We start from the raw sequence: 72089 nt of genomic DNA on the forward strand, positions 1-72089 counted from the left end.
TGTTTAGTGCTCAGTGCTAAGAGTCTAAAAAAAAGATCCACTCCCTAGAAACTCTGTTCACCCTAGACAATACTGATATCCATGCAGTTACTGACATATGGTTTAAAGTCATTGAGGGCACACTAACAGTGCAAGGTTATAATGACTTCCACACATTTAGACCAGCTACTATACTGACAGGGACTAAAGGTGGAGGTGTCTCGATTTGCATCAAAAATAAATATACCTCAAGGCTGGTCAAACAGGACAATGCACTTGAGCATCTCCATGTTCATATCACCATAGGCAAGACCCCATACCACATCCTTGCAGCCAGTAGGTCCTCCTCTATAACCCAAGAAACCAATAACATGCATTTAAACTTACTGGAAACACTCACCATCCAACCCAATACTATAATCATGGACAACTTTAATTACCACACTATTAATTTGGAATAATATATGATGCCAAATATGCAGTCACTGCGATTCCTGGATTTTGTAAACACAAGCTCCCTGGAGCAGATTGTCAGTACATCAACCAGGGGTGCAACCATACTGGATCTGATCCTCACTAAGATGGGACAGTGCTGCACATCCCCCAGTGTAATGTCTTCTCTGGTAAGGTCAGAGCACAAAATGGTCTCCTTAGAAGTAAATATAAAAAGTGGAGCACCAGCTTACCCTGGAATATTCTGGAAATACTCTAAGGCTAACTTCCTACTATTAAGTGATAACCTGGCAAAATTTCAAGTCCACATAAACCCTGAGAACACTGCTGCCTATGCAGAACTATTCACAGAAACCTTATACAAGCATGTGAACAGTTGCATAGAGGCAGCTGCACCCACCAGGAAGAAGTACAGAACTAAATCAAAAAACAAGACACCCTGGTGGAATCACAACATCCATAGGCTGTATGACAGGAGGAGGAAAATCATGGAAAAATTAGGAAATGCAGAACAAAGCAGGATAAAATAATTCTTATCAAACTAAATAAACAACTTAGAGCACAAATAAAGCCTACCAAAGACAAATTTGAGGTAAATTTGGCCACCCAGGTCAAGGACAACCAGAAGACATTCTTTAGCCATGTCCGCAACCTCAAAGGCAATACATAAATGTTTGCAGAGCTCATTGATAATGGAGCCACCTATATTGAGCCAGAAGATATAGCAAACATACTGACCAACAAATTCTGCTCCAACTTTACCCATCTCTCTCTCTCTCCCCCTCAACCTTCTGTAACTCCCCCTGCTATCACTAGGGAACAGATCGCTAATGCTCTTTCTAAGGCCAGGAACACTGCATCAATGGGCCCAGACAATATCCCAGGATGTCTTATAAATAGCATGAAACCTTACTTATCAGGCCCTCTGGAATTGCTATTTAACTGTAGTACCCAAACAGGTTTCATTCCTCATGAATGGAGAAAAGCAATAGTCATCCCTCAGCACAAAGGTGGGCAATCTACAGACCCTGGAAACTACAGACTCATAAGGCTCACTAGTCGGATATGCAAAGCAATGGAAAGATTTATCATGGAAATGATCAATAATGACATAGGAAACCTCCAGACACTGGACTCACTGCAATTATGCTTTGTCAAGGGCAGGCCATGCCTACTCAATCTGGTGGAGTTCTCTGAGAAGGTCACCAAACAAATGGATGAGGGCAAAATAGTTCACACTGCCTACCTTGACATGGCCAAGGCATTTGACACAATACCCTACTCAGACATTTTTGACAAACTCAAAATGTTAGGCACAAACTCTTGTGTTAACTGGTGGATAGCCAGCTGGCTCACAGGCAGGACCCAGGAAGTAAGAATTGGGGGGTCCACCTCTAAATAGAGGCCAGTCACAAGCTGAGTCCCTCAGGGATTGATTCTTTGACTGCTCCTTTTTGACATTTACTTCTCTGAAGTCAAGACTAATGCCAGTGGTCTCTGGCTGACTAAATTTACACATGATTGCAAATTAGGAGTTGTTATTGAAACTCTCACTGAATCTAATGTTCTCCAGGAAAGGCTGACACAGACAAATAACTGGTGTCAGAGACATGGACTAAAAATAAATGCCAAGAAAAACATTAAGTATCCTTCAGAATGTCATCTACCCATGGTAACTATCATATTGACAACACACCCCTAAGAGTTGACCCAGTAGTCTGGGACTTGGGAACACACATAGAGTGTAAACTAGCATTTTGCCATCTCATGTCTAGAGTAGTGAGGAAATCATTTTCTGTTGTGCAACTTGTAAACAAAGGCATTGCATCTTGGTTCAAGGAAGTCATTGTTCCACTGTAGTTGGCATTCATCAGACATATCATTGTGTACAATGCCCCCTTTGGTATGTACCTAACCAGGCATATTCAGCAACTGAAACATCCACAGAGGTTCCTCACCAAAAGAATATAAGGCATAAGTAACATGTCCTATGCAAACCACCTCAAGGCCCTATCCTTATATTTTGTCTTCTCCAGGCTGGTGAGGGGAGAGCTATACCTGGCATACAAGGATTGTCAGACCCCACTTTGATGGACCTCCTGCATATCTGCAAAACAAACAGCACCAAATGTACTCATTCTAAAGACTTAAATCTTGCCTGTGATATAATTAGGACCTGCTGGAGAGACAGGTATGTATCACAGAGACTACCCATTCTATAGAACAGGCTCCCCATCTATGTGAAACAGAGTTCCTTCCTAACCCAACTTAAGTGAAAACTTGGAATATTGGATGAGGAACAGGAAATGTATCCCTGGTTTGTCACCTATGTCTATAATGGACGCAAGAGGCCTGTAAATGGTTCATCTCGCAGACCCCTACTTGCAAATGTTTCATATGCCAATCCCCTGCTTACACTTATCAAGGATACAAGTTGTCAGAGATTTAGAATACATGGTTAGGCTTAAAAAGGCCCCTGTGGTCATTAGCATAGTGAAAACCTATGACTCTATGAACTTATTAGGAACTGTGACTGGTTTTCACCAACCCACCCCACCCTGATTTACTAGGTAGACAGTGAGGGCTTTGGTTGGGAGGAAGATGGAACCCCTATTCTTTTGATAGGAAAGGGGCCTCTTTTCCCTCCCTTCATTTTCTACAGTTGATCTTTGAAGTGAGTGGTATTTGCACTGCTTGAGTAAGGAATCTGACAGTTTGTTAGTGAGTGGTAGGAGAAGGTGAAGTGAGCAATTGACTGCCTGTAATTTTGTGTTTGAAAAGCTATTGTTTATTTTGTTTATTGGAAAGTGAGACATGAGCAGTCTGTTATGCAGGCCCCAGAGAGTTTAATTGTTACTATGTTATCAGTTGTATTTACTAAATATGTTGTTTATGTTTACAGTAAAGTGGGCTGCATAGTCTATGTTACATGCTTATTGTGCTAGATATGGGGAAGGGGTTCTGATAACAAAACATAACAGGAAAATAAATCATAGTGTTCATTTTGGTCTAGTGTATGTTTTCTTTCTTATGTGAGAGACTTCAGAATAAGATTAGTGAGGTTTTTCTGCTGACCTTTGCATAGAGCTGACATGATTCTGACAATGATAAACCTTGCACATACTTATGGCTGACCCTCAGTCTTGTAAGCATCATTTTAATAGTGAATAATCATGTCCAACATGATAATGGATCAAATAACTTGATGCAATTTTGCATGTGTCACATCAGTACACTGGCATAATGATGTCCTTTGCTGGAATTAAACAACTGCTTATGTAAGTCCACAAGCTAAAAAAATGTGTATTAAGCACCCGGGCCACAGATGAAATTTTAACACAGCTGTTACACACACTTATGTTAATAGGTTCATAGATTAGTACTAGGCTAACTGCCCTTGTGGACCATTTTAAGCCTAGCAAATTGCCCCATGTGAGAATCAAACCCTGCACCTTGTGTCTGTAAGATAAACACTTTAACCATTATACCAACCTTCCACCCATCATGGCAGAATATTGTTGTGTAGTGAACAAGTTGTTTGAGGTAGACGTTATATGTGACATATCTCCCACTGTAATTCTACACATGACAACTCTGGTAGATATCATTCATGCATAACAGAGTACTGACACAGTCACTGTGAGATTTGAACACCTAACTATGAGGCCACATAAGTTACAAGATATTGTGTAGGCTGAAAGCACCACAGGAGAAGTCTTACTACAGTTATGAGACAGTGTGTAAAGATAGTGTGTAATTCAAGGCATTGCATCATCTTATTGCTGCAAGGCATTCATGCCATGTCTTACTAAGGCAATAAGTTAACAGAACATTGTATCATTTCCTCAAGGCGCAATAGAAAGCTTACTCCTAGGTTTAGAAATGGCACATTTCAATAAATTACATCAGCAGTGTTCAACAAAGGAGTAGTCTGTACTAAAATTCACATAAAGAATTTAAAGCAAACTCTCCAGCTATACATATACACATCAGATCCATGGATGACAACACTGTTACCTACATGTACATTCGCACTCATACTGACACAACTGAGTTTAAGGAGTACTGCTTGGTTTTGAACAAACTACCTGTCTAAGATCACAAACTAGAGGACATTGCATTAATCAGAAGTGCCATTTGAGATATTGATTTACAGCAGTGACAGTGTACATTTGAATGGATGACATCACCATGGGTTTAATAGGGTGATATGTCTGCTAAAATTAAATGAAAGTGTTGTGAAAGCCTAGTAGACTGTACAGCTACACATCATATCTGTAGGTGAAGCCATTTGTACACATCACAACAGAGTAGCACATTCTCACAGTAATCACTCACTGCCTGGTGGATTTAAAACACATATCTATCTAGTTGCACAATATGGAGAACACATTATCAACAGCCAGTGCCATAGAAGAAGTTAGATTACAAGTATGAGACAGTCCAGTTTTGAAAGCATTAGCTTATCAGTGTGTTGTCAAAAATATGTTTTGCCTAGGGATATGATAAATTGATAGGGAAGCCCACTCCCAGTGTAAATATGTCTCATAAGTGGAAGTGTACACAACGGATCTTTTGATTGAGACAATTCTATATGACATTTTAGACAGACATACAAATATACACAGTCATACTCTTTAGGCAGTGCTGGATTTGAACCACCTACCAGTCTAGTTACACAATCTAAAGGACATAGTATCAACAGGACGCATTGCAGAAGAAGTCAGATTTCAATAATGACAAAGTGCACATTTGAAAGGATGACATCACTGCCTTGTACAAAATGTGTTTTGGATAAAATTGTAACAGACTGAAGGGGGAGTAGTCTCACAGTATAAATATGGCTTGTGAGTAATCTCACAGTATAAATATGTCTTGTAAGTGGAAGCCTGTTTGCTAACCGTTATTGCCGCAGGAGAACTTCCTTTTAATTTGAGATATACTAATTCACAAATGAACAGAGATATACTTAAGAGATGCCTGCATGTGTGTGACTTTAAGTAGCCATGTTACTGCTTTTCTATGTAAAATGACATACTTCTAGTTGTACATGGGGTTGTATTACCTGAATAATGCATGTTGGGGTATGTTACAGACACACATACATCAGAAGACATATTCTACCTTAAGCACATAATTACGGTATGTGATAAGTAGTAATAATTATAATAAAACTACTGTGCAAATCCTACCTTTGCAAGTGCATTTAAATTAAGTACCATCATTGCCATGTTTAATATACTTTATGCACGGTATATTGGACTTATGTAGCAAGCATTAATGATGTATTTGCTGGAAAATTATCTTTAAGATACTCAGTTCTATTTAATATTACATTCCTAATCAAAATTTTGAAACAGGCGTCATTCCGATCCTCCTTAGTAAAAGTACCTGTAAATTAGATTCAAACCCTGTATTACCTGTCTTTTTTCTCTAAACTCACTGCACTTACACCTTGTGCCACAAAGATAAGTAGTTAAGAGGTACATTTTACCCTTAGAGCCAAAACTTACACACCCTTAGAGCCAAAACTAAAACTGCCCCCTGGCTCTCTAAAGTAACCAAAACCAAAATTATTGCAAGAAATAAAGCGTGGGACAAATGGCGCACCTTAAAAGACCCACTCAACCATATTAAATTCCGGCAGCTAAGGAATGATGCTAAGAAAGCCATATTGTTAGACAAAAAAAAGTCTATCAACACCTTCAACAAAAACATCAGAACAAACCTCAAAAGTTTTGGGCAGGAGTAAACAAACTGCTCCACCCCGGACAATCCACACCTCCCACCCCATCAGCTTGTAACCCAAAATCTCTAGAGGAAACTGCAAATGTCTTTAACAGTTTTTTCACTAAGACCATCCAATCACTAGTTAGCCAACTGACTCCCAGTGGCCCCAATCTGGATTCCTCCTCGACCATTACCCCACTCTCCTTTAACTTCCAGCCTGTATCTACATCAACCATCAGATCTCTAATTAACAAACTAAAACCCACTACCCTAGCAGCTGATCTCCTCCCACCAGAATATCTACAGAAAGTGGCAGATGCCATTGCATACCCTATTTCTATTATTATAAACCGAACCTTGCCCGAAGCCACCATCCCCTCTATCTGGAAGGTTTCCCATGTTATTCCTCTCCATAAAGGAGGGAACTCTTCAGACCTCTCAAACTACAGACAAATAGCCATACTATCACCACTGGCCAAAATAATGGAAAAATGCATCCATAACCAATTAATGCACTATCTCACCTAGAATAAGCTACTGGTCAACTCTCAGCATGGCTTTTGGCCAAACCACAGCATCACCTCAGCACTCCTATCCTTCTACAACTCCATTAACCTCAACCAAAACAATAACAAACTTACCTCAGCTCTCTTCCAAGATCTCTCTAAGGCATTTGATATGGTCAACCACCAACTACTTATCCATACCTTGAAGAAACTGCCACTAAATAACTGTGTGATTAAATGGTTCCAGTCGTATTTGTCTAACAGACAACAAGCAGTATTATGGCAGAATACACTATCCACTCATCTACCCATCACACTAGGAGTCCCACAAGGCTCCATACTAGGACCACTTCTCTTTTCAGTCTTTATCAATGACCTACCCACAATTACTCCCAAGGCCAACTGCATCCAATATGCAGACGACTCCACTTTAATCTGTGCAGCCTCCTCCTCAACTGAGCTGATGACTCTAACCCAGAATACGTTCAATGATGTTGAAAAATGGTTCGCAAACCATCAGCTTATTTTAATCCCCAACAAAATTAAGCTGCTAATTCTTTCCCCACCCGTAAGTCCTCTTCACCATTCTTTACCATAAGATCCAATAATGGCACACTTATAACCCCAGATGTTCACACCAAACTCCTAGGGGTCACAGTCAACAATACCCTAAAATATGATACCCATGTCAATCAAACCATCAAATCCATCAACAAAAAACTGGGCTCCTTCTATAGGATCAAACCTTTCCTCACTCCATTTGCAAGAACTTCTATCACTCGCTCCCACTTACTGTCTACCCTTCTCTACGCCTCTCCCCTTTTCACTAACTTGAATAAAACCACTCTTAGCAAACTTGCAAGCGGTTACAACCATATTGCTAGATTTGCTACAGGTACAACCTTTAGGACCCACCACTGTATCAACTTAACTCAACTAGGTTGGCTTGAATGGACTAGTCTTCTCCAATACAACCAACTTATAGCCCACGAAGTTCTAAACCACCCCGATAAGACACCAGCACTAAACAAAATCATTAATCCCTACAGCAACCTGAGGTCACTGCGCTCTGCTGACAAACTGTTGGTTCAAACAACCAAAAGCATAAATGTGGCTGGTGACTCTCTATTTGCCAACTCTGTAGGCAAAACCTGGAACTCTCTACCTGCTGAGCTTACTCTCCAGCCCTCTCTACCCAGTTCAAAAAAAGCCTCAAACTACACTTCCATATGTACTGGCAATGTCCCTGTTCAAAACCTAACTAACACCTAGCCCCTGGTATTGGATATCTTGCCTAATTAAATCTATCATTTGACTCTAAAATGTATATGACTTTGCTTTGTGGCATATCTAGAGCTCGTTCCGGGATATGGTTCTTATCTGTGTAAACCCTGCGTGAAACTCTCAGTTGCCTACCATGTTCTATAAATGTTTGTAACCTTACTGAAGACTGTAAACTATGTTGATTTGTAAATGTTACTAATGTAATGTAATCTACTAACTCGGAGTTTTTCTCCCCGGGCCTCCGCTGAAAATGGACATATATCCAGTTGGACCATCCCGGTAAACAAATGTAAAAGAAAAATAAATAAATAAATAAATAAATAAAATTTTTCTTCACTCGGTACTATCCAGAGTGCTGATGACCATGCGCCAGCACCAGGCTTGTTTGTGCTACAGAGAGCAGCCCAAATTACATTTTTTATTTGGCTCCTTAGACATTAAACATCATTGCACACTACCAAGCAGTGAGGAAATTCAAAAGGCAATAAAAAATAAACAAAGATACACATCTGTCATAATAAAAACAATACACTATCCATAACACTTTGAATATTGGCTTGCCACATCAGAACTTGCATTTGTGTTACATATAATAAGGGATTCAGGAAATCTCAAGTATTCAGTAAGGAGACCCACAGAACATTACATCGTCTTATTTGTGACGCACCACATACAAGTGATAATGTCATACTTTGAAAGGGAAATATATTACTGTCATGATTAATAATTAGGCTACATGGATAACTAATCTATAATTTATTCTACATATTTCCACATTCATCATGTTAGTAAATTTCTGTTCTCACACTTTATCACGCATAGCAAATGTTGATATTCAGAAGAAGAATAGTTTAGCTACCCACAATAATACATTGTTAACAGCAATTCACAAAGACTACAGGTAAAATATTCAGCATTTAGCACACAAACGTAGGGTACTGAATTCATATCCTAAAATGTTTGTCAATACTTCATCTAACACCATAAGCAAAACTATATTCTTACTAATGAATTTAACTCCAGCACCTGTGTTTTTGCTCCCTACTCAGTGTATTTATAGCTTGTGACACAGACATGTTTAGCTAGCAGGTGCAATTTCTTCACTGAGTACTTTCTAAAGTGCTAATACCTGCCCACTAGAGCCAGGCTCATTTGCACTTCAGAAGACAGCATAAATAAAATTTTTCATTTCTGCCTTCAGCTGTGAAACATGATTGCAAACTGCCAAGATATGCACACATTCAGATATCAATAATAAATAATAATAACAATAATAATAATAATAATAATAATAATAATAATACAAAAAATGAAAACAATTGATAGGAAAATTAGAACAAAGAAAGGGTATTTATATATATATATATATATATATATATATATATATATATATATATATATATATATATATATATGTATATATATATATATATATATATATATATATATGTATAGCAATGCCCAGAGCATGCAGTACATTAAACTGACACATTCCTCCTTTTCACATCTTCTTGCCACATGAGAACTTGAATTTCTGTCACACATTATCAGGCCTTTAGGTATTGCCAAGTAATGTGAACAGGGACATACAACTGCTGATATTAGATCTTTTTGACACAGCAGACACAATTAATACTGACATAATTTCAAAGGAAATTTCTATATGTCTGTGTAACTACTTGGGAGATATGGTGTAATTATAAAAACACCAAGTTATCAATAATACTGTGAACACTGGCTTACCATATCAAAACTTGCATTTGGGTTACACATCATTAGGGATTCAGGTAATGTTAGTTAATCAGAAAGAGGACACAGAGAACATTCCATCAGTTCATTTGTGACAAATAGAAGTCAAATGACATACTTTGAAAGGGAAATGCATTACTGGCATGATTAGTAATTAAACTATATGTATCTACAGTCCAACATATTTAATATAGCTTTCCATGTCATATTGCTGTTTCTGTGTTATCACAATGTAGATGATTTTATATTTTACTACGTACATATTACATGTTATTACTGACACTGAGAATAGTTGAGTTTCCAACAATACATTCATATAACAAAATGTGTGTCAATATCTATTCTGCCCCCTCAGAAAAAAATATCTGTAAACAGAAGTTGAACCTTTCATTATCTGTTCCCTTTCTCTAAACTCATTGCACTTACAGCTTATGCCACAGAGATAGGCAGCTAACAGGTGCATTTTCTTCACTCAGTACTATTCAGAGTGCTATTGGCCGCGCACTGATGCCAAGCTCATTTGTGCAGCAGGATGAAGTCCAAATTAAATTTTTCATTTTTTGCCTTGGGAGATGAACCATCATTCACTGCTAGTGGCTGCTTGACAGACACCATTGCACAATGCCATGCAGCACACAAAGGATGAAGCAAAAAAAGTGGTTTTGGATATCTCCGCAGGATGTTTTTTCAACTATTGCTGTCTTATAAAATGAAAATATGCACATTACACATGGCATGTAAACAACACCACATCTAGATTTGAACTTTGATACCATGGTATTAACATGACACATTTGAAACTAATTTCATTATTTGCTACAGACAACAGATATATATAATGAATATGAGAAAGAACTGACATATATTCAAGAGATGACATTGTATCACTTTATATTAAAGGTCCTACATAAGCTTTTTTGTCACAAGTTCTCTCTTGTAAATCACAGGTATGTTAAGATGAATGGTATATATGCAACGCATAAGCTCATAATTCTTGTCACAATAACAAAACATCTTTTCAATACTACATTTTTGAACTATTGTTTGGTTAGCAGTATGTTAGTTTGATATAAATGCAATGTCATTTGGATTACTTTTGATCAGTTATTTAACTGTTATGTATTTCAGATGAATTATATACAACCTTTTACTCTGAAAACTCTGAAAACGGATGGTGCCAATAAACTGTTAACCATAAGAAACAACACCTTGGATTCAGTGGTAGTGGCAAACACAGCTTTAATGAGTACAGTCCAACGAACCCAAAACACGAGACATCCACACAAACTCATACACTGGATTAACGTTTACACTGTAATTCCCGTTTTCGTCATTAACTTCTTCAGATAAAAATCTCACTCATTCATCCCCTTTTATATAGTCAAGAGCTACTTTGTAACCAATGAGATCATGGTTCCAATTAAAATAATTTAAACAGTACTCTGTCATACATTCAAACATTAAAATGCTGTTGATTAAAATCAAGTTAAAACATTGATGCAAATAAAGTATGTGTAAAACATATGACTTGTAATAAAGCATCCCTGTATAGTTTGTTAAAAACAAAACACTTATAAAAGGGCCCTTAAAAATATATATAATAAGTTGATAACTCTCTTTAATGGCAACATCTAAAATTGAAATCAAGTCTAAGGTGGAATACAAAATACAAAATTAAATCTTAATGGTAGAATATGTTTACATATATCTGAAGGGGTACATTAGGTATAAAATGTGGACCTGAATTAAAAATAGATCAGAGTTTAGCTGATCTTAATTTGAGTACTGGTAACAACGAAATCATGTCATTGAGCCCTGGAGTTTTAGTAGCTTCCAGTACCAGTTGCCAGTATAACTCTCTATATTCTAATAAAGTCTCCCACATACCACCCCTAGGATCAATTCCAACCACTTCTAATACAAAAAACTGAAATTCAGCACTACTACACTGTAATGTGTGTTTAAATAATGCGTTAGTCTCACATTTGGTCCTAATGTCATATAAATGCTCATACATCCTTTGTTTCAATTTCCTTTCACTTTTGCCTACATAAAAGGAACCGCATTCTTTACATACAACTAAATAAATAATACCCTTTGTATTACAATTAGCGTATGTTTTTAAAAATAGCTTCCTTTTTCTGACTTGTAAATAAAAACATTCTCCTGTCACCAGATAAGAACAAAATTTTCAACGCCGCATTTGTATAAACCCATTTTCTTTTTTGTCCCTTTTTCAAGACTATGTTTAATTGAACCTTTTTCTAAAAGGTTCTTAATGGTATTTCCTTTGCAGTAAATATATTTAAGATCATTATCGAAAATGTATTTTAAATCCGATAATTTAGAAAATTGTTTCCATTCTTTGTCAATGACTTTCCTAACCAGCCCAGACTGGCCATCATAAGTAGTAATGATTCCCGAACTATAATATTCATCTATAGTTTCCTTAGGTACATTGTCATTAGGACTCTGTAATCTCCCTAAAATCGGAGCAAGCTTCGTAAGCTCATTGGGCAGTTGATGCAGCTGGTGGGACTATTGATGCCCGTTAGCCAATCGATGGCTACACTGCTATCGTCACTACCTTTACCCGGGAACCAGGAAGCAGTCAGGCACACTATTCTGAGTCAAGGAATGGCCACAGTTAACAACGAACGCATTGTGAGAAACGAACGAGAAGACCTCGATTTAAATACTAGTATCAATGAAAGTTTAGAGGGCTTTCCACACATTACGTTAAATCAGGACAAGACAAGGCTTCCTTCTAGGGAGCCGAGAACTGTTGTAGATATTAACGGCTCGCAGGCTGAACCGGATACCAATGCTGGCTTTTCAGGTACTCAGAGACAACTTAAAGACATTTTGAATGTCAAATTTGATTTTAAAAGAAAGCTTTCTGTTTCAAACAACAATGAAACTTATAGCAATATGCTCAAAGATTTAGATTTTTATTTATATAAATATAAAATGCTTGATATGGACAATGCATATCTTAAACACTGCTTACAATTGAATATTGTACCAAAAGGATTGAGAATTTGTAAATATCCGAACAATGTGATAGAGGACAGTGATTTTCATCATGATTTATTGTCAGCCTTTGACAGGTGTGGTTTTTACATAATCAAAGCAATAATTATAAATAATGATGTTGAAATGGAAAAATTACACACCAATATATAACGCATTAACAAAGGTATTACTAGTGACTTGTTATACACAGTTGAGGAGGAAAAAATCAAATATCACAAATTGCTTAAGAATTTAGAGCTTAAATGTGTGGAAGTTCAAAATAGAAAGATAGGGAAAATTGAGAGGGATATAAAAGAGTACAAAACCAAAACACACTACCCGAAACCCAAATATAGGGGACGGAGAGATAGTGGAAACCAGGACAAGGACAGTACTGAAAATAGAATAAATGAAGATATTTTTTATGAAAACAATTTTGATAGTGTAGAATTCCCTCCATTAAGAAGGTCAGAAAGGTTAATGTCTAAACAACCTGTAGACTACAATTCAAAAAACTACAAAGGCAGGCAAAGGGGACCCCCAGTAAGGAATCAACTAGTTTGGAAACAGTAGGCAGTATTTTAAACAATGGTTTTAAATGGACATACAAAGATTTTAACATATTTAACTATTATAGTATCCCTGTAACTACAACTATTTTTGATTTGTTTTCCAAAGGGTTTGGATTTATTCCTACACAAAGGACCAATATTTTTAAGTTATTTGGTTGATTTCAAGTTGTTTATTAGGAAAAAGAACCTAGAATTGTTCTTTAATGGTAAGAAATTAAGTATCAAAGAAAATTGTTTGAAACGAAAGAGCACTTTTAACCCACCCTTGCACCCACAACTAAAGAATTTTGAAGCAACGGTGGAAAGTAAATTAAGAACTTGTTTGAGACAACATTATGTGCAATCGAATCTAACCTCATCCGAACAGACAATGCTAGCTGATATTAGTAAAAACAGAAATTTAAGGGTTATGAAACCTGATAAGGGTGGTGGAGTGGTACCAATGGACCATATAATGTATGAAGGGAAAATTATGGAAATCTTAAATAATTCTGACAAATATACGAGAACATCTATAAATGAAATCAACATAGCATACAATAAGATTCAAGTGTTACTTAATGATTTATTAATGGAAGGGCTGATAGACATGGACACTTATAGGTTTTTATATGCTGACAAACCTAAAGTACCTTCAATTTTTGGTATTCCTAAGGTGCACAAGGATATTGATGATCCACCTTTAAGACCAATAGTTTCAGCTGAAGGTTCTGTGACGGCACCTCTTGCCAAATATGTAGATTCGAAAACAAAGGAATTAGTGCTCAACAACAAAAATATACTAAGAGATTCTTGGGACCTTTTGAGAAATTTGCACCATTCTTTATTTATGGAAGGGGTAGCTTTTGGAACCCTTGATGTTGTGGACTTATTTACCTGTATACCACATGATGCTGGCCTCAAATGGTTTGAAGAAATGCTTGTAGAATATAAAGGGCTAACAAATAATGAATTTAGAACAGTTTTGGTCCTAATGGAGGTGGTACTTAAGAACAATTTTATTTTTTTTGAGGGCGAGTACTTCAAACAGTCTAGCAGTGTAGCGATGGGAGCACATTGTGCCCCCACCTATGCTAATATTATCATGGCCTACTGGGAAAATAAATATATTTTGAATTCTCCATACAAAAATTATTGGACCTTCTATGGAAGATTCTTAGATGATTTATGTTTTCTATGAGAAGGGTCAAGACAAACTTTTGATTTGTTTGTAAAATATGCTAATGGAACCACTAGTTTCTTAAACTTCACATACTATTTTGATAGTAAAGAATTAAATTACTTGGATGTGAATACAAGAAAAAACAAACATGGCTTCACATCCAGGATTTATAGAAAAGAGACATTTTCCAATTCTTATTTGCACTATTCCAGTTCCCATCCATCCCACCAGAAGAAAGGGGTGGTGAAAGGACAATTAGTGCAATTAAGTAGAATGACTTCAGAGGATGGGACTTTTTATAGCGAGTGTGAGTTATTGAAAAGACTGTTTTTAAATAGAGGTTACCCAGGAGACCTGTTTGATCAGGTGTGTAAAGAGGTAACAGAAGGAAGAGTCAACAAATTTGCTCCGATTTTAGGGAGATTACAGAGTCCTAATGACAATGTACCTAAGGAAACTATAGATGAATATTATAGTTCGCGAAGCATTACTACTTATGATGGCCAGTCTGGGCTGGTTAGGAAAGTCATTGACAAAGAATGGAAACAATTTTCTAAATTATCGGATTTAAAATACATTCTCGATAATGATCTTAAATATATTTACCGCAAAGGAAATACCATTAAGAACCTTTTAGAAAAAGGTTCAATTAAACATAGTCTTGAAAAAGGGACAAAAAAGAAAATGGGTTTATACAAATGCGGCGTTGAAAATTTTGTTCTTATCTGGTGACAGGAGAATGTTTTTATTTACAAGTCAGAAAAAGGAAGCTATTTTTAAAAACATACGCTAATTGTAATACAAAGGGTATTATTTATTTAGTTGTATGTAAAGAATGTGGTTCCTTTTATGTAGGTAAAAGTGAAAGGAAATTGAAACAACGGATGTACGAACATTTATATGACATTAGGACCAAATGTGAGACTAACGCATTATTTAAACACACATTACAGTGTAGTAGTGCTGAATTTCAGTTTTTTGTATTAGAAGTTGAATGCTGAACTTCTCCTTACTCTATTACAGATCAATAATCACAAGCACATATATATAGCTTCCCTCTATATCCCACCAGGGGATAATATCTCTACACTTGAACTTATACTCTGTTGGCTTTCCAGTAACATTAGTAACGAAACCATAATCCTTGGTGATGTAAACATTAACTGGGCCCTTATCCAGGCTCCTGCAAACACTACCAATATCAACCTCTACAATTTCTCTCAACTAGTCAACTTGCCCACTCACCCTGCCAAAACCCCCTCAATTGGGAGCATATTGGACTGGATTCTAGTCTCTCATCCCCACTATTTCACCAACAGCGGCATCCTTCCCGACCCTCTAGGTGATCACCTACCAACCTTTACACACCGACTTCCCACTATCCTTCAACGGACCCACAACATCATTACTATCCGTGACCGAAAAAAGTTCAGCCCAACAACCTTTTCAAACTCTCTAAAAGCAGTAAATTGGACCTGTCTAAAAACTCTACCTCTAGACAATGCTGTCTCATATTTTAACTCAACATTCTTAAAAGTACTTGATTCTCAAGCTCCCCTACGGACTAAAAGAATAAAAACTAAAACAGCCCCTTGGCTATCTAAAACTACTCTTTCTACCATGAGACAAAGAGACAAAGCATGGGCACGCTACAAAAAACATAAGGCAACCCCACTCCTTAACGAATACAAAATGCTCCGCAATAAAGTTAAGAAACACATCTCCTCTGATAGACAAAATTACTACTCTACTCTCCAAAACCAAAACAAAAACAACCCTCAAAAATTCTGGAAAGGAATCTCCACTCTCCTCCACCCCAGTAAACCAGATACTCCAAACCCAGATCCCAATGCTCCAGAACTAGATTTAGCTACCCAATTCAATTCCTTCTTTATTGACTCTATTTCCAAACTAACCTCCTCTTTCTCTATTTCTTCCCCTTCATCTAACACCCCTACACCCACCCCCAGTATCTCTTCATCCACACCCTACTCTACACCCACTAATCCCACTATACCCCTTTCTACACAAATTCCATCCTCATCTATACCACCGCAACATTCAACATCCCATAACTGCACTCTCTTCACTTTAAATCCCTTTCCTACTGCTACCATTAAGAAACTCCTTCAGAAATTGAAACCATGTACCAATGCTCCTGATAATATCCCTTCTTACTTTCTTAGCATCGCTGCAGAAAGTCTTGCCTACCCCATCAGCATCTTAATTAACCGCTCCCTTCTAGAAGGCTCAGTTCCCCAAATCTGGAAACAAGCATATATCATACCACTACACAAAGGTGGTAACAATAACAGCATTACTAATTTCCGTCCCATAGCCATCCTGTCCCCCATTGCAAAAATCCTTGAAAAATGTGTACAACTCCAACTCCTCCCTCATCTCCTAGACAACAATCTTATCACCCCCACACAACACGGTTTCAGACCTAATCACAGCACCATGACTGCCCTTCTCTCCTTCCTTGAAATCATCAATAAAGCCCGTGACTCAGGACAAATCGTTTCCACCATACTCCTTGATCTTTCTAAAGCCTTCGATACTATCTCTCACACCCTGCTCTTAACTAAACTCTCCAAACTCTACCTATCCTCCTCCTCCTTGAACTGGTTCTCTAGCTATCTTTCCAACAGAAATCAAGCTGTAAAGTGGAAAAAGCAACTTCCTCCTTTCTAACCACCCTACCGGAGTTCCACAAGGCTCTATACTGGGTCCTCTACTCTTCAATATCTTTATTAATGACTTCCACAAAGCTATCCCTTTCTCCAGCATCATCCAATATGCTGATGATTCTACTATCATCTGCTCTGCCTCTTCTATCCCCACTCTACAAAAACTTACTCAAGACGCCTTTTCTTCCACAGAGCAATGGATGCTTAGCAATCATCTAGCTCTTAATGCCACCAAAACCAAATTAATGTTATTTACCCCCTCCAAACTCACTCCCCCCAACATGAACTCATTCTTAATTACCAGTCAAAATAACTTACCTCTCGAAATAGTATCAGACACCAAACTACTCGGGGTTCAGATCGACAACCAACTAAAATTTAAATCCCACCTACAAAAAAACATCAAAAAAACACATCAAAAAATTGGCATGCTGTACAGACAAAAGGACTACCTTACATCCACCACTAGAACCACTCTAGCTACTTCCTTTCTCATCCCCTCCCTTCTATATGGTGCTCCACTACTTACTAATCTTCAGTCCTCATTAAAAAAACAGCTCACTTCATGCTATAATAAAATTGCTAAATTCGCCACCGCTCAAAGGTCTTCCACTCACCATTGTCTCTCCCTCCATAAACTACAATGGTTAGAACTTCCCAACTATCTTACTTACACTCAACTAACTTTAGCCCATAAGCTGATCCTAAACCCCTCCAAGTGTCCCTCCCTTGCTTCTGCCCTTAAAATGCACCTACCAAATAGAGTGCTAAGATCTAATAATCAAAATTTACTAGAAGTGCACAAACCCACTCATCCCCAGGCAAGAACCTCCTTTCCTTCAGCCTCTGGAACTCTCTACCACCTAACATCCGCATTACCTCTAACCACTCTACTTTCAAGAAGTCACTTTTCTTACATCTAGCATCTCAATGGGAATGCTCTTGCTCCCACCCCTCATAACCAACTCTACTAAATGCCCTTAATACCATAATCTACCTTATTCACCTTCTATGTGTATTCACTAATCTGCATTTATGTTTTTGTATTCTGTTCCTTCAATTGCTTGTACCAATGCTATTACTGTTTAAATTATGATGTCATTAAGTTTTGCTAGTTCAATGTATCTAGAAATTACTATCAAATGTTAATGTATATCTATTTTCTGTTTTGGAGCTTTTCTCCCCAGGACTCCATTGAAAACGGGTACTTCAAGGCCCAATGGACTATCCTGGTAAACCAACTGCAATAAATAAATAAAATAAATAAAGTGGTTGGAATTGATCCTAGGGGTGATATGTGGGAGACTTTATTAGAATATAGAAAGTTATACTGGCAACTGGTACTGGAAGCTACTAAAACTCCAGGGCTCAATGACATGATTTCGTTGTTACCAGTACTCAAATTAAGATCAGCTAAACTCTGATCTATTTTTAATTCAGGTCCACATTTTATACCTAATGTACCCCTTCAGATATATGTAAACATATTCTACCATTAAGATTTAATTTTGTATTTTGTATCCCACCTTAGACTTGATTTAAATTTTAGATGTTGCCATTAGAGAGAGTTATCAACTTATTATATATATATTTTAAGGACCCTTTTATAAGTGTTTTGTTTTTAACAAACTATACAGGGATGCTTTATTACAAGTCATATATTTTACACATACTTTATTTGCATCAATGTTTTAACTTGATTTTAATCAACAGCATTTTAATGTTTCAATGTATGACAGAGTACTGTTTAAATTATTTTAATTGGAACCATGATCTCATTGGTTACATGGTAGCTCTTGGCTATATAAAATGAATGAGTGAGATTTTTATCTGAAGAAGTTAATGACGAAAACGGGAATTACAATGTAAACGTTAATCCAGTGTATTGAGTTTGTGTGGATGTCTCGTGTTTTGGGTTCGTTGCACTGTATTCATTAAAGCTGTGTTTGCCACTACCACTGAATCCAAGGTGTTGTTTCTTAACCTTTTACTCTGAGGTAAAGTTGGATCATAAGGATTTAATAATACAAAAGTTGTAAAGGAGTTCTCTCCTCAGTCAGTCAATGTAAGCCCCTAATGTTTTGTTAAGCCTATTCTCCCTGACACACCATCATTAAATGTGCATTAAAATTACAGGACTGTGAAACCCTTATACTTTTACAGTTACAATAATCTTTCACATTTGCAAGCCTTTAGCAAGCAACACTTCTTAATATTGATTTTTGCACTAAGACATGCGCACAGAATTGTGTGGTCCTTACACTATGTTTACCTTATCAGCACATAGTGTAAATTGTGGTATTCATGAATGCTAATGATTTGATACCAGATTTGCATATTCATATTGCTTACAAGGCTGGATCTGCCCTATTTAAGCGAATTGTGTAGGGAAACTGTACACTTTTTGATACTGCTATTTGCCTTGAAATCATTTTGTCTAATTTTAGACCTGATTTTCTGTAAAGGAAATTTACTGTTTCTTGCAAAGAAATTTGTTTTTTGAATTACAGATGCATTAGATTTGAGAATATGGTTGTTGGTTGTCCGCATTGCTTGTCCATTGCTGTTCTCAGAGTCAGATATATATATATTATATATATATATATATATATATATATATATATATATATATATATATATATGAAGATATATATATATATATATATATATATATATATATATAAATATATATATATATATTTATATATATATATATATATAGGTCTACCTGAAAACACCGAAAGATCGAAACGCAGACGACGAAAACACCGACACTGGAAGACCGACAATGGAAATAACCGACAGTTCGAAATCCCAATGCTGAAAACACCAACATGTGAAACGAGCGCGACTGTGTAAGTATGCGATAGTGACGTAATTTAGGGTTAGGGTGCGGGTAAGGTAAGTGTGCGATACTGACAGACTTTAGGGTTAGGGTGCAGGTAAGGTAATTGTGCGATAGTGACAGACTTTAAGGTTAGGGTGCGGGTAAGGTAAGTGTGCAATAGTGACGGATGTTAGGGTTAGGGTTTGGGTTATGGTTAGTGCATAGATAATTGTGTATGTAAGGTTTAGTGTAAGTTTGTAAGGTTTTTGGTGTGCTTGTGTTGTGTGTATGTTGTGAGTCAGTGTTATGGTGTTTGATAATTTGGACTGTCAGTATTGTGTGGTTTCAGTGTTTTCGTGTTGGTGTTTTGGCTGTCGGGTTTGTGGTGTGTCGGTGTACAGTTATTTCTTTAAATTCAAAATATTTTAAAAGTAAATGTTATTTGCATTATAGGGACAGTTGGATGAGAATCTGAACATTTGTTCCAAAAATTTGTTATATTACTATTTGCAATGTCAGGGGGTTTACATGTGTATTCCACAAATAAGGAGTTGGGGCTGGCATAATGGTTAAGATGTTTACCTTACACACACAAGATGCAGAGTTTGATTTTTATCCTTGGAGGCATAGCTAGGCTTAAAAAGGACCACTGGGGTCATAAGCCTAGTAATCCTAGTAATCCCATAATAAACTATATATACAGTGGATATAAAAAGTGTACACGCCCCCTGTGAAAAATGCCAGGTTTTTGTGATATACAAAAATGAGACCATGATAAATCTTTTCAAAACTTTTCCCACCTTTAATGTAACCTATAACCTGTATAATTCAATTGAAAAACAAACAAATCTGTTAGGGGAAAAATATAAAAAATAAAAACGTAAAATACACTGATTGCATAATTGTGCATACCCTTAAATAATACTTTGTTATGTGTGCACACTCTTAAACTAATACTTTGTTGAAGCACCTTTAGATTTAATTACAGCATTCAGTCTTCTTGGATAGGAGTCTATCAGCATGGCGCATCTTGACTTGGCAATTTTATATCCACTGTGTGTGTGTGTGTGTGTGTATATGGATCTACTTCTAAAGACCGAACCGACGATTCCCCGACACGCGGAAAACGAAGACCAAACGACCGACAGGTAAGTTTACCGACAGGGTGATTTGCCGACAGCGGAAAGACCGACAAGGGTAATGTGCGATCGCGACTCGGTAAGTGTGCGACAGTGACGGCGTTAGGAGCGGTGAGGTAAGTGTGCGATATTGTGGGATTTCGGGTTAGGCTGTGGGAAAGGTGAGTGTGTGTAAGTGTCGGAGTTAGGGTTCATGTAAGGTAAGTGTGTGATAGTGAGGGACTGTAGTTTAGGGATGGGTTACGTGAGTTAGGGTTAGGGTGCAGGTAGGTGAAGTGTGCGATAGTGTCGGACCTTGGGGTTAGGGGTGGGTTAAGTGAGTTAGGGTTAGGGTGCAGGTAGGGTGAGTGTGCAATAGTGTCGGACCTTAGGGTTAGGGTTTGGGTTAGGGCTAGTGGGTATGTTATGTAGTGTGGTGTGTCGGCAAAGTAGCGTTTCGGGTTTTTAAAGTAGACCCGTATATATATATATATATATATATATATATATATATATATATATATATATATATATATTTATTTATAGAGAGAGAGATGTGTGTGTGTGTGTGTGTGTGTGTGCGTGTGTGTGTGTGTAATCAATACAAATACAGATCCAAATAACTTTATTCATGCTGCTAGCTGATACATGGTTATACATTGTTATCATCCTCACAGATTTTTATCCATGATTTTAATTTACTTTTCTCGGGGGGAGGGGTTACTCACACAAAGCCTTAAATTTTAATTTCTTCTGTGCATGATGCCTGAATAAATTCATATATATTTATTTTGTTAACACTAATACTTTTTGCATAATTCCTTTTTTTTCTTATATTTCATCTCCTACGAGGCTATGGCACCCAAGTTATCTGGTCCCTGTGAACCTCTTTACACAGATGTGGCGAATGAAATAAAATCATCATACAGATACTGTGGAGACATGGCTTATTCCTATTAGAGAAGGGAAGAGCTTTCAAGTCCTCCATGTCCTTATTTGGGAGCAGGCAGTTAATGACATCAATATATTTAGAGGACATGGGTGAAACTAACAAAAAATAAGACATTGTGCCATTGACATGATAAAAATGCAAATTAAAGCAGCTGCAATTGTCTAAGATTGGATGGCTACTGGTGGGCGACCTGCTAACGAACTACCAGTGATAGAGAAAGAAGAGTTCATGTCCACTGTAAAAGATCCAGACAGCTCTTCAGTAGGTTCCAGTAGAATAATCGATGTACGTGCTGAGGTAGAGGGCAACCAAAGTATGACTACTGATGGACTTCCAGGTATTCAGTAAAATAAATTATTTCTCTTGTATATATTTTATATGTTATACCTCCCCCCCCCTCTCTCTCTCTCTCTCTCTATATATATATATATATATATATATATATATCTATATATATATATATATATGTATACACACACACACACACACAGATACACACACACACACACACACACACACACACACACACACACACACACACACGCACACACACACACACACACACATATATATATATATATATATATATATATATATATATATATATATATATATATATATATATAGTGAGTCAGAGGGTGGAGAAGAAGAGAGACTAACAGGGAGACAGAGAGAGACTGTGGTGGAGGAGGATACTGGAGATAGGCATTTTGATTAGATATTTCTTACTGAGCAGCTGTAAAATGGACTGTTTTGTGGCTATTGTGTCATTTGCATTGTAATACTTATCATCATCCATCAGTCATCTTTTCTTCTGTATAGGCACATCTGGTACTGCTTTTGTGTGACCACTTGCATATGGTTGTTATTTTCCCCCTTATTACTTTACAAAAGTTAGATTTTTGTATACATTAAAGTCCTTTTTTACTTGCATTTACATCTAGTATTGCTTAAATTACATTGTAAATTACTTAAGTTTGATAATTTGTTATTCTGTTTCTCCTTTTTGTTTTAATTACTTGTTATCTTAGGTGATACTGACACCAGCACTGTGGAACTCCTACCACCTGATGTCAGAGTATTTGGTAGCCTCTGATGATGATGCCAGTGATGAAGAGGCACAGTCTAGGGGTGCAGAGGGTCAGTCAGACACTGACGTTGTGGCAAACACACCCCCCTGCCCATATTTCAGACACAGTATGCCTATGCATACCATGACATGTTGCCTTCAAACGGACAGACTGAGCACATCACAGCTGATGAGGATAATGTGGTTACTCCAGCTGCAGAGCTGGCTGACTATCTCTGTAGCATCATGGGTGTGAAATACCAAACAGGGGTGTCAGTAGAGGTGCTGAGAGGAGGTCTGCTGTCTACCTTCCTCCTGATTTTGGTGTGTCAGTATGTGCCACACTATATATGTGTAGAGTGGTCATGAAGGCACAGTCACTTCCACCATGGCCTCAAAAAAGACTGAGTACTGCATGTTGTGCATTCTGAAGTGTGAGACTGCTTGAACAGTGTGCGAGACTCCTTGGGCAGGATGAATAACACTCTGTTTTGGGTAGTGTCTGTAATGGAACATGTGCTGGAGGAGTGTCAGCATCCATTTATCTGTAGAGCTGTTGCATCATCAGATGTTTGATAGTGTAGCCATGCAAGATCCCACTCCTGTAGTGGCACTACTTCTTCTGCTCTAGATGTGGTAGACCACATGGTTGTGTTCCTGGGCATCATTGTAATGACAGCTCATTCAGCTGGCATCATTCACATTCAGGTAACAACCTTAGCAGTTCAACTCCAGGCAGAGGTAGTTCTTGTGCTTGAGGGTAACGACTATAAACTGACTATCCACCATGCACATTTCACACCTGTCCAAGATCCAAGGATGTAGTGTTTACACAAGTGCTTTGATTGTGTTCCTGCAGATCCAGACACATTAAAGATCATCTTGGGCATAACCACCTCACACACACACACACACACACACACACACACACACACACACACACACACACACACACACACACACACACTTTATATAAACAAGCGATATTAAATGATAGGATAGAACATTGTATGCTTGTTGAAAACTGGGTTTCTTACTCACACAGTCACTTCTCTGGTGTCAGACATCCCCTCCTGTAACTCCCCCCTCTCCAGCCTGTGAAAGTGATGATGATGATGGTGCCCTGCCTTTGCACATTTCTTTGTGACCTTGGATTGTCAATGTCTGATGCACAGTGGATAGTTAATGCTTGGTTAGTCAGATACTTGGTTTCATCATGTGTACTGCCAAAAATGTTTTATAGGTTCATAGGTTCATAGGTTCATAGGTTCATACTAGGCTATCTGCCCAAGGGCATTTATAAGCCTAGCCCATAGTTATGTGGCTTTCGCCACCCCTTTAGTTTGAATAAAAACTATGCCTATCATTTTTCTGTGCCTCTGTCAAGCAGTGACACTGAAGTAATCCCTGGGGTATATCTGCGATCTCCCATCCATTGGTCAAGATTCCTCTTGAACAAGGCCAGCGAGGTGCTCTGCCTCACATGTACCGGGATTTTGTTCCACAGCATAGGGAGTCTCTGGGTGATGAATCTGTCCCTCCAGCACGTTCTATTTATAACCGTGTCAAGGTTTAAGTCTCCCGCCCTTGTGGTTCTGAGGGATCTAGATTTTTTGAGGTGAAGCATATTCATCAAATCTGGGTTTGACATGGCCTTATATGTCAGGCACTGGTCACCTCTGAGCAAGCGGTATGAGACTGAATAGAGCTGGAGTTCTTTCAGTCGGGCAGCATAAGACATATTTTTGAGACCTTTTATCCTTTTGGTGAAGAACTTTTGGGGCCTTTCATGCTGCAGCAGGTGTCTGGTCAGATACATTCCGAACGGGGCATTGTACTCAATCATAGGTCTAATGAGTGATGAGTACAGCGGGACGATGACCTCCCTTGATCTAGATGTGAATCCCTTCATGATCAGGTGGGCGATATAGAAGGTTTTCCTAACTACTTTAGCAACATGAGTGTCAAACGAAAGGCTACTGTCAACTTGGGTCCCCAGATCCCTGATGACTTTTTCTGTGCTCAGTGGATTGCCACCTATATGGTAGCTAGGGGTAACCTTGTTTTTCCCAAAGGGTATGACTATGCATTTTTGGCGTTTAACTTCAGGCCATGGCTCTGGCACCAGTTATCCGTTTCTGTGAGGCCCTTCTGGAGGATATCTGTGTCAGATGTGTTTTCAACTATGGCGCCCAGTTTGCAGTCATCTGCAAACTTTGTCAGCCATAACCCTCCTGTGTTTGCTTGTACTTCAGAAAAGTAGATGCTGAACAAGAGTGGACCCAGGACTGAGCCCTGTGGGACACCACTTGTGACAGGCTTTGAGTCTGACATGGCTCCAGTAACTCTGACCCTGTGGGTTCTGTCACTTAGCCAGTTTGCAACCCATCTTGTGATATGGGTTTACATTCAAGCTGATGAGTTTTTCGATGATACCTGAGTGGGGTATTGTGTCGAAGGCCTTTGCCAGGTCGAGGTAGGCTGTATGGACTGCCTTTCCCTCATCAATGGCCTTGGTGACTGTCTCGAAAAAGTCAACCAAGTTTAAGAGGCAGGATCTGCCTTTGACAAAGCCAAACTGGGTTGGATCCAAAGTCTGCAAGTTCCCTATGTCTTTATTTATGAGTTCCATTATGATTCTCTCCATGGCTTTGCAGATAAGGCTTGTCAAGCTAATGGGGTGGTAATTTCCAGGGTCTGTGGAGGCACCGCCCTTATGAAGTGGGACCACAGTCACCGTGCGCCACTCCTTGGGTACGTATCCTGAGGTGAGGCTAAGATTAAACAGCTGTCCTAACTGTGGGTTTAATTCCTCATTGAGTTCATGAAGCACACAGCCGGGGACACCATCCGGTCCCATGGATGCTGTGTTTTTTGCCTTAGTGAGGGCAGTTCTCACCTGGGCATTGGAAATGTTTGGGGGGCTACAATCCTCTGGAATAGATATCTCTCCTTTTGGGGGGAGGGGGGGGAGAAGTTTGCACTGAACCTGTCAGCCAGTATGTTAGCAATGTGTGTAGGTTCAGTAATTTTCACATCATTTTGAACTAATTCTGAGCATATCTGGGAGTTTCCTCCTAGGTTTCTAACATAGCTAAAGAAGGCCTTATGATTGTCTTTAGATTCCTTGGCGATTTTTCTCTCAAAATTTGCCTTGGATGATTTTATGAGAGCTCTTAGTTTTTTACTTATAATGATCAAAGGTGTCTTACCTTTCAAGGATTTTGCTCTATCTTGTAGTAGCGTCCTCCTTTTGTTGTAGAGCTTGTTTATGGCTGGGGTCCACCAGACTGGATGCTTGCCTTTGGTACAGAGAGTCTTAGTTTTGTTTGGGATTGCCTGATCCATGCAGTCCTGTAGGTGCTGGTAGAAGGCATTTGTAAGTGATTCAGCGGTTTGAGTAATGTTTACCACTGGCTCAGGGGCCTTAAAGGAGACCACACTAGTTTTTAGAAGTGTGAAATCGGCTTTTGAGAAGTTTTTCACTGTGGTCTTTTTTGTTTCAGGTGGGGGCGGCATGAGGACCTCCAGCGAGATTAGTTTATGATCTGATCTCACCAGTGAGGGGTATACTTCCGGTGTTGAACATTCTGATCCCATGTTCTTGATGATGAGATCAAGTATGTTTTCTCCTCTTGTAGGGATGGTGACTAGTTGTTCCATGGCATTTGAGTTTATGAACTCCAGGAATCTTTGGGTTAGAGTGTTCGGGCTTGAGTAGTGTTCCCAGTCTATATTAGGGTAGTTGAAGTCACCTAGTATGATGGTGTTTGGAGATACATTTATCCCCTCCAATGTTTTCAGGAAGGCCATGTGAGGTTCCTGAGTTTGAGAGGGTGGCCTGTAACATGCTACAAATTGCAGAGCAGTCTTACCTATGGTTAATTGCACCTGGATGGTCTCCGATGCATCGTGCGTTGCCACCAACCTTGAGGTGTGGGTGTCCTTTATGAATATGGACACCCTCCTTTCTTGGTGTTGTCTGGATTTTGGGGCGAACGCATGATATGAGGTGAAACCTGTTAGTGCTGGGGTGCTCTCAGGAGCCTTGAACCAGGTTTCTGTCACAGCACAGACATCGATGTTCTCCATATTGAGAAGGGCCTCGAGTGCGTGCATCTTGAGATTGAGACTTCTGGCATTGAGCAGCATTACCCTTAGTTTTTCCTTTTTGGTGTTCTAGGGTGGTAGGTTTAGAATTTGAGCCTTGCCTAAAAAGGCACTATGGGGTGGCAAGAGCCTTTGCCAATATCCGGAAGCCCAGGGTGACAGGTGCAAGCCGTCCCTTGCGAAGCAGCGTGGCTTGTCCAGCATGTCATCCCAGGCAGACAGACATTGGATCCCCTTTGAATGACACCAGAATTTAAGCCAATTATTAAAGCTGATCATCTTATCACTGCATTGTGGCATCATTCTAGGTGAAGGCAGGATACTGCTCAAGGTCAGGGTCATACCTGCCTGGGCTACATAATCAGAGAGCTCCTCGATGTCCCTTTTCATGTAGTCCAAGGAGGTACGTCTCAGGTCGTTGACACCAGCGTGGACAATGACTGAGTCGTACTTGTACCTGCTGTTGAGAGACCTGAGTGCTTGCGTTATGTGGCGGATTCTAGCGCCCGACAGGCAGCTTACTGTGACCTTCTCCTTACTCAGTCTGGTGAGCGGGACGTCAGTGTGTCTGACTATGGAATCACCAATGACAAGTGTGTCTGGCATTTTGTTTGGCCTTAAGGGCTGTGACTGTTTGACACTCTGACTGTGTGGTCTATGTGTTGCATGTGTTGGGTCGTGAGGTGGTAGTTGTTTGGGTGTCTGCTTTGTTGGCCTCTGCTGTTTTGGTAAATTTTTGATCAGAGCCTCAGAGTATGTCTTTGTGTGAGTATGTGTATGATTTGAAGTTGTGATGGTACCATGTGTAACTGGGTATGTATTGTGTGTGGTTACCTTCTCCTCCTGTCTGGTCTTGCCAGTCCTATGTTGAGAGAGCTCAGCCTCCAGTTTGGCCGTATAGTTGCATCTCTCGCATGTATTTGTGTTTTGTGGGAGAAGGAGAGGATTGTCTGTGTACATGAGGCAATTGTAACATTGCCTCAATATTCCCAGGTTCACCAGTTGAGCTGGAGAGGACACTAGCAACTGATCCCTCGACATACTAGAAGTAGTAGATAAAGAGACTTTCAAAGGACTCCGGGGGAAGTGGGTTTTAGGCTGGTGGGGTACTATCTATAATAAGAGTGCTTTATCAAGGTGCAAGTACTGTAGGAGTAAGTGCTAGGCTTTACAGATAGAGAATAGTCTATTTGGGAATCAAGTAGAGATGAACTTTTCAGTTATAGGATATGCTGGTTAGATCAGCAGTACAGCTTGAGGAAGGTAGTTCTAAGGGAAAATTTGAAGAGTGGAATTTAGATGTCCCGAATAGTTTAACCGCCGCTGCTCTTGTGTGCAACAGTGGCAACTCTGCGCTAACGCGCGTTTAGCGTGTTTTATAGCAGGGGGCTGAAGGGAGCTAGGAATTGGCCCAAACGACCAATGGACTACTAGTTTCTGGCTGAAACTTCACCAAATCGGACAAAAAGGCCGCTCAGTGCTTCCCACTCCCACTGGTAAGCAAAGAAACTTCCCTCCTTCCTAATAAGGCAATGGATCAGTAACAGGAACTAAAAACAAAGCCCAGGGATCAGCAACTCTGAAACTGGACTACTCTAGTTCAGTAAGGCAGGAAAACAAGAGATTTTTTGTTTTATTACAGAGATAAGGAAAAAAACAGACAGTAAATGCTATAAATGCTGTAAATCGGCTAGCGCACTTTAGTGTGTAGCCTACAGAAACAATTTGCAACAATTAGTAACTTAAAGTGCAATAAACAGTGTAAAATGCAGAAATCACTTAAAGTAGCAGTAAAACAGGCGAAATGCAGTCGCTAGCTTAATAACAGTGGGAAAGCCACAAAAATACTTATATCTGGTAGCAAGTCACTCTTTTAGCTCTCTGCTGCTTGGATCACTCTGCAGGCCACCACGAGGATCTGTGCTGAGTTGGTACAAGCTGGAAAACGCGTGTTTAGCGTGTTTTATAGCAGGGGGCTGAAAGGAGCTAGGAATTGGCCCAAGACGACCAATGGACTACTAGTTTCTGGCTGAAACTTCACCAATTCGGACAAAAAGGCTGCTCAGTGCTTCCCACTCCCACTGGTAAGCAAAGAAACTTCCCTCCTTCCTAATAAGGCAATGGATCAGTAACAGGAACTAAAAACAAAGCCCAGGGATCAGCAACTCTGAAACAGGACTACTCTAGTTCAGTAAGGTGAGAAAACAAGAGATTTTTTTTTTTTTTTACAGAGACAAGGAAAAAACAGACAGTAAATGCTATAAATGCTTTTAAGCGGCTAGCACACTTGAGTGTGTTAGCCTACAGGTAAAATTAAGCAACAAATAACTTTTTAAGAGTGCAAAACAGTTAATCAACGCAAAAACAGTTTAAATAGAATGCAGAGCTGTATAAACAGGCTAAGATGCAGTCGCTAAGCAGTAAATATTCAAAAAGCCAGAAAAAAATACTTAAATCAGTTATAGCAAATACAGTTATAACAAATGCTCTGAAATATACTGTATATTTCCAATATGTTTGAGAAGGACAGTCAGAACACAAGAAGGTTCAGGTGAAAAAGAAAAAAAAAAAGTTTTGTTTTACTTTTTGAAAAGGGAAAAAGGAGGAACAGAAGGCCTTATCAAATGTTCTCTCTGTATTAAGAAGAATGAGCTAATGACACTAGACTGGGAGGTGTGTCACAGTAGGGGCGGGCAACTGCAAAGCCACCAAGTATAGGGTGGGACAAAATAGCCTAAGAAAGCACTACAGAGTCAAATGAAAGTTTTTAAACAGATAAGGATTTGTGAAGATTCTGAATAGACAAAGTGCTTTATATATATTAAATTATAAAACAGTAATCTGTAAAAATAATCAAAAGATACTTATATTTTGTAGCTCAGTTGCGGTCAAACAACTTCTCCAGCCTGCACTGTGTGCAAAGACACCAAAGTTAGGGCAAGACCAGATCAACAACTTTTTTTTTACAAGAACACAAAAGAACCAGCCCCCACTAGCCAAGAGATAATTACACAGAGTAAATGTTTCAGTTTATACAATAGCCTAAGACAGCAAAGCACTGCAGAGTCAAATGAAAGTTTTTAAACAGATAAGGATTTGTGAAGATTCTGAATAGACAAAGTGCTTTATATATATTAAATTATAAAAACAGTAATCTGTAAAAATAATCAAAAGATACTTATATTTTGTAGCTCATTTGCGGTCAAACAACTTCTCCAGCCTGCACTGTGTGCAAAGACTAATATTTATTTTTCCTTTGGAAATTGGTGTAAGATTCTTGAGTCTGATGCCTTTGACACCCCATGGTCCTTGAAGTCCCTGTCCCTAGTATTCATTATGCTATACATACCTTTGCTTCCACTGAGATGGGTTATCCACAGTTTTCCTGGGGTGTCAGGTGATGGTGACAAAGGTTGCATATTTCCTCTATTGTTTCCTTGTCTACCCTGTAGTGTTCTACAGTTTCTGTATCATGCAGTCCATGATATGTCAAAACAGGGACTAAACCCCCTTCTACTCGGCTGAGGTCTGCAATTAGTGGCAGATGCAATTAGTGCACATACAAATTAATGATGGCAGAAACAACCCCTATCATTGTTTTGCTAAGTGTCTCTGTGGCTGTATTCCAAAGAGTACTGGATTTCAGGGCCAAAGTGAGCACTGAGTGTACATGATCACTTTATACATTCCTGAATTGATAAACCATGTTGCATTGGTTAATTATCATGTAATTCAACTACTTATGCTTTCATTAGCATATTGGGCAGTTTACCCTTGGTTTAAGGGTGTGCATGAATTGCAGAGGTGATTCATGAATAATAATAGAGTATGTCGTTTGAGTGTCACTCACATGATACAAAGTGCAGGCATTCATGATTCCATCCATGTAACTGCTCAAGTTCAAATTAATTTTTATTTTTGTTTTTCCTTTTCTAAGGTTAAACAATGCATTAATACAGTAAAATCATTTAAAATCCCTCGTGTGGCTTTGAAAAATAGCTATTACCTCAGTGCCCCTTGCATATCAGAAATGTTACAACTCCTTCTTATCAGTTACTTATCATCTGTAATTCATGATGACTGTTGTGTGGTTTATATGAGAGTTGAAAAGTCTCTTACAAGAATGAAAGACCCTTTGTAACTAGGATATGCGAATGCCATTATTTAGTTGATGAACACATCTTAGTTCTTTCCCTAGTTACAGTCCATAAAATAATGCAAAAATAAGAATAGAAGAAATAAAACAGTAGTACAATTAATGCATATAAAAAGATCTCAAAAAGCTTTTTACTCCTGAATTTGGTATGATCAATTGTTTTGTCCATGCTGAATTGCAAATATCATACACTAATACTATATTGTACATACATAGGTCAACATAGTGGTGCAGTTGTGAATAGTGCTGCTTTACAGTGAGAGCTTTGACTTCTACATGGAGTTTACATGTCCCCTCTCTCTTTTTGTAGGTTCTTGCTGGGTGTTCTAGTTTCCTCTAGTATTCTATTAGCATATTGTACATGAATCTGTGTTCAACCAAATTACCCACAGGCAAATCTACCAATAAATTAGTGGTGTGTGTGTGTGTGTGTGTGTGTGTGTGTGTGTGTGTGTGTGTGTGTGTGTGTGTGTGCATGAAAATGTGTCTCTGTATGGTGCTTTCTGTTATAAGCACTTCAGAATCAGAATGTCAGTCTCATGCCTATTGAGTGTGAGGGTTCTAGCACTACCTATGACCCTCAATAAGATAAGCTGTTATTGGAAAATTAATTAAATCATTAATACACTAACTATACATTAATAGGATCTAGAAAAGCTATACATTCATTTTCTTCCTTTTTGAGAAGATGGAGTAGTAACACAAGAACGTATGAGCATACAACAAACTGGAAAGTGGAACTCAAACCAAAAGCTGCGGATGGAATGAAGGAGCGAACACAATTCTTTAGTACTTTCGTTCAAATTTATTCTTCATGAACTTCTTCAGAAAAAAGTTAACCTCTCAAAACACACCTCTTATAAAGTTACTTCACACATCACATGACTTTCATGAAATTTCAAAAATAAAAAAATGCCTTGTTTTCCAAACAGCTTTGAATGTCAAAACATCATAAAAAATGTCTTAATATAAAAACATCATCATATTGTTATGATTTGAATGCTAAAAAACACTTAATATTAATACATTCGTTCAGACCAGGGGCTCTGTCTGCTACCAAACTGATCTGCCACAATGACTCCTTACATTCTAAAATCAAACTGATGTTCCCTATATAATCCACTTATTGAACATAATCTATGACTGAAAAGGTGAACTTTTTAAAGTTCACACAGTGAATAGCATGCCTAGCTAAAGCATTGGTAAAGTCCTTTTTCTTAACAGCAAGTGTGCTCATATATTCTACACACAAGACAGTTTTTTATTTTTATGGTATAATTTTATACCTTTAATTTAAAGTATCATGAAAGTCATGTGATGTGTGAAGTAACTTTATAAGAGGTGTGTTTTGAGAGGTTAACTTTTTTCTGAAGAAGTTCATGAAGAATAAATTTGAACGAAAGTACTAAAGAATTGTGTTCGCTCCTTCATTCCATCCACAGCTTTTGGTTTGAGTTCCACTTTCCAAGATGGAGTAGTAGTTACTAAACATGGAAATAGAATTTCTCTGGAATAAACTACCTATGTATATCAAACAAAGCTCCTCACTAGCACTCTTCAAGAAAAATCTTGATGATTGGATGGGAAATAGGAAATTCACCCCGGGGATCACCTCTGTCGACAGTGGCACTGGAAAATCATTTTCTTGGGTGGCAAAAACCAGGGTACCTTTTTGGCTGGGCTTGTCTAGGCTCCAGGGCCGATAGGCTAGTACCTACCTATGAACCTATGAACTTATATCAGATACATTAAAGCTTGCTTCTGAGTAATTCCCTACAATTAATAGGACCTTTTATCTCTAGTTTAATAACTATCATAATAACTTTTTGTACCTCAACAAGGACTGATTCCTAAGCAGCATGTTTAGCAGTGATTCTTATGTGAGCCCCAGCTATTGGCTGTTTTCCCAAATTTATTGGCTTTATTGTACCAACCAGTTTACCAAGCAGATAAAAAGATCACATTGGTAAACAAAGACTACCAAAGGATTTTTATCCACAAATATTACTCTAAGATCACTGCTGTTGAAACTCCTTGAAATTCTAACTCATGAATATTTGGATTAAGACCTCAAAATGTTTGTTATGGATGCATGGAAATGGGAGGCACACAGTAAAGAAACCTTGAGCCAGGGTCATTTGGGTGTAATATGTGGACAGACTCCACTGGAATGTTCTACTCTGATAAAAGGTGATACTGTAGACGTGTGCTAACTACCACTGCCCACAACTCATCCCCTCACACAGTGCCCCAGGTTCTTCAGCCCAGTAATCCCCAACACACACCATATTTCGACACATGGACCATAACTTCAGTCCTTCATTCTGCCATGCATCAATATTCCCACTTTCACATTACCCTGTGAAAGCCATACATTCCAGTACCCCCAACCCCACCTGTGCAAATGATGATGACTGTTCCTTGCCCTTATTACATTTGACTTGGGCTGCCTATGTCAGATACACAGAGTGGTCAAACTATCCAAACTATGCATGTGTAAGCACAGGCTGGTGATTTTGTAGATATCATTAATAGATGCCTAATTTTGCTTTGGTGTTGTGTAGTTTTGTAGTAAAGTTTTTTTACCCACCCGTGCAAAAATAAGAGTGCTCTGCGACGTGGGCTGCCTATGTCTCATACAATGAGTGACCAACCTATGTATGTGTTAGAACAGTCTGCTGCTTTGGAATGCATCATTACTACTTGTCTGTATTAGCTTAGGTACTGTGTAGTTATGTAGTAAAGTTTCTTTCCTCACATGTGCAAATGGTGATGAGTGTCCTGCCCTTATAACAGTGGGATGTGGGCTACCTATATCTGATACACTGATTGGCCAGTCTATGCTTGTGTTAGAGTATGTTGCTATTGAAAGCATCATTACTGCTTGTCTGTATCAGCTTAAGTATTTTGCAAATGATGACAACGGTGGCCAGGCCTTTGTTAATTTTCTGTCATGGGCTGCCTATGTCTGAGTCATAGAATGACCGCATGCAGGTTTATAATTTGTGTGGCATCCCCTAATAGTTTTGTGGAGTTGTTCTCTGCTTGAAATGAAGAATATGGTCATGTTCATTGGCAACATGTGTGCAGCAGGGTTGCACTTCATTTATATATTTCTGAATCTTGCTGCCATGTTTTCTTTATTTCATAATCACAGCTCATTATATGTCTGTTAGCATATATATTAGCTGTGGCTTGTTTTCCAGTAAGCCTCATTGTGCAGCTGTGCTTCCTGAATCACAGACACCCTGTTAATTACGCAACTTCACTTAGTATGCTGCAGCAAGGGTTTATGAATCCTGTCCTTTTTGTTACACAGTTTGCAATCATTTACATATTTGCTTGCCAACAGCCCTTTCTCCATACTGGCACCTGAAACCGTGCAGCACCTTATTCATGCATACTAACCCTGACCCTATTCCTGCCCCTAACCTTACATGGTATGCTACTAAAAACTTTTCCCTAGCAATAGCACCAATCAAGATAAAAGGACACAAAACACTCACAATATCAATCAGGCACAACACTAAAGCTATCTCCTTACCTAACCCAAAAATGCAAGCACTCACACACAGACACTATTTGCTATAATGCAGGCTTGCACTTTTTCAAAACCACCACCTTTTCAGTCAACCATTCCTTTTCCTACATGATCCTATTTGCCTACAGTAAAGCTTGAATTCAATCAAATGAGATTCTAACAAATGAGCAAGCTCTTATTTGTGTATTTGCTCTTTTATGGCCACTTATTTGTGTATCTCATATATGTATTTTCTACTAAATGAATGGCAATTGTATGTGTGTGTGCATATGTGTGTGTATTATATATGTAAAACTAAATAAATCCTGATCTCTGGGTTTACAAAAAAACAAACAACTTATGATTAAATGTGATAAGGCTTATAAAGTTTGGCTTACACAGAAAATCCAGTCCAACTTCCTACACTTTAGAAGTCTCAGAAACAAGACAAACAGTCCTACAAACTACACGCTGCAGTGTGCACACAAAACTACTTCAAACAATTTTGGTTCGTAAACATGAAACTAAAATCCACCTAGTCCACACAAACCCTTATAGACAGCAAAATGTAAAAGTTTTCTAGGAAACATTCAATTCTAAAACTGGAACTTCCCACACACTCCCACAAACTAACAAAGTGTTTTCCAAAAATCAAAAATTTTGGGACTTCTAAGCAATGCACTCAAAACCATTAACCCCAAACTAAAATGGTTTCTCGTTTTCTCAAAATTAAGTCCATAAAACTTCAACCTCCTTTAAACTTTCAATCCTTCGTTTGACTCAAGCATCAAGTTAAAGAAAATTTCCTAACGAAATACATAATCGACCCTCCTAAATATTTTAACAACATCAAGCTGCACCTAAAATATGTATGTTTTCCACAGTTTGACTTACTTAAATGCTGAAAAACACTTTTTTCTCTTCCCTTCTCCTGTTTATAGAAAACCAAATCCTTTTCCCAAAAGTCCTTAAGCAATCACTTCAAACACCTTCTCGAATAACTATTCATAACTTCAAAAGATCAAAATTATCACCAAACACCTGTCAAAACAACTAAACTGGTGAATAACCATTATTTACTAATCGCAGTAACTGCTAGTAGTTATTTCCAACATTGCTTCTCTGCCTTATCTGTTCAACAAAAATAAATATACTTCTAAAAAAGTTAATTTCTGCAACTTCGTATTTCAATGTAAAAAACAACTAACATTGTCTTACCCCCCTTCAGTGAATAATCCCAAAAAACCCTGCTCATAAGAAGAAACTTCAAAAAAAATTCTCAGACTTTACAATGTACAACTAAATAGATGCCATTTCATACCTATTCAAAATCTGAAACTTCCTTCACCTCACTAAACAAAACTAAACTGGATTTTCATATTTTAACTACACATGTCCGATAATTAACTGACAACCCTTCTCTAATTTAAAAACCTATTAATAAAGTTATCAATATTAATAAATTAATTAAATCCATTTTTCATACATTACACTTCTCAAATTATATTGTTTCATTACTATTAACATTTCTGACAATGATTTCTATTTTATTATCTGTATATTATACTATTGAATTTTCCCTGCCTCTATGAAATAAATTACCAATACAAATAGTAAAATTAAAATAAATAAATAAACCTTTAATAAAAAAATCACCATAAAAAACTTCTACTTCATTCGTTAATATTTATACTTAAAATTCTTCCAAATGTTTCTACTTCTTTACTAGAATCAAAATTTTACAAACTTCTCAATTTCTAAATAAACAACTCTATGTTAAAATGTTTTTTTTAATTAAACACTTTCTTTTATATAAGAATATTATATATTTTTAATACAATTTTTTCTGTTGTGATTCCTATCTTAAAGGTTTGCCTTCTATCTAGTACAAAATAAATAAATCAACTACAGTACGTAACAATTAAAAATTACCTTAATTTTTTATCTCTAAAATATTATAAAACTCTTTGTTAATTCATTAGCTAACTTATTAATTAAAATACATATTTTTCACAAGTGCTTAACTCACCTATATCTTACCAATGAAATTCTACACAGTTATTAAAAACATAGAATACCAAGATAATATGTTCATTTAACTTATTACCTAAAAGCTGATAATTCAAAACATATTTTTACAACTTAAATATCACAGTCTCTACCATATTCATAAGCCTTTACTCAACTTTATAAATTAGCAGGTTGTCATAATTTTGAAGTGAAGTAACATAATATAAGAAAAAGGTATACACAAAAATCTATACAAACAGATATTATGATGGCACATTATCAAAAAAACATAGAAATTTAGGCACAAAGTTGTATTTGCAATATAAAGTTTAAGCTATAATAACAGTTGCATGAAAAACATGGAACATAATAATGGATATGATAAAAAGAACAATACAAAACAGCTAAACATGTGGTGGAAGGGAAAGAAGAGTTTACAAAGGTGAAAAATTAATTGAAGGGAAGTTTAAAATAGTATGAGGCATTGGCAGGACAGTGTAGGGAATCTGGGTTGATTAGAAATGTTGTGTGGGTTGTGTTGAGGTGGGGTTGTTTGTGGGTGGTGGTGTATTGCAGTAACAAAGTTCAAATTAGCTGTTTTAAGTAGAAAGTATGGTTAGTTGCGGCCAGAGAGTTGCTGTGGAGTAGCTTGACTTGGGTTTTGTGTTCTAATTGTAAGTTTTGAGGGGGTGGGGACTACTGGGGTTCTCTTGGGTATGAACATTACAACTGTGCTTAGTGTTGTGTAAGAAGATTTGTTCAGGCAGACATTCTGAAATTCCGGACACCTAAGGAGTCTTGCTTGCGTGACCAGGAGATTGTTTATGCATCTTCTATTCAAAATACACATACATATGCACCAATGCTGTGCTGTATAACACACTTTTGCTATCTTTTCTCTCAGTCCAGATACCCTGTCAGGTAACAACTGACAATCAGCTGGGCAATGGTCCTTCTCTGAAGGTACCAGTGAGACCCTCTGTGCTACTGAAATTACTCCACAACTTCCTGCCGTGTACCATCAACTTCCCTCAGGCCAATAATTTGATTTGTCTTCTTTTGTGCTTCATCTGTTAAACAGAGAAAAAGGATGTGACCTTCCTTATGCAAGTAATTCATTATTTTCTGTGGCTTTAACACATTTACCACAACCTCCTGCAATGAGTTTCCTGATTGTCCGTCTGGAGTTATGGAACAGCCTCTACCTGGGACTTCTAACATAACTATCCATTGAAATTAGGCTTGATTTGTTCTGTCGTTTCTTCAGCATTCTACTCGGTTAAACTGACTACGTGTGCCACTGGGTTAAAATATGACCTCTTAATTGTCCCTCAAAACATGGCTGCAGAGAAATAAAAACATCTACCTGACCAGTCACAATTAATTAAATTCCTCCTCCAAAAATGCCATTGTCATAAGCACTTAAAGCCATGTATTTGCAAATTTATAATTACATGGGTAAGCAAATAATCTATAACATTTATTTGACATATACATGTATTTTGTACAACATTGCAGTGATCTTTTAATTGAATAGGTAGCCTAAAAAAAACCTATTGTCTAGAAAGGCATAAATGACATACTAAATAAAATTCCTTAAAAGATGGCATTATGCACAAAATTGAGAATTAACACACATCATGTTCATTACTGTGCTCCAGTCATGTAGTCATTAGTCTTGAGATAAGGAATAGTATAAGCTAATTTCATTATGCCTAAACAACTTTTATGAATGAATAGAAATAGTATTTATTGAAGCCTAGTGCTTGACCAGAATGGCAAACCCATTGAGAGTGAGCACCAATCATCAGTAAGCATGTTGTCATTTATTGAAAGGCTAAAAATTAATTAGCTATTTAAATGATATTCTAAATACATATTAATATGAATTCACCAAAACATTTTATATAAGATGTACCTGCTGATTTATAGTGTCAGCAAGTAAATGTACTGTTGCATTTTTCAAATGGGTATACCTGATTAGGAGTTTACATTCATAATCTTTACAATAGATGGAGCACTGTTAATTTATAGGCAAACAAAGGATTATGATTCACAAAAATCTATTATATAATACAGGGATTTATTATTTTTATCATTGTGCAAATGAAGTGCCTTCACCTTTTCAATTGAGACGTAATTGGTCAATTTGCCATTTATATGGTATTTGAAAACAACTGTGGAGAAGTGAGAGTATTCTTTTAAGCAACTGGAATGAGGATCTAATTTTCAAATCTTTAAAACCTTCAGGGTTCAGATAATTTATCCAGTTAAAGATGGCGGTTTATTCATGCTGTAACCTTATATGGGGACATGTTACAATACAGTATTAAGAAAAACTTGGCTGAGGGGATGTTGATACAACTTGGAATAAGAAATTTTAATTTACCACTATGAATGCCATCACATTGCTAACCTTAACTCTAATAGGAACATTGAGGGTAAGTAGTAAGTATATCTCCTGTGAGGACGTTTGTCAAAGGAATAATAAAAGTAAATTGTAGTAAAATAGAGCGCATTCACTAGAATTAATACTATTTATTACCCCAATTCAATAAATATTATTGTATATAAAAAGGCATGATCAGGTCAAGGAATTTATATATTTTCTTGTCAGATTATCTGTAACCTTGGAGACTAACAGGTATACACAATTGAAAGGAAAGTCCACTAAATATAGGAATAATTACTTATCCCTAATATGCCTTTATTGTGAAGGTTTGGGTATTTATAACAAGGCATTTCACCGATATGGTATATATTTGAAAAACCAAATCCCATAAATTTATTCTATGTATACTAATTGAAGCGAATTCCGATATCTCTGACAGTTCTATAAACAAGGCTCCTAATCATCTATGGATATTGGATAGCAGGAAACACTTGTTGCATTCTTAATGGACACAACAAATCATCCCAGAATTAAGGTTTCACTGATCTCTGTTACAAGGTACTAGAAGCAGATATTGGAACTAGCTTCAGGCCTTGGGCCTTTATGAAACAGGCTCCGACCCACTATGAATTTTGTAAATAATAGCCATGAAATATATGATCATTTTGTCTTAATGAAATAAAATTTTATTGCAGAATGTAAAATCCCCCTGCTTGAACAAATATACAGAAATGCAGAATGATGACATGTAGAAGGCATAGGTTAAACAGAAAATAATAAGGTTTTATTGCTATAATTGGAATAAGCATAGACAAAATTGCCTAAATTCTTTCATGTAAATAAATAATGGTTAAATAAATGTTAAGGTACTCTTAGCAAATTTAAAAATAATCTTTGAAGATATCAAAGATGATGTTAATACAACTAAATGTTTTAGTAATAGAAACTTCAGATATGCATTTTGTATCTGTTGGACCAAATATCTATTAAATTCCTTGTAGAATCAGAAATATACAGCTTAGATAGAGAATGTAAATTGTTAGAATTTTATTTATTATTGAAGTTGAAAATATTTGATTTGAACTTTGATGTTGATTATTGAGATTCTTTCTTTATTTATGAATATATTTACTTTTAATTATGATGTTTTGAGTATTTGAGCTTCGTATAATTTTGGACATGTAGCCTTTAAAAGTAAAGTTTGGCACTTTAATTTGGATATAGTAATTACAATTATTACTTTGGGAAGGGCTTTTGCTGTGGGTTGGGGGTTGGTCTCTTTAGTCTGAAGTAAAATTGTCACCTTCCCAGGATGTTTTTGTTTGATAAATCAAATTATGTGCGTATGGTGTTATAGAAAGGGACACAACTGGTGGAGATTGTGTTTTGGTCCCTTGAGATTATATAGCTGTGTTGGGGAGTTGTGATAAAGGAGAGAACAAGATGATGTCTGTGCTCTTAGGAATTTACTTTTGTTTATCTCTCATGTCTCCTGGTGCTAGGGGAGAGGGACTTATAGGCAGAGGGGTCAAATTTACTACCCCAACAAATATTGTTCATTGGCATTTTAGTAATAATCAATAAAATAAAAAAAATGTCCTGTTAATGTGTATTAAACTAAACTTATTTTCCTTCTTTTTAATTGGAGGCCCTGGTGTGTGGTTAGCATTGTTGCTAACAAGGGTTCAGTGATTAATGGTGCTTTTGGAACCACCACTGATTCATTTCTTGGGTTTTTCGGGTCATTCCTTCACATTCCAAAGAGAAGTGACTGGGTCTATGGCACATGTTTTTCTTGTGTGTGCCCTGAAGAGTTGTTTAGCAACTTATAAAACTGTCTTATAATTAGTGACCTTTTGCAATTGCTGTATCGGCACATCATGTGTTTTTTGTTAAAAAAATTTATCAATTTATTATTTTGATGCCTTTTTCCCTTTTCTTTTTTCTGTTATTGATGCCGGGAGATTGGCCAGTAGCACCTTTGTACCTCACATGGGACGAGGAGGCCCCCTCCAAGGATGCAATGGTCCGTTTCCAGGTTTAATAGCTATGCATCATCCTCGTAACTGCCGTACACTTTACCCTGTATTCATTGACATATCACGAGGATGACCATCAGAGATGTGACCATCCCATTGGCATAGAGAATACTTCAGCAACTTATTTGTGTGCCCAATATCTTTTTAGCTCCCTATGACATGATAAGAGACCCTGTCAAGCGGCAGTCAATCCCTTTCGAACATGGCCCCCTTTGGACCACCCATTTGATACAATCTACCAAATGTCTGGCCACTTGCTATGCTCTTCACTTTCCTTTACTTCCACACGCTAAATTCCCTTGTAACCTATCCCTCACATTCCCTGCACCTAACCTTGCAAAAATATAAAATGTGTCCCAAAAACTCACCTTTTCCAACCAACCTTAATTATGACCGTGATGTGTATTTCACATTATTCTTATAAATCATTGAAACATGGTCTAAAAATACATTAATAATTCCAAATGTCTTCTATTCCCCCCATTTTCATCCTAATTAATTTATCCCCTGCTCAACTTCATCTCATTCTTCCTTCCACTCTACTATATGGCAATATCTCATATTCAATAAACATTATAGAATCCTTTTTGGTTACATTGCAAATTAAAGAATAATGACCAGTACAAAGAAATTCACCACATCCTATTATCCTATGATACAAAATCCTGATTCTAATGTAACTTTGGTCATTCCTTTATGAATTATGCTTGTTCAAAATTATCAAATCATAATATTTATAAATATATTTTGTGTCAATCCCAGGGTGAGTTTTATAATTTTCTATCACTGCATTTCTTCATTTCCCAATATTCTTTTGAACTTACTACAGTCATGCCTACTATGTAACATTAAAATTAAATTTGGTTTAATTTTTTAAAACTATGCATTCTCTGACTTTCTATAATTTAGGTTGAATGATATTTCCATCATAGATATTCTTTTTAAGAGTTCAGCTTAATCCCCTCTACTTGATTGTCATTTAGTTACATACATTATTATTTGTCTTTTCATCCATTTTTAATGATTTTTGCATTCCTGTTCATTTGTTTATTCTTATGATCTCTTTGTCCTATACTTCTTTTATGATATGGTATCCTCCCTGTATCTTGTATTTGGACTTTTATAGACAACTTAGAGTGCTTCAGAACTCTCTGGTTACATGATTGGAAAGCTGAAGGATTAAACTTCTCCACTATCCTTTTTGTATATACTCTCTTTACATAAATTTGTTTTCAGACTCTAATCACATAGATCTGTACTCTTCTTGGAATCTTTCATTAAATAGACTTTTATGCTTGATTTTTCCTTCTGTTACTAACTAGCAGTGTATTTTTTGTCACATTAAATTTTATTGGTAAAACGGTAATGAAGACACCACATTAAACATTGCATTTATCATAAGCACTGATTTAGTTCAGAAACAGTTAGCAGAGCATGCCCGACCTTAAAAATTCTCCCTATAATTTTTGGTACTATGGCAATAATTTCAAGTAAAATGATTAGAAATAAAACTGCATAAAAGGAAAAAAATGCTGCCCATCAAAACATTTTTTAATTAGAAAATACGATAAACAGTGTTCTTTTCTTAAAATAAAAACCTAATTTTTATTATCTAACCATAATTTCAAAGAAATCAGTGGAAAACCAGTAGCCAAAACACAGTTTAGAAATAAGACATTCTGCATATTCCGGCATCCTCCAAATACTAAAACAAAATCAACATTTTGGTAATTATAATTACATACCAAATAAAATTAAACTAACATTACCCTGGGTAATTTAAAGAAATATGAATTCTACAAAAACCAATTTATAAAATTATAAAGAATAATAATAAAAAATTTCTTTTATAAAAAAATAAAAAAAATATACATTTATGCTTATTAGTAATTTGGAACAATCATTACCCAATAAAATTTAGTTAATTGAACACTTATTTAAAATCAGGATTCCCTTGGTTCCACAAACTTGAACACTAATAAAAAATGTTATCATAATTTTTCATCTTATGTACTTGATTTAAATTTAATAGCACCTTATGGACCGTTTCACAAAAACATAATTGTAAAAAACAACCTTTATTATTTAATATATTATTTCACACTGATAAATAATTTAATAAATGATTAATTAATGCCTTAACCCCTATTGGGTTTAGTTATATGGCATAAGTATTTTTTCAAACGTTTCTTAATCCCAGGTAAACCCAGTTTGTAAACCGTTTGAAACTAATTGTTGTTTAATTATTATTAATCGTTAATGATCACCATGAAAATTGTGTTATTAAACATTTTAATGCTATTGAAAGCTCTATACACAGTATATTTCAAATGGGTCCTAAACCAACTGTCTTAACATAATTTAAACTTATTAGAAAAAGGAATCTTTAAAAATTCTTAATAAATATTTGTTAAATGTCATACTAACGAATCTGTATAATAGTTTAAACTTTTCTAAACAGTGGTCTGTAGTATAAAACTTTTAAGAGTCCAATATCTTGTTATCTATATTTTAATTTTAATATTAGGAAATATACCTTTTCAGAAAAGTGAATAAGAATTAAAACCTTCAACTCTCATCTCTGTCCCTTTTAAATAAAATTACTGAACGGTGAATTGTTAAACATGATAGGCCCTATCCCAGATCTACAATTGCAATCCCCCACTGACCGAAACCTTTTTTATAAATCTTTTAAAAAATGTGGTCAATTTAACAAGTTTTAATATTGTCCGATTATATATAACAATCCTTACCCATCATACCTATCCGTTAAAGGTAAACCGTCTTCTAAAATCCTAAGATGGCAAAGACACATGTTAACACACCGATCAACTATCTATTATAAATTTTTTGTTTAGTGTCACAGGATATAAGAGATTTCCCGAGTTGGCTAAGGATTTACAATTTTATCATAGGAAGGCAGGTAGGACTGATATAAATGATATGTCTAAAATACTAAAGTACTCAAAGCGTTTATTTGATTGATCATTAACCTTATAATTACATTGACATTAATGTTTCAATCGATATCCAAAATGCTAATTTATGGGTATGACTAAATTTTATGACCTAAATAAAGATCCCTAATTTGTATGTTAAAGTATGCTTTTAAAGTTGTACCCATATTTGATAATTAAATTTTCTCAAAAGAAGGTATATAGGTAGTTCAGACTCGTTGAAAGATAACATAATATTGCTTATCATATTGAAAAAGAATCACCTAAATTTAGGACAATTAACTTTGAAAAGTTCGATAATAAGAGAAAATTGTAAATTAATCACCATAAGTACAGCCAATTTTGTTGTCAGTTTACTCTCCTATTTTTACTTAATTCAACTGATTATTGTTAAAGATTTCTTTAAAACCCTTCAATAATTACATTTGTTGTTTATTGTGTAAATTAAACTAACTTTGAATACCAAAATTTTGGGGTTACTGTTTATGATTCAGATTATCCTTCGCACATTGTTTTGTTGTATAAATACCTGATTGTTACTATGTTAATGGAGGTTTCGTAATTGTAAAACTTTTGGAAAACCCAAAATGTGAAAATCTATTTGTGATCTGATTTGGGAGTGGGTTAGTATTGGGGTGTTGCTTCTTTCGAAACTTTTTTAGGAGGCTAGAATATTGATTTTCTTTTTAATGTGAACTATACTTGGAAAGTAATTCTGGTCAAATTATAGGTACAACTAATATATCTGCATGTGCAACTACTTAAGTTTTAGCAATTGGATCTGTTCAACTTAGAAAATTAACATAACATAATTAAACTGTTTTTCATATAATATAAATAAAATCCCACTGAAAACTTAAGCGATCCTAAATATTTTAGTAATGAACTTTTGGTTTAATTCACATTTTTATTTTCTAGGAAATTTAGTGTTCATCATCAGAAAACATATAAAAAAGAACACATTTTAAATTTAGTGTAATAATTAAAAAATGTTTTTTACTTTGTTAAATCTGAAGTATGTAAGTAAATTTCTTAATTATAAAATAAACATGTATTAGGCATGGCAATTTATGTGATAAACATATGATGTCTATGAAATGAAAAGGAGTTTTAATAATTTCTGATGTTTAGTTATTTTAAATATATTTAATCATTTTTTAAATTAATGATTATTCATTTTTGGAGGATTGATTAAGTGAAAAAAGTGCATAAATTTGGGAATCCTGGAACCTATTTTATTTTTATTAGTGTATTTTATATGAAATTACTTTTTTTTTATTTATATTTATATGGTGTTATTTTAAATAATTCAGGCATTTGTTAAAAAAATTAAAAAAAATCTGAGATTATTATAATAGTGTAAAATTGTACGATTCTAACTGTTGATTGGTTGATAAACCATTTCCAAAATTGCATTTTGTTATAATGATATAAACATGGTGAAAGTAATAATAAATTAAAAATTTTTGAAATATTAAAAAATTTCATTATTAATTACTTTCAAATTTCTATTTTTTGAGTGTGTGATTACAAATAGTCCCGTTTTAAAAATTAACATGTGAAAAATAAATTAATTAATTCTCAATTTGTGTCCATAATGCGGGATTGATACACATTTTGTAAAAACACTGTTAAATGATAAATAGCACTGGTTAAACCCATAGAGCATGGTTAATATGATGATTAGCATCATGTTTTGTTGCTACTATAGCCAGCAGTGGTTCATATAGATTAATCATTTTGGTGATACATGCGGTATTATGATGATTGCATGTTTGTTGACTACTATAGCCATGCAGTGGTTAATATGATGATTAGCATCATGTTTGTGTGTGACTACTATAGCCATGCAGTGGTTAATATGATGATTAGCATCATGTTTGTGTGTGACTACTATAGCCAGGCAGTGGTTCATATGATGATTAGCATCATGTTTGTGTGTGACTACTATAGCCATGCAGTGGTTAATATGATTAGCATCATGTTTGTGTGATACTATAGCCAGTGTTTTAGATTAGCATCAGTTGTGTTACTGCGGCGTGGTTAATATGATGATTAGCATTGTTTTGTTTATATAGCCATGCAGTGGTTAATATGATGATTAGCATTTTGTTGTACTATAGCAGGAGTGGTTCATATGATTAGCATCATGTTTGTGACTACATAGCCAGCAGTGCATATGATGATTAGCATCATGTTTTTGTGACTACTTACCAGCAGTGGTTAATATGATGATTAGCATTTTTGTTGTACTTTACCGCAGTGGAATATGATGTTAGCTGTTGGTGTGACTATATACCAGGCAGGGTTATATGATTTGCTTTTTGGTGAAACCCTTATATATAGCATTTGACTCTATGATGCAGGTTTTGATTAGTGTTTGGTGTATACTATACCAGCAGTGGTTATATGATAGTTGTTTGGTGTATACTATACCAGCAGTGTTCATATAGATTAGTTTTGTTGCTATAGCCAGCAGGGTATATGATGATTAGCATTAGTTTGTGTGTGATACTTACACAGTGGTTAATGATGATTAATTGTTTGTGTGTGACTACTATACGGGCATGGATATGATTAGCATTATTTGTGTGTGACTACTATGCCATGCAGTGGTTCATATTGATTAGATATGTTGTGTACTATGCAGGTGGTTCATATAGATTAGCATCATTTTGTGTGATATTAGCAGAGTGGTTCATATGATATTAATTTGTGTGTGATCTATACAGGTGTTATATGATATTAGCATTTTTGTGTGACTACGGAGATGTTCATATGGATTAGCATCATATTGTGTTTAATGAGTGGTTCATATGATGTTACATTGTTGTGTTGATATTAGCCATCAGTGGTTATATGATATTAGCATCATTTTGTGTGTGATCTATAGCCATGCAGTGGTTCATATATGATTAGCATCATGTTTGTGGTGATCTACAGCAGGGTTATATGTATTAGCAATTGTGTTTAATAGCATCGGTTAATATGTGATTAGCACATGTTTGTTGTATATAGCACGGTTAATATGATTAACATGTTTGTGTGACTTATAGCCAGGTGTTATATATATTAGCATGTTTGTGTGTGATCTATAGCCAGTGGTTAATAATATACACATGTTTGTTGTACATAGCATGTGGTTAATATTATTGCATCATTTTGTGTGACTGCATACGCGTGGTTAATATGTTAGCATTTTTGTGTGACTACTATACCATGCAGTGGTTAATATGTTGCATCATGTTTGTGTGATATAAGGGTGGTATATGATATTAGTGTTTGTTGTGACTACTTCAGGTGGTAATATGATATATCTGTTTGTGTGTGACTACTAAGGTGGTTATATGATATTAGTGTTTGTGTGTGACTACATCAGGGTGGTTTATTGCATCATGTTTTGTGTTGCAGGATTGTTATACATTCACATTGTTGTAATAATCATGAGTAATATATAAGCATATTAGTTTATATGCAGGAGTGGTTAATGTATATTATTGGTATGATATAAGCAGAGTATAGAACAACATGTGTATGAAACTATGGATTCTAAATAACAGAAAGGTTTTGGAACAATGTAAGAAGGAACTTATCAGATAGTATAATGTGATGAAAATTAGCAGAAGTTTTATGGCAAAGAGCATGTGAACAGATTTGAAAACTGGATCCAGGAGAACGAAGTCCTGGGCTGCACTGAAAAAAGAAATTTCCTTAAAAAAACTATCTATCTAAAACCCGGTTTCATTTTTGTTGTATTATTTATTTAATTTTAAAGAAAGTATTCAAAATAATAAATCTCAACTTCCAGCTTTACAATTTAAAAAATTAAAAATTATATTAATTTAAACGTCTTTAATTTTCAACTATAATTTGTCCATATTTTTTTTTTTTTTTTTATTAATTATTAATCAGTATTCATTATTAATTAGAATTTCAATTCACTTTTTAAATTTTTACATTAAAATATTAAAGAGTATTTTGTATAGTATTAGTATGAAATTGTTTTTGAAATAAAATTCTAAGTTTGTTTGTCTACTTTGAAATGTAAAGACTTTGATTAAACAATAAATTATTATTTAGAATGTGAAATTTAATCCGGTGGCATGAAAGGGAAGACATCAGGGAAATTCTGTTTTTGAAGATGAAAGGCATAAGATCATCACTAATTTTAGATGAACTGGGAAATCTATAAACTTTTCTTTTGAATGAGGTCATGTGTAATATGCAGAATGGCTTTAACCAGAGGAAAATCTAGAAAATGCTTCTGGATATTTGTGTGGGTTGTGTTTATGTGTGTGTGTTTGGGTAAGTGTCTGGTATGTTGTTTGGGGGTGTTTGTGTGTGTGTGTGTGTGTGTGTGGTTGTGCACAGTTGGGTGAGTGTGTGTGTGTGGGGGGGGTGAGTCTGTGTGTGTGTGTGTGTGTGTGTTGGTGTGTGTGTTGTTGTTTGTGTCTGTTTGTTTTTGTTATTTAATTGTTTTTGTAGTCTGGTTCGTGTGGTCATAATAGCTTTTCTTTTGTTCGGATTATTGTGAATTTGGTATTAATTTAGATTGCAATTTAAGTTTCCTATTCTTTTTTTTTTTCCTTAAAAATATTGTTTGGTAAGTTTGAGAGTCTCATTAAACATTATATTTCAATTTGAAATCATGCTAATAAAATGCTTTAAATTTAAGTATTGCAGTATAAATTACTCACATTTTGTGGTTGTTATAAAGTGGGTGCTGCAAGTTGTGGTGGTCATAAAAACAGATGATTAGGTCTTCTTAATTGCTCATACATGATCAAAACGTTTATGTAACAGTTTAAATTATCTTTTGTGTATGATTCTTGGTTACTGATCGCAAGATGTAAGAAATGAGTGATAAAGGAATCCTGACAATGTCCTTTGGTTATGATCTGATTTCTTTGTTTAAGAATTTTGATGATAAAAAACATAATTAACTTCTCTTTCTTGTTCTTAGGGCATCACGGGATTTTTTTGAGATATACGCACACACCATGTCTTTCAATATCTAATTCTTGGCTTCCTCTTTTCCTTTCCTGGCATCCTCTCCCACCTTTCATTCCTCCTTCCCAAATACAACAATTCTCTTATTTTCCATCTCCACCTCTGCCCCATACTACCTTTCCATCCTAAACCATCAATCTTCTCTTTACTCTCCATTCCAGTTTCTCCCTTTTTCAACCCTGCTCCACCCACACATACATTCAACCTTCCCTTCCCTTTTCTATGTCCACTGTCAAATCCACTGACTTCCACCATTCCTCCTGCCACCCTTTACTCTCCTTCACTCACCATTACCTGCTTGACTCTTTAAACTCTCCACCTTTACAACTACTCTTTCACCATCCTTATCCCCTCTCTTCACCTACATCCTTTCCTACTTCTCCTCTCCTCCACACCCCCTCCGGTTCTCTCAACTTATCCCACCCATACTCACCTCTGCAAACTCATCCACGCCCTCTACTCTCTTCTCCTCCCTCCTCTAAAGACCAATATCTTAACCCACCTTACCTCCTCTCTACCTCCTCACCTCCTCACTCCTACTATCCTACATTACAATTCTCCACACTATCCATCACCAACTCCTCTCTAGGCACCCATCATATGCTTTCTCCAAGTCCACAAAGACACAATGCAACTCCTTCTGACCTTCTCTATATTTCTCCATCAACACTCTCAGAGCAAACATCGCATCTGTATATATATTAGCTGTGGCTTATTTTCCAGTAAGCCTCATTGTGCAGCTGTGCTTCCTGAATCACAGACACCCTGTTAAATACGCAACTTCACTTAGTATGCTGCAGCAAGGGTTTATGAATCCTGTCCTTTTTGTTACACAGTTTGCAATCATTTGCATATTTGCTTGCCCACAGCCCTTTCTCCATACTGGCACCTGAAACCGTGCAGCACCTTATTCATGCATACCAACCCTGACCCTATTCCTGCCCCTAACCTTAAATAGTATGCTACTAAAATCTTTGCCCTAGCAATAGCACCAATCAAGATAAAAGGACACAAAACACTCATAATATCAATCAGGCACAACACTAAAGCTATCTCCTTACCTAACCCTAAACTGCAAGCACTCGCACACAGACACTATTTGCTATAATGCAGGCTTGCACTTTTTCAAAACCACCACCTTTTCAGTCAACCGTTCCTTTTCCTACATGATCCTATTTGCCTACAGTAAAGCTTGAATTCAATCAAATGAGATTCTAACAAATGAGCAAGCTCTCATTTGTGTATTTGCTCTTTTATGGCCACTTATTTGTGTATCTCATATATGTATTTTCTACTAAATGAATGGCAATTGTATGTGTGTGTGCATATGTGTGTGTATTATATATGTAAAACTAAATAAATCCTGATCTCTGGGTTTACAAAAAAACAAACAACTTATGATTAAATGTGATAAGGCTTATAAAGTTTGGCTTACACAGAAAATCCAGTCCAAATTCCTACACTTTAGAAGTCTCAGAAACAAGACAAACAGTCCTACAAACTACACGCTGCAGTGTGCACACAAAAACTACTTCAAACAATTTTGGGCTTCTGTTAAGAACCCAATGCGCTTGGGCAGAACTCACAACCTAGTCCATCACCTGAAATCCCCCTTTCTAGGACTGCCAAAGATTTCAACAATTATTTCATAGGTACTATCATTTCAGTGTGTAAAGATAGTAGTGGAACTTACCCCACACCTCTCCTCCAACCAAACTCTCAACAAAGTCGCTTTTCTTTAGAGTCCATAGCAATTTCAATTATTACAAATCTTCTCTACAAGTTACAAACTACAACTATAGCTGCTGGTAATCTGCCCAGAGTACCCAAAACTTGTATTTGAAGATTTCACATACCCAATATCTAGCCTCATAAACAGATCCATGAAAGAATGTTCTGTCCTAGCCATTAGGAAAAGGGCCTACAAAATACCTTTGCACAAGGGTGGACCTTCCACTGAGTACTCCAGCGACTGGCCAATAGCTATAATATATCCTGTATCCAAAATCACAGAAAAATTTCTGCAAGCACATCTCCTGAAGGATCTATTATGGCACTCAAACACCATTAACACGCTGCCTAACACTGGAAACATGGTTTCTTCTGTCTTTTTTGCTCGGACAAAAGCATTTGGCACAGTGTCCCACTCAAAACTTCTGCAAACACTCTCCTTTCTTAATCTTTCACACTGTTCCCTCTCCTGGTTTTGCATCTAGCTAAACAGCAGATTTCAAGCAGTTAAATGGCAAAATGATTCTCCTAACTGGAATACTGTTTCAAAGCTCCGTACCTGGTCATTCCTGTTCAATATATTTATTAACTCTGTACACCTTACATCAAAACATGCCACCCTAATACAATATGTAAATGTTTCTACAATCATCTGTGTTGTACTTACTTTACAATGGCTGAAAGAAATAACTCAAGAATTGTTTTCCTCTTCCTGCTTAGAAGACTCCTGCCTGCTGCTAAATTGTAAGAAAACCAAACTGCTTCTTTTTGCCCCAAAGTCCCGCTTACAAAGCAAGTTCACTTCAATATCACATCTTCTAACAGCAGGAAGATTGAACTAGTATTGCATACAAAGCTTCTCATAGTCATAACAGATAGTGCCATGAAATTTGATCAGCACACCCAAACACCTGTCAAAAACAACTAAAACTAGGAGTGTTATATAGATCCAGCTCTTATTTAACTAACTCAGCAGCAGTAACAATAGCTAGTAGTTATCTGCTCCCAACATTGCTATACACTTCTCAGGTCTTTACAAATCTGCTATCAACTGAAAGAATAAATATTGAACAATGCTTTAATAAAATAGTTAAATTTGCTGCCAACCTTCCCTATAGATTTCACCACTGTCTAACCTAAAACCAAACAAAATGGACTGAACTCACTCATGTCCTTCACCACACCCTGTACTCCACAGATGAATATATACCCCAGACAAAAATGCCCTGCTCTAAGTAAGATGATGAAACACTATCAAATAAAAATGTTTTACACTCCCAAGACAAACTGTTACTCAATGTAACGAAATCTCAGAATTCTTCAGGGGATGCCCTATATTCATACCCTATCTCAGAAATCTGAAACTTGCTTTCCTTCACCTCAGACTAAACAATAACTATCAACTGGCCATTCCTGTTCAATATATTTATTAACACTGTACACAGTGTACGCCGGTGATCACAATTGAACATATTGACAGACCCTTTCCTGCTAATTTCTGTAAAATCTACCCCATAATTGTATACTAAAGTTATGTCAATTTTATTACAGTAAATTAATTCATCACATGACCATTATGATTTTCTATACTAGTGTAAATACCAACTTTTCCTCTATTTTTATTATTGTTTCATATATATTTTTATTGAACTTCTTTCATTTACTATGGTACAACAATGATTTCTATGTTTATCTTATAGTTCTAGTGATTATCTAATTTTGCTATTGGAGCTTTTCTCCCCGGGCCTCTACTGAAAATGGAAATGTATCCAGCTAGACTAGCCCGGTCAACAAATGTAAAATAAAAAATAAATAAATAAAACTCTTTAATAAAAAAAAAAAACTCAAGCAGCATCAAAGATAATCATGACTGTAGCCCTACTCACTTCCCGGTTAATACTCTTAGCTCTCAGTTGAAAATTCTCTATCCCATATACTGTTTCCTACACTGCTGCTTCATAACTAGACATCAAAATATATCTTAACCCAAACACTATCTGCAATTACTTCTACAGTTACTAAAACCAAGGTAATCTGCTTATATGTATATATAATGCTTTGTTTTGTATACTTGTATAGCACAACTCTTTTGTATATCTGAAGAGAACTGTGACTTTGTATATTTTTTAAATATCAATTTGTTTTTTTTCTGTAGTTGTGGAGCTTGGCTACCCAGGCCTCTGCTGAAAAGGGGTCTTGTGCCCATATGGACTATTCTAGTTAACAAGTTCAAAATAAATAAATGATCTACCAATGGTACAGTACCACAAGCATTATTAAAGTATTTACACCGTTAACAGTTTTTTCCATCTCCATAGAAAATAGCTTATAAAACTCTTCTCGAGTCATAATTTCATTAGCTAACTTATTAATCTAATCACAGTACTACTATACCCTCATTAAGTCAACAAGAGTAGCGTTTGTAAACATTCACCTATTCACTCTAAGTGAATATGAGCAATGAGTGGCCATACACAAGTTGTGTGCAGTTCAGAAAACAGTTACACAATATGGCCAGCAGAAAAACATGGCCGTCCATATTACATGCTAATAACTGCATATTGAAGTGAACAGCATGATAATGAGTCAAAAAAGCATATTGTAGTGATACAGAAACATTAAAATATCACAATGTGGTGCTGTGCCTACCATAGATTTGTATACAGCCAGATGCTTATGCTCAACTAGTTTAAGCTACTGAATAATGCTAGGGGTTGTTGCATTTGAATAATTTGACTAGGTGGGGGAGGGGAACATAACTATAAAAGAGATAAGTAGGTATACACAACAAAAAATGACTCGTACAAAAACACCAGACTATGCTTGCCCATGCATAGGCTGGCCACACTGGGTATCAGACATAAGTAACATAAGGAGTAATTTACAAAGGGCAGAGCAAAGTTATCGTCATTTGCACAGGTATGGAAAGGAGTACATGAAGAGCTATACAGACATACACAGTAAAAAATGATGCATAGAAAGACACCATACTGTGCTTACCCATACATAGGCTGGAAATGATTTGCATCAGACATAGGCACCCTAAGTAGCAATATACGAAGGCTAGGGCACAGCTATGATCAGTTTGTAGAGGTGGAGAAGGGAGTAAGAAGTGCATGTCTTTCACAGGAAAGAGTATGCATAAAAATTAAACATGCTTGATATGGGAAGTGTTAGAAATAGTATGAAGGCCTTAATGTTGGGCAGGACCAGTGTTAGTGGATGTGTGGATGTGCTGGGGGCTGTGGCATTATGAAAGTTTGTGTGTGTGTGTGTGTGTGTGTGTGTGTGTGTGTGTGTGTGTGTGTGTGTGTGTGTGTGTGTGTGTGTGTGTCTGTCTGTGTGTTTCTGCAGAGACATAACCTCAACATGTGCTTCAGCAGTGCCCTGTGGTCTGTTCTATATGTACAGGCCATGCTGGTCAGTGGGTTCAGTTTCCTGTGCACAATCCCAGTGACAGTTGACCCTGTCAGGAGTTGTACCAACTGTCCCGTGACCTTGGCTAGATTTTGGTGTGCTACCTAACTATGACTAACGTCTATTAGAAGATGTGCCAGCATGCTGATGACCACTAACATGGGGATGTCCTCTCCTGGGTATAGATACATTCACAACTGATGCTGTAGTGGATGTGCTAGCACTACAAGAGCAAGATATTCCTTGTTCATGGCAAGAACAACTAACATCTGATGATTTCACAGATGACCAACCATAAGTAGAGTCCTTTGCTCCTGACAGATGACCAAGAGAAGGCACTGCATATTACAATGTGCAATTCATTCATACTATCCAACTAATCACACATACAATTCATGCACTCCCATATATCAGCATGTGCAACCTGTATCAGCATCACAACTTTTGCTAAAACTCTTTTGCAACTTTGTCTGTGCCTCCATGATGACCCTGTACATATGTTGTGTAACAGCTACTGACAAATCAGCCTGAGAGGGAGGATGGTGACCATTCCTCTGATGCGAACTGGTACCAACTCCTCTGTGTGGATCCTCCTGCCTGTGACTGATACTGGCAAACTTTACTGGTGGCCAACACACTTTCCTGATCCACAGTGTCACCATCAACCTGTGCCCTGTCGAATGGTAGTGTAACCTAGGTATAATTTAGATCTTGACTCCTCATTTACATTGTTGTGAACTTCATGCCAGACATGATTATGATAGCAGAGGAAATAAAGAGTCATGTGGACCTTCTTGACCATTACTGCTAAGGGTAAGTTCAGGTATATCTTTACTTGTGGCCAGTACATTAATCTGATCCACAGTGTTACCACCAACCTCTGTACTGTCAAATGGTAGTGTATCCTGGGTATAATTTTGATCCTGCCCCCCCCCCCCCCATGGCATGGTCATGGCAGAGGCGGAAACAAACAGCCATCTACCATGGAGACAGCAGGCCTATACTATAACCTAATTTTCCAATTCTGTAAACTTAGGCTTGCAAGTAGATGTGCATTTCTGTGCCAGTTTCTTCAGCATTGTCATAGCTCTGCTGTTATGAAAAACACATTGAAATTATCAGCTGTGGCCTCACATGGGTGTTACAAACTCCAACAGACATACTATAAAAATAGTCCAGCTGCTGAAAACTATTAGGGCCTGACAGTAGAATATGTGCATCTACAAAACAATCTTGTAACTGAATGCCAGTCATCAATTGTGTAATTAGCAGAATCCCCCTCCCCTACCACAAAAATGCCAGTATGTCATCAAGTTAATAAGCATGCAGCTTAAAAAGCACAATGATCATTTGCCACAATCTTGATAGAAATTCCTTAAACTGTAATGACGTGTAAGGTATGCAACATTATAATGCTGCATGACACATTTTTAACATTGATGCAGCCACAATAGCATGGCTGCATTTTGCTGCAGCCAGTACATGTGCAGTGTACTCTTTTTGAGAGCGTTGACCAATAGATGTAGACACAGTGAGAAAAACTGAACCCTGATTGTGGGCCCTACAGTAAATAGAGCACATGAATGTATTGACGTATACATATAACTGAAAGAATGTCATACCTTATTGAAGGAGATATTGGCATTATGCAGCAACAAAGACTTGGAGTAGGACACCACTCTATGACAACATAAGTCTATCTCCCATAGTTCAGTGTGAGCTGTGGCTCCAGTCATACTGTAGTCATGTAGATTACCTTCTGATGGAGTAAGGAATATGCTAATTAAGGCTAATTTCATTAATGTTCGTAAATCACACATTTTATGCAATGTACAAAGCTTAGGAACATCATGTTGAGTTGTAAAGGATGCAGTGCACATGCCTGAGTACCTCTGGTGATCTCTGAGCAGAAGTAGCAAACCCAGATGATAGAGAGTGGGAGACAGACATGCACATACCTCTCAAGTATACCTTGTTATGAGCAGTGTTTGTCACTTTTCATATTGAAATGGTCTGATACAAATTCAGATCTCAGCACTTTATTAAATGATATTCATGGTAAATTACACTGATTAATAGGAATTCACCAAAAAGCATTTTATATCTATATCATGACATGTTAACCTTGCTGTGATCTTAAATATTAGCAGTGTCGGCAAGCTGTTAGTAAGTGTTCCACCTGTTGCCCATTTGTTCAAAATTAATGGAGATGGTATACCATGGTATATAGATGGAAGGTTAATGCCAATATTCATGCTATCTTTAACCATCTGATGATGGAGTCACTGTTGAGTATTTATATTCAGCAGCAAACACAAGGATTGAGGACTGTCATGTTTCACACACTAAAATGCTATTGTAATACATAATATAGGGCCCAGATTTTATTATTTTGCTATCCATTGTGCAAATGAAGTGCCCATTGGTGCACCTTATTGCACGAAGCCTGTGAGACCTCAGCAGTAATTTGGGTGCCAATTCTCTGCCATTTTTACTATGGTATTTGAGAAAACACAACTATGGCTGGAGAAGGTGAGAGTAGTGCTCCTTTTAGAGCAGTGACTTGGAATGAGGAGGAGTCTAAGATTTTTCTGAACATCTTCCATAAGCAGTACCTTCAGGGTTCATGCAGAATTGCTATACCAGGTGGTAGTATAAAGATGATGCTTGGAATAGTTTGGCTAATGCTGGTACCAGTGCTACTGTCATTCCATGCATGAGGGGACAGTGCTGTCACCAATACAGTGACTTAAGTCACAAAAAGCCTTGGCTGATGGGAGGCTGATGTTATAGGACAGTCACTAACTTGGAACTATAAGTATATCATCTTATAGCTAAATGTATACCCAGCTAATGAATGCCATCACCAAATGTGTCATTAAGGCCTTTTTATAGCTCTAATCATGGAACAGATTGAGAGGAGAAGGTAAGAGAGCTGAGTTAAGTATATCTCCTGTTGTGACAGATGTATCTGTTTGCATAATGATGGAAAGCAATAATAAAAGTGGTAAACTACATTTGTAGATAAAGACATCAGTCGGTACTGGCATTCCTTACTAGAATTAGTATGACTGAATTTTGATTCTGCATGCCCCCACATGCCTACAGTAGTGAGGAAATTATTCTATGTTGTGCAACTTATAAACAAAGGCATGTCATCTAGGTCCAAGGAAGTCATTGTTCCACTATATTTTGCATTCATCAGACCTATCATTGAGTACAATGCCCCCTTTGGTATGTACCTAACCAGGTATCTCCAACAATTGAAAGGTCCAAAGAGGTTCCTCACTAAATGAATACAGGGCGTAAGTAACATGTACTATGCAGACCACCTCAAGGAGCTATGCCTTTATTCTGTTTCCTACAGGCTGTTGAGGGGATATTTATGCCTGGCATACAAGGCATTGTCAGAACCCACTTTGATGGATATCATGCATATCTGTAAAACAAACAGCACCAGAATTACCCATTATAAAGATTTAATTCTTATCTGTGATATAAATAGGACCTGCTGGAGAGACTGGTATATATTCCAGGGACTACTCCTTCTCTGGAACAGGCTCCCTATCCATGTAAAGCAGGGTTCCTCCCTAATCCAACTCAAGTGTAGATTGGATAATTGGATGAAGAACAGGAAAGTCATCCCTGGTTTGGCATTTATGTCTCTAATGGACACATACAAATGGGTCATCTCCCAGACACCTGCTTGTAAGTGTTTCACCTCCTGAGCCTCTGCTTACCTTTACCAATGGTACTAGAACTTGTCAGATATTTGGGATGCAAAGCTAGGCTTAAAAAGGCCCTTGTGGCCTTTAGCCTAGTAAACAGTGAGGCTGCCGACCCAGCTAGCTAGAATTTTGTAAATAATCATATGCCATTTGTAAATATTAATATGATCCATATCCTTGTCTTACAAATGTAAATAAACTATATGTTATGTGCTGAGCTTCAAAAATGTAACAACAGTCCACCCTGCTGGAGAAGAGCAGAAATGTATACAGACTATATGCCTATGCAAATGTATGTTTCCATGATAGAAGGTGGAACATACAGAGTTAACTTGCAAACTCTGAGAAAATAAGTAAAGAGTTTTATGATGTGCTATGAAGTTAGGTAATACAGCAAAGAGACAAAATGTCTGCCACTAGAAATTCTTTCTATTGTCTGGAATCATAAATAATTGCAGGTTTCAAAAGTAAGAGTGTTTAACTGGTTTTAGAACTTCCGTTTCAGGCAAACTTCTGAAAAATAAGTATTTTTGATACAGATATGACAAAGAATGATGTAATCTGAGATAACACAGCATAAATGTTTGATAGTAACTTAAGAACCATCTCAGCAAGTGAGTCTGGGCATTTTGTATCTTGTCTTTGGACCTGTAAATATCTATTCAGCACTTGCATTTGCCTGGCTCTGTAAGTAATACTTAGATCATAGTAGCACTCTTAGAGATAGATAGGAATACAGTAAGATTAGCTTAGATGATTTCTGTATTTATGTGAGTTGCAATGTTCTTGTAAAATATTTCCTGTGATTCTGAACTCTTTTGTCACTGTGTTGAGTTATTGAGTATTGTCTTGTTCTTTTATTATTTATCATTAAATATATTTAAACCTTTTAATTGTGGCTGGTTTGTTTGGAGATATTTGAGCTCTCAGAGTACTTTCATGTATTTGGTGACACTGTATAGGCCACTCTTAAATAGCCTTAAAAGTCTTGGACACACTTACCATTTGGATAATAGTAACATTACACAGTATAATTGGTCACCCTTTGGGAAGGGCCTTATAGTAGCTGATAAGAGTGGTTGGTGGCAGCTGGTACTACCTTATAGTCTGAGCAGAAGGGGCCATAGGTAGTGAACCTGTGCCAGCCTTCCCCAGGAGTGTCTGTTTGTTTGTATATAAATCAAATCTCAAAGTGTGTGCGTGCATGTGTGTGTGTGTGTGTGTGTGTGTGTGTGTGTGTGTGTGTGTGTAAGCTACCTGGGCAGAGAAGGGACACGAAGCACTGGTTGGACAGAGAAGGTGCTGGATGTTTTGGCTTGACCACTCGGTTGAGATCTTAACCCTATAGCTGTGTCACTGGGGAGTCTTATAGGGGATCTGGATCTCTGTGTGCTCTTAAGGGAAATTATACTTTACTGTGTGTGTACTTGTCTTCCTCCCAATGTGCATCTCCCTCACTGGTGCTAATGGTGAGGATTGAGGGTACTTTATCTAGGCCAGTGCAGGGGCATCACAAATACCTATGAATCTATTCCCTTCCAACCAACAAAAAATAATTGTCATTGTCATTGGCCAATTTTACCTGTCAAAATAATTCCACTATTACAAATTGTAAAATAAAATGGTCAACATGTTAAACTAAGGTGTTTATGTCAAATTAATAAAATATTTTATTTTCCTTCACTATATTTTATGATCGGATGGCACCGTGGTGTAGTGGTTAGCATTGTTGCCTCACAACAAGAGGTTCTCTAATTTGATTCTAAGCTGGGGTGCCTTCTGTGTGGAATCTGCATGTCTTCCCTGCATTCATTTATTCATGTGGGTTTTCTCTGGGTGCTCCAGTTTCCTTCCACATTCCAAAGACATGCAGTAGGTGGACTGGGCACTCTAAATTGGCCCCATTGTAGGTGTCAGAGTGTGCTTGTGAGTGTGCAGTGCACCCTCTGAAGAGAGTTGGGCTTCAGGTTAGCAACTTGATTATGTAAAACCTGTACCTTCTATGGAAACTGTGAGTTATGAAGGGCACTTTTTGCCCAATGTGCTGTATGCATGGGAGCGAATCCATGATCCAGGTATTTTATGATTATAAAGAAATAATTATGAATGCATATTTATTATTTTGCATGCCTCTTTCTTCACTCTCTTTGTCCCTATCTTTTTTTTTATTTATTTCTGTTCCTACTGTATGCAGCAGCAAGGAGACTTGGACCAGCCAGTCCAGCACAGCCTGTTGTCCCTCCACACATGGCAGCAGCAGCAGCAGCAGTGGCACCACCACCATCATCACAAGAGATGCCCAACATGAGTCCTGGTTTGCCAGAGTTGCCTCCACACCTACTGCCCTAGCTGCATCACATGCCTCAGGTAACCCTGCACCAGAGGCTGGTACACTGTTACCCACTGGTAGTAGTGCAAGCGGAACTGACAATTACATCACCTGTCAGGAACTGCCAGAGCTTGTTGGAGGAGATATTGGACAGAATGTCTGATGCCTGCATTGGCTATAGAGAACATACTTCAGCAACTTATTGTGTTGTGCCCCTGCCCAATACTGCTTCATAATTCTAAGGCTGGAATCAGTGATGATGACAATGGAGTAAGGAGTAATTTCCCACTGTTTCAAAGCTGGCAAACATGGTGTCAAACATCCACTCTTATCCGCAAACATGGTGTTCCCCTCTCTTTTGTGTCTATGCCCACCCATTTGATATACAGTCCTAACCTTGCAAATGTCTGGCCACCGTTTGTCTAATGTCTTCTTCAACTTTTTGTCCCTTTCCCTCATTGTCTTAACTTACACCCCATCAGTCATGACAATATTCCCTTGTGACCTATTTTCCCCCTCATACCCACCTCTGACTTCCCTGACATCCTTCGTTAAGTTTCCCCTTGCAAAAAAATAAATAAATAAAAAGTGCACCTGTCCCACAAAAACAAAACACTCTCATCCTTATCTTCCAACTTCATAGGCCTTTAATTAATGTACTCCGTGACTGGCTGCTATATTCATCATTGAAAGTGCATCTGTATGAAAAATCATTGTAAATTTTGGTCAGTAAATAAATAAGAATATAATTGTAATTATCAAAGATGAGTGAGCTAGTTGAGTCTATTCTCCCACCATCCTGTTCAATCCTTATTTGATTACCTTTTGTTATACCCCCTGCTTGCATCACCTTTTCATCTCATTCTGTCCTATATTCCACTTTCTGAACTATGCTATGGTCCAAAATAGATACACTACACATATGCCAAGACTAAACATATAATTCAGAATCATCTTTCTGTGGTCATACATTGCATGACAGTTGGCAGAGAGCAACGTTGATGACCAGTAACAATCACAGAGAAATTACACTACACATCCTATATATCCTATGGCAAGAACAAAGAAAAATCCTTAGCATTCACTAATGGGCTAAACTTTGCTGTACATTCCCTTTAGAAATGAAGTTATGCTGCTATTCAAAGACCTTTGATTGCAAAGTGTACTTATGCAATTATTCTTACTGTATCACTATATTGGTTGCGTGTTTCAAATCCCCAGAGGGTTGCATGTTGTTTTATAACTTTTCTGTATGCAGTCTGCATATGTGCTTCATTTCCCAGATATTCAGTCTTTTATGATCCCTTTCTACTCTGACAGCTGCATCAGCTCCCCTTGCTAATGCATTAAAACATTAAAATGTAAAAGTTATGGGTTCAGTTTCCCAGATAAATCTATTTTATGATCCTTTGCACTCTAACTGCTGCAGTGGTTCCCCTAGGACATAAATTGTGGATTTACTGGTATCTGAACTGAACTGCTGGATTGAGTCCCATCAGACTACAACATATTCTTTTTTTAATGAGGTTCATGGCGTATTACAGTCCCACTGCTGACATGTTGATGTTGTCAGGACTTGTGTAGGTTGGAGCATCACATTACTTTATTCTGTCCCAACTCTCTTGTCTATGCCACATATTTTTCAAAGCTGATGTATTGTCATAGCACCTTCTTTGCTCTGCTTTCCTATTTATTGCTTTGATCCACAACTTCATTTGTACTTTTATGTTGTCCTTATCTGTGGATTCTGCTATTATCGTGTCTGTACTCCTCCCTCCACCATCAGTGGTACTTTCCATTGTACATTTGGCAACTTTTACATTAAGACACACTTAGATGTGCAGTTGCAAGAACCTCCTCTGGTGTGACATGAGTTGGGAAGCAGCTGCAAGGACTCAAGAATCTTGTCATCCACTTAAATACCACTTTTTTGGAAAAATGATTTACTCCGTAACTGCTCTAACCAACATAAAAAGTATTGCTTTTTTACAGCAGAACCTCTGAAATTCAACATAGGATACTGATATACTGCAGTCTCTGTGAATGCCTGTCTCACATCTGCAAATAGATCTCTTTATCACCTATGATTTTTCACTTTCACTTGTATACTAACTAACATCTGGCAGTGTTTTTTTTTTTTTTTTTGCAAGGCAATTAAATTTTATTAAGGAACAGTAAAACGGGATAAAAATGAAAAGTAACACCACATTAGCAATCATTACAGCATGTAGTTCATGAAGTGCACTGATTTTATGATATTCAGAAAAAGACAAATCGGTTAAGCACTAGACTGGCATGACCCTCGACCTTAAAACATGTTAAGCACTCCCTACTAATGTTGTTAAGGTTGGGTCATGGGCTAAGCAATAAATTCTGCCAGTACAAATGACAGTGGCAGAAAATAAAATCTGCCAGTACAAGTGACAGTGGCAGAATAAAAGATCTGGTCCTGCCTGCTGTCCATCGATAAACATGTCCTAACTTCCTTTTCTAAACTTAGAAAGATACCGGAATAACAGGATGTGTGTTTGCCTGATTTTCTTAAATATACAAAATCTGAAACCTAAATGTATGCCATTATTTAATGTCTTCAATCCTCAGTAATTTGTCTGAAAGAAATCAGTGGTAAAACCAGTAGACCAAAAAATCCACAAGTGTTATTGAAAATTTATTGTGAGCACTTTCATGCACTAACTTCCATGCACTTCCTCAGACAAATAACTCAAACAACACTAAAACCATTTATACAATCCATTCTCAATGAGAATTAATCAGTATCAATTACATTACCTAACCAATTAAAATTTAAAGCTAACCACACTTGAACCGATCCTAGGGTTAACTTTAAAGAAAATGAATTAAATTTCGTACAATGATAACCAACTACAACCATAAAATACATCTATAAAGAATAAAATATACATAAAAATATTCTTATGTATAGAAAAATACATATAAATAAATATTAGTCAGCGTTCTAATGCTTTTAACTTAAGTAGACACTTGATGGAACACAGATCATTAATCCCAGGATGAACATATGCGTTAGTTTTAAGTTGCCACAACAACTCTTGTTCATCTAGTTTTAAATGCCAGGGACCTCCTCTTGGGTTCCTACAAACCTGTTGGACCACTGTAAATTTAAAAACATGGGTGTTGTATTCATTAATGTGTCTTGCCAGTGCGTTAGTTGGTGTACCTTTGGATATTGTGTAAATATGTTCATATATGCACTGCTTTAGTTGACGCTCGGTTTTGCCCAGATAAAATGCTGGGCATAATTGGCACAAAGCCAAATATACCACACCATGGCTTTCACAATTGAATTTGTCTTGAATATAATATTTCACACCTCTGATAGAAAATGAACACCCTGTTTGAATAAACTTGCAATAATTGCAATGCCCACATTTATACATGCCCCTATTGGGTTTATAATGTTTATATGGCACCTCAAGTATTGTTTTCAAAGATGGTGCCTTCTTAAATACCACCAGTGGTCTTGAACCCAAGATTGTGTTAAGTGCCTGGTCTTGTGTAATGAGACCCCAATTGTTGTTTAGAATTTCTCTAAGTTGAAAAGATATATCGTTGAACTGAGTCACTAAACTAGTACGAAAATTGCTGTTAGCTTTAATAAAAGATTCAGTTAATGTCATATTCTCAAACCCAGCAGCCTCTACATAGTCATATGTATAACCTTTGGTCAGAATGGGTCCTAATAAGCCAACTGACCTCTTATACATAACTTCCTTGATTAAAGTATTTATTAACATAAAAGGATATCCTCTATTCAGAAACATGTCTGTTAATAAATTACATTTGTGTTCAAAATCGATAAATTACATTTGTGTTCAAAATCGTCATCACTAGAACACATCTGGGAAGCTCTAACTAATTGGCCTTTTACAACACCCTTTTTCTGAAAAAATGGGTGGTTACTGGTGAAGTGTAAAAAAGCATTGCTATAAAGTGGCTTCCTATATATCTTAGTTCTATATCTATTATGTGTCAGATCTTTGTCCAGGTAAATATCTAGGAAATTAATACCTTTTTCACTATATTGAAAAGTGAAATCAAGGAAAGATGTAAAGGAACCCATTATTTCAACTAGTTTCTTACCATCTTCTTGGCTCCCTTTCATGATAATAAAAATATCATCCTGGTAACGTGTGTACCAAATAACGATGTTGTTAAACCAGGGATGTGGGAACAGGAAGGTACGCTCCCAGAATGCCATGACACAATTGGCAAAGCTCCCCCCACATGGGGAGCCCATTGCAACACCTGATTTTTGTAGGAACAATTCTCTTTTGAACATAAAATAGTTGTTGCTCAACACAATGTCTAACAAGGTAATAGTTAGATCAATGTCATGGCCTGGAAGTTGTTTATATAACAGAAAGTCCCTTACCCATTCCATACCTAATCCCTGTGGGATAACGGTATACAAGTCCCGGACGTCTATCATTACAAATCCGTAAGATGAAGCAAAGGGAATATCATTCAGATGTTGTAACACATGCCAAGAGTCCCAACATATCTGAGATTCTGATAGCAATGCTTCTTTTAGTTTAGTGTCCACCCATTTGGCACATGCATAAGTGATGGATTTCCGTCCATCAGTGATGGGCCTAAATGGGGGATTATTAATATTTTTATGTAATTTAGGAACCCCGAATATTGCAGGGGTAAGAGGCACTGGCATAGTCAAATAATGATATGTGTCTAAAGTAATACTAGCTTCGATAAAAAGATCACTCAAAGCGTTTTTAATTTTTTGTTGAGCTTGATTAAGCTCATTTAGAGACACCTTGATATAATTAGAACTTGACAGCATTTCATACATCTTGTTGTCATAATCAGATTCATCCATAAAAATAGCTCTGCCACCTTTGTCGGGCTTCATGACTCGAATTTTATGAACCCTAATATATTCAATAAGATCCCTTTCAACTTGTGTGATGTTAACAGTATGTCTGTTCTTATAACAGTGATGGTTACCCACTACATCTCTGAAATAAATTTCAGACATTTTCTCAAAAAGTACTAAGGTATTATCAATGGGGGGGTTGAATGTGCTAGCTACTCGCTCATTTGGAAATGCACTATTTGTATTTTTAAACATCACATTTAAATTCAGCTTGCGTACATATAATTTGAGATCACAAAGAACTCGACCTAAATCAGGCTTAGAGCAAGGAACAAAATTAAAACCTTTAGACAATAGTTCGACTAAATCCTGTGGAATAGCTAAAGAGGAAAAATTGTAAACTTTAAAATCACCACTAATGCTGGTCAACACAGCCAAATGTTTTTGTTGACTCACAGCATTTATCTCCTGCACTGATTGTTGTTCTTCTTGCGTTGTGGCCGATAATTCCAACCTGACTTCGCCTTGTTGGAGATGGTATTTCTGTTGTGAAAACCCTGCTTACCGTTTAATGCGCAGTGTTGACCATTTTGCTGTTGCTGTTGTTGTTGTTTCAAAATGCGTTCACTATGCCTAACTTCTGAACTATTACCATCATTTTGGACAGGGTTATGTATTTCAAGTGATTGCATGATGTCATCCGCTTCAGCATCATCGCTGTTACCTGTTGTCATAGAAACTGAGGCCATAGGAGTATTGGAATCACCATCTATGTGTCTAAGAGGTGGATCGGGATATGCTTGCTGGCGTGCATAATTTGTCTGAAAACCATAGACTTTATGAGGAACACACCCAACACATGTGACAAAAATCTGGGCATTCTGTGAAAATCTGGATAGTTGGGAGACATGGGAGTTGAGCCTAAATATGAGGGATGGTGTTGCATTACCTTTCTGAAAGCACTAATATTTTATGGCTTGGAAAGCTAGTAAAACACTTAGTATTTTTTTCTTTTTTTCAATTTTTGATGTAACTTATATTACATGGAAAAGATAAAGCTCCATGCGCTGCAAAGAATTATGAGTGGTTAGCTAATGCTAACCTAATATTATGTATTCTCAACATGGATGGCAACATTCACCTTTCAAGCTTTTCTCTCAAGGCAAATTTCTTGGTATCCATGTCTCAAACATATAAGAACATGATTAACATCAGCAAACCACTCACAATTCTATATACAGATGTTGATTCTGCATATGTAAGTACATAAATGAAAATCCATCCACCTTCTGAGCCACATAAGCTGATCCTTTGAAATAATTTCAGTTAGGATTGTAACACTTCAGATTTGGTTTGAATTCCTACATGTTTGAGTTGTGATAGTTTCTCTGCAGGAATATTTATAAGATGATGTCACAGTGCATGCAGAAACATGCATATGCAATAAAATGGGGATTTGAACACTATTTTCTGAAATGTTCAAAGGAATGTGAAAATAATTTAAAGAAATTGCTGTTTTTTTATCTTCATTGTTTTGAAATCAGATGGAAGGGTAGGGAATCGTCAATGCATTTCTTGAGGAAAAATAGTAAAATAAAGAGTAATCATGTCACATTAGGCCAAATGCTGGGCAATCACTATTGCTGTATAAACATAATAGTATTGGATGTTTATTAGAAATGAAAAGGAGTTTTATCAAATAATTCTCTCTCAGCACTGTTATATGTTGTTTATTAATGTATATGATTCATTTCATTCTGGAGGAGTCATTGATTAAGTGAAGTCAAAAGTGCGAAGTAAAACTGTTTTGTGGACAGTTCCTGGTCAACCTGTAGATTTTATTTTTATTAGTGTATCTTTGATTATCCTGTAAACCATTATCCAGTACTTTTGTTTCTACTTAGTATTATGTTTTACTTAAAAATGGTGTATGTACTTTTACATACTACATTTTCAGGCAGACAGTTTGTTAAAAAATATCATATCAAAAGAAAATACTAGAGATTCTCCATTCCATATACTCAGGAGTGTAGCGCCCCCTCCCCCAATACTGTACTGCAGTGTCAGTAACTGTTGTATTGGGTGTGGGAATAAAACCCACATCCTTCTGCACCAAAGATGAGTGTGCTACCTGTTGTGATAATGCCAATATAAAAAACACTCAGGTGACACATAAAAGGTAAATGAAAACTTAAAATTTAAAAATTATCTTCTTTGCAAAGATATTCTGATATTCCCAGAAATAATTATGCCAGCATTTGGGGTGCCACAAAAATTAACATTGGTTCAAAAAATCAATATCTCATTTAAATGATTGAAAGGTTGTGCCCTGGGATTTAGAAACATGCCTAATGTAGCCATGCAGTGGTTAATATGATGATTAGCATCATGTTTGTGTGTGACTACTATAGCCATGCAGTGGTTAATATGATGATTAGCATCATGTTTGTGTGTGACTACTATAGCCATGTTGTTTGTGTGTGACTACTATAGCCATGCAGTGGTTAATATGATGATTAGCATCATGTTTGTGTGTGACTACTATAGCCATGCAGTGGTTAATATGATGATTAGCATCATGTTTGTGTGTGACTGCTATAGCCATGCAGTGGTTAATATGATGATTAGCATCATGTTTGTGTGTGACTGCTATAGGCATGCAGTGGTTAATATGATGATTAGCATCATGTTTGTGTGTGACTGCTATAACCATGCAGTGGTTAATATGATGATTAGCATCATGTTTGTGTGTGACTACTATAGCCAGGCAGTGGTTCATATGATGATTAGCATCATGTCTGTGTGTGACTACTATAGCCAGGCAGTGGTTCATACGATGATTAGCATCATGTTTATGTGTGACTACTATAGCCAGGCAGTGGTTCATATGATGATTAGCATCATGTTTGTGTGTGACTACTATAGCCAGGCAGTGGTTCATATGATGATTAGCATCATGTTTGTGTGTGACTACTATAGCCAGGCAGTGGTTCATATGATGATTAGCATCATGTTTGTGTGTGACTACTATAGCCAGGCAGTGGTTCATATGATTAGCATCATGTTTGTGTGTGACTGCTAGGCAATTAATTAGCTATAACATTTCTTAACATTTGCTAAGTATGAAATAATACTATGAAGCATAAGTATGACAAGGCATAGTATGAGAGATTTTACGACTGCAGGATGTGGGTATAATGGTTTAGTATTGGGTATTACCGATGCTAATAGAGTATGTTTGAAAGCAATGTAGACAGCATGCTGAAAACATGAAAGGTGTATGAACAAACCTCTATGGATGTGCCACGATGGAAAACAACAAGGAAAGGTTTTGTGGACAATCACCACATGTACAGAGTATCAAAGGCAACATCTTCATCCTGTCAGTATAATGTACTAAATGCAGACACTGCAAAATTAGCACCATGGACATCTGTCATTTTATGGCAGACAAGTAGCATGATGTAAGCTTAGCGCTATTTCAGGATAGAGTCAGGGCCGGATCCAGGGCAAGGTGACTCGGACAGCTTCCTAGGGCCTGGTGCTAGCCATGGAGTACAAAAAATGTTAAAAAAATTATGTCCTACATCATAAAAACAAACTGTCTCACATATATCCTCAATTACCTCATTCAGAAGTTGTCCTTATTCTTTTTTTTTTTTTTTTTACTTTTCATTTAATTTTAAAAGAAAACAGTTATTTACACAATAATTAATTAACAATCTCATGAAACTATGCACATACTATTTACAAAGTTCATAACAAAATTCAAAACATTTATAATATAATTAGTACTTTCCTAGTAAGCTTTGTAATTTTTCCCAAGCTAATAATTTGTATCACATATTTAGTTTTCATTCTTATAGTGTTTTGTTATTAGATACTGATTTTGCTAAACAGATAAATTCATTATTGAATGAGATAGTAGTTCATTTGCCAGTTATTTTAGAATTTTTTTTTCTAGCTATTGCTAAAATACTCCAAAGGAGAGGTATTTGTGATACTGGAATCATTTCAGGTATAGGTGCAAATTGTTCTTTTGGATGAATGAAAGCAAAATTCCATAAAGTCTTGTCTCATTGGCTCTACCTTTGAGCCAATGTGAAAAGACTTCTAGGAGTTAAACCAAAATAAATACTGTATTATTTGAACAGCCATATGGAACAAGGGAGCCAGGAACATCCAGTAGCCAGCAATTCCTGCTTTTCTTGTGGAGTATGAAGAGGGCAGCAAGGAATAGCCAGCATCACTAATTTCTAGAATGTGAACCTTCCTGGAGCTAAACAGGTCTTACTGGAGCTAATGCTTGCTTTTGAAATGAGAGTCTTCCATGTGTAATATAAGTCAGTAAAATGTGCTTTCTAACCAGAGGTAAACAGTAGTCTTCAGGTAAACATGAGGCTTCCTAGGGCATATGTGTGTGTGTGTGCGTGTGTTCGTGTGTGTGCATGTGTGTGTGTGTGTGTGTGTGTGTGTGTGTGTGTGTGTGTGTGTTTGTGGGTGCTTAGCTGTTCGCATCTGTCCATAGTTTTACAGAATGTCCCTGATTTTGCCACTTTTTTTGTTCTATCCCTTAAAATTGTTTAATTTTTCAGGTAAGTCACTGAGAATTACAGTCAGTGAGTCAGTCAAGTCAGCCATTATAGCTTAATACCTTATATTGTTCAGGAAATTCACGTCGATGAAAAACTTGCAGTATTAACTTTTTAAGTGAATTATGCAGAATGTATAGTTCTCAACTATCCATAATTTTCTCATATTTGTGGTCTGCTCCTCATAAAATATGTGGCTTTCTGGTAAAGTTTTGTGGACTGCAGTCTCTAAGTGATAAACATGTGACTGACTTTCAGACCTTTCAGAAAATGCATGCTAATGAACAGCATGCTATATTAGCAACATTCTAAGTATGTTGGACCAGTATTAAAAATCTGATTCAAATTTTTGGTGGTTGTTTCAGATTCATGCAGTAACAGGTTGGGAGAGCATGGCATGCAATGCATTGCTTTGTGTGGTCATAACAGTAGACACTGGAATGCACTTCAAGGTCATTACTTTACGTATTTGCTCATACATTTGATCACAAGCAAATGTCGGAGATGTATATAGTCATACAAGCAGCTTTAATTTATTATCGCTTCTCTGTGTGCATATGATTACTTGGTTACTGCATCGCAGAGTAGTTATGATATAAAGGGAAAAAAAGGATTGGAGTAAACAGGAGCATCACCATGTAAACAATGTCCTTTGGATATGATCCTTGATTTTCTTTGGTTTGTTGATACTGTATCTATTTTGCTATGAATAAAATGAACATCATGAAGCCTAACTTCTTCTTCTCTTTCGGCTGTTCCCAATTAGGGGTCATCACAGTGGATCATCTGTTTCCATTTCTTCCTGTCCTCTGCATATTCCTCTGTCACACCAATCACCACATCCATAAACCTTACCTTAGGCCTTCCTCTTTTCCTCTTACCTGGCAGCTCCATCCTTAGCATCCTTTTCCCAATATACCCAGCATCCCTCCCCAGCACATGTCTAAACCAACACAATCTTGCCTCTCTGACTTTGTCTACAAATCATCCAACCTGAGATGACCCTCTATTATACTAATGCCTAATCTTGTCCATCCTTGTCACACCCAATGCAAATCTTAACATCTTTAACTCTGCCACTTCCAGCTTTGACTCCTGCCTTTTTGTCAATGCCACTGTCTCCAACCCATACAACATAGCTGATTTCACTACCCTCTTATAGACCTTCCCTTTCACTCTTACTGGTACCCATCTGTCACAAATCACTACTGACACTGTTCTCCACCAATTCCATCCTGCCTGTACTCTCTTCTTTACCTCTCTTCCACATTCACCATTACTCTGAACTGCTGATCTCAAGTACTTAAACTCATCCACCTTTACCAACTCTACTCCCTGCATCCTCACCATTCCTGTATCCTCCCTCTCATTCACACACACATATTCTGTCTTAGTCCTGCTGACCTTCATTCCTCTCCTCTCTAGAGCATACCTCCACCTCTCCAGGGTCTCCTCAACTTAGTCCCTACTCTCACTACAGATCACAATGTCATCTGCAAACATCATAGTCCATGGAGCCTCCTGTCTGATCTCATCTGTCTACCTGCCCATCACCATTGCAAATAAGAAATGACTCAGAGCTAATCCTTGATGTAATCCCACCTCAACCTTAAACACATCTGTCACTCCCAATGCAGACTTCACTACTGTCACACTACCCTCCTACATATCCTGTACCACTCTTACATACGCCTCTGCCACTCCTGACTTCCTCATACAATACCACAACTCCTCTCTAGGCACCCATCATATGCTTTCTCCAAGTCCACAAAGACACAATGCAACTCCTTCTGACCGTCTCTATATTTCTCCATCAACACTCTCAGAGCAAACATTGCATCTGTAGTGCTCTTTCCCACCATGAAACCATACTGCTGATCACTAATCATCACTTCCTTTCTTAATCTAACTTCCAGTACTCTTTCCCATAACTTTAAGCTGTGACTGATCATGTTTTATCCCTCTGTAGTTACTACAGCTCTGCACATCACCCTTATTCTTAAAAATAGGTACCAAAACACTTTTTCTCCACTCCTCAGGTATCCTTTGACTTTCCAAGATTTCATTAAACAATCTGGTTAAAAACTCCACTGCCATTTCTCCTAAGCACCTCCATGCT

The sequence above is a fragment of the Protopterus annectens genome, chromosome 2.part1 (genome assembly GCF_019279795.1).
Source record: "Protopterus annectens isolate FY-2018-M chromosome 2.part1, PAN1.0, whole genome shotgun sequence".
Classification (NCBI taxonomy): domain Eukaryota; kingdom Metazoa; phylum Chordata; order Ceratodontiformes; family Protopteridae; genus Protopterus; species Protopterus annectens.